Raw genomic sequence first — 72,089 nt, forward strand, 5'->3', positions numbered from 1 at the left:
GGTTCGTTGCGATGGATTACCTCACTTCCGGATTTCCTCCATGGAAAAATGTATATGGGGTCGAGTTCAATGTGTTTATTAATAGCTTGCTGCATGGAGTGTAGATCTGACCCTTCCTCAGAACTGCTTTCGGGTCACTGGACTCTGTTTTTTCCTTCACAGATGCTGCCAGACCTGCTGAGCTTTTCCAGCAACTTCTGTTTTTGTTCCTGATTTACAGCGTCCGCAGTTCTTTCGGTTTTTATTTACCATTAACAGCAATGTGGTAATGACTAATTCATGTTTTAAACGTAGGTCAAGGGATAGATATTGACTAGGACATAAGGTTGGACTCCACTAATCTTCTTCAAAATATCTAAGTGGGATGGTTTGGGAGAAACTGGTGGTTTGTTTAAACTTTCATCTGAAAGCTGGCATACCTACAAGAGTGTAACGACTTAGCATAGGATTGGAGTGTCTGCCATGATAGTGTATTGAAGTCTCTACAGAGACATTTGAAATGACAGACTTCTGAAATCAAAAGGTGAGTGTTACCTACTGAGCTAATGCTGGCCCAAACATTCATTACGCACAAACTTTTCAGTTGGATATGGGAGAAAGACAAGTGTTTATTTTACAGAAGTTAAGCCTCAGGGCGTGACGTATGCAACGCAACAGATGAAAAGTATAATGGAAACAGAATATAGCAGAGAATACTTTATTTATGTTATATATTAAATCATCAGTCGTCACATCTGACAATAGTAACATCATAATTATGAATTGTAGTTACTTTACTATACTTTAAAATAGGGTCATATAAATAATTCTGTATTTTAGGGAAAACTGCAGAATTTACTTTCTAATTTCTGCACTCATTTAAAAATCACAAGAATTAAAATGTTTCGATTCACAAAACGTTTTGCCCTTTACTTTCATGTGAATTTGCTTCTAGTGGTCTGTTCAAAACACAGCAGGGGGAAATCTATTACTAGCTGGATTGCAGTGAGCAACATGCGAGTACAAGGGCAGTTGTAGGAATTAAAGAAAATTCTGCTGATTATGTATTCAAGATGAGGGCCATGGATATTGAAGAACTAAACATTTACCCACTTTTGTTGTCTCATCAAAAACCTTCAGCTCAGCTGTAGATGAGCCAGTAGCAGCATAAAATTTCCTTAACTCGAGTCCAGTAATGTCCTTCGATCCCAATTTCAGGTACATCTAGTGCTGCATCAATCTGATACACCAACCACTCATGTAAGATAACCAACTTAGAGTATTACAGAATAATAAATTTCTGCAACATGGCTTTAAATCAGCTCTTTATAGTCAAGAGAGGTCAAAGCTTACTCTCACTGGGTAAAATACACAATGCTACTCAAGCTCCATGTTAATTCATGTTTGAACAATTTCGTGCCAAGCCTCTGAACAAAATCAAACATTCTTGAAGTGTCTCTTTACTAGTAAACCTAGAAGAGAGAAAGCTATGACTGGAGTCAAACAAGTGTTGCATCAATTCTGTACCCATTTACCTATTTAATTTGTCTTAAGATTGTCCCAAGTCTCAAGATAGTGCCAAGGAACATTCCAAATCAGTCCAAAGTTTCGAATATTTGTACATTATACAAAACTGAGATATTTACCCAAAGTTGACTTGAGAGGCAATTCAACAAAAAAAATTTGAAAAAGTGCTCTGGAAAACCAAAAAAAAATCTTAAAATGCTTAAGCATTGCACACACAAAGATTTTGTTCTACATCATACAAGCAAAAATACTGAGTTCATCAAAATAAGCATACTTACTAATGCTAATAATACTAAAATTATAAATAATTGCCCTTTCTTCAATTAGCATTAACCAAAACTCAGTGTAATCTAAATTCTCCAAAGCCATAACACTGTCAAAATAGTTTTATTAAGCTCATATATTGTTCTCAGAACAAAATCTGTACACTAGAAACAAGACTGTACAATATAATTCTTATCAATGCTAACGAAGACAGTGCGGCTTCATTGGTCTTTACACACAGTGCTGAACATTTCACATGGTCAGGTCTTATAGGAGATGATCATTTCTTCATTTTCATATCTGCTTCAATGGCACAGCGACGTCCTCTTGTACCACCATCCTAATGGAAAGAACAATTACTCTTTTTCACTGCCTACTGGGGAATAATTAAGCACGTACACTCACAGTAGTTTTTATACATTTCAGAACACTATATTTTGTCAGGCAGAATGAACATGCATTGGTAACAAATTGTCATAAAACAAAAAAAACTAGTTAGTACAAATAGTTTCCACCAAGTTATATCTTGCAGTACATGACACAAAAACTGGTGTTCCTTTTTTGGAAATGAAGGCAAAAATATATTAACAAAACAAGGATTCATGTACAGTGAATAGTAATAGCTCCAGAAAGAAGAACAGGAAATGAAGACAGCATTTAAATAAATTAATACATTGATGATGAAGACTGAAATCAAATAACTTAAGCAGGATAAAACAACATGAAAAATATTGGGGAACTCTTGTTGAAGAATCAACATCACATAAAAGTGAGAAACATCCTTGATAATGCAAAGCACTCTGAATGCCCAATACATTCTATCTTCATTTCAAAAATATCCAAACTGAATGCATTCCACTTACTTGGTAGCAGTAATTAACTGCTTTGTAGACATCATTAACAGTATTTTGTCATCAGCTGATTTCACAGCGCTTACTGTTGCTGGCTGAAATACATGGGGAAACTAGAAATATCAACACAGGACAGCTTTTAAAGATACATCCCATTAATTTTTTTCTTGAAAAGCATGTTCGAAAATCAATGATTGAATAAAGTAGAAGTTTCTGTATTACTATCATGCAATTGCTGAAATCAAAATAAATTTAGAACAGGCAAAACTTGTGGATTTCCAATGTATTTCAGCCAGTACTATGACAACATGAGCTGATGACAAAAATCTCTCCAACGTAATTAACTTCTGCAACCAGGTAAGAGGAAAATACCTACTCTGAAACTTCTGTGTAGACAAAATGATAAAAATGCAGCAGTTCAAGGAGCTAAATGCTAAAGTTGTGCTCTGAATATTTAATAAAATATATTTTGGGAACCAAAGTTTTTATTTGACATTTAATCACCAGCAGTTAAAATCTAGAAAAGAAGGGAGAGGAGACATACACAACACCCTTATTAGCAATAACTTCAGTGTAAGTGATTATTTTGCTTAATTGAAATGTTTCTTCTGTACATAGCGTAGGCCATTAGTTGTAAAGGTGCATTAAATTTGTAGGATTGAAATACCTTCAATCACAAATTACATCACAAATACACTTGAAAAATGTGGAACTTTCTGGCGAATGACTGGAAAAATCCAGGACTGAAAGTCGCATTGTTAAAAGCAGACCCTTAAACAAAACACAAACAGTCCCTCTTCCGCACCTACACAGGCCCCAAACCCCACCTCTTCCTGTGTTACATTGATGACTGTATCGGCGCCGCCTCGTGCTCCCAAGAGGAGCTCGAACAGTTCATCCACTTCACCAACGCCTGCCACCCCAACCTCAAGTTCACCTGGACCATCTCCAACACGTCCCTCACCTTCCTGGACCCCTCTGTCTCCATCTCAGGCAACCAACTAGAAACCGATGTCCATTTCAAGCCCATCGACTCCCACCCACCTTCCTGCAAAAATTCCATCCCCTTTTCCTAATTCCTTCACCACTGCCACATCTGCTCCCAGGATGAGGCATTCTACTCCCGTACATCCCAGACGTCCTCGTTCTTCAAGGACTGCAACTTCTGCACACCCACCTCCGCTGCCCCCCTCCCCACCCCCATGCAGTGGTCGAGAGCGCCCTCGACCGTGTCTCCCGCATTTCCAGCAACTCAGCCTTTCCACCCCGCCCCCGCAATAACTGCCGAAAGAGAATCCCCCTTATCCTCACATACCACTCCACCAACCTCCGGATACAACGCATCATCCTCCGACACTTCCGCCATCTACAATCCGACCCCACCACCCAAGACATTTTTCCCGCCCCCACCCTTGTCTGCCTTCCAGAGAGACCACTCTCTCCGCGACTCCCTTGTCCGCTCCACACTCCCCTCCAACCCCACTACTTTCCACTGCAACTGCAGGAAGTGCTACACTTGCCCCCACACCTCCTCCCTCACCCCCATCCCAGGCCCCAAGATGACTTTCCACATCAAGCAGATATTCACCTGCACATCTGCCAGTGTGGTATACTGCATCCGCTGTACCCATTGTGGCTTCCTCTACATTGGGGAAACCAAGCAGAAGCTTGGGGACCGCTTTGCAGAATACCTACGCTCTGTTCTTAATAAACAACTGCACCTCCCAGTCGCGAACCATTTTAATTCTCTTTCCCATTCCTTAGACGACATGTCCATCCTGGGCCTCCTGCAGTGCGACAATGATGCCACCCGAAGGTTGCAGGAACAGCAACTCATATTCCGCTTGGGAACCCTACAGCCCAATGGTATCAATGTGGATTTCACCAGCTTCAAAATCTCCCCTCCCCCCACTGCATCCCAAAACCAGCCCAGCTCGTCCCCGTCTTCTTAATCCGCTCTTCCTCTCACCTATCCCCTCCTCCCACCTCAAGCTGCACCTCCATTTCCTACCTACTAACCTCATCCCGCCCCCTTGACCTGTCCGTCCTCCCCGGACTGACCTATCCCCTCCCTACCTCCTCACCTCTACTCTCCTCTCCTCTATCCATCTTCAGTCCACCTTCCCCCCTCTCCCTATTTATTTCAGAATCCTCTCCCCATCCCCCTTTTCTGATGAAGGGTCTAGGCCAAAACGTCAGCTTTTGTGCTCCTAAGATGCTACTTGGTCTGCTGTATTCATCCAGCTCCACACTTTGTTATCAAAATATATAACAATGTGGCTGAAACGCAGAGTTTAAGATTGTTGGATTTAACCACAAAACAGGGCATTTACATCTAATATTATTTATTATTTGCTTGAATTACTAGTAAAACAATTATCCAAGTGTTAACAAGGCTATGATTAGTCAGATGTCTTTATTGGATAGGCAGCATTGAAATCGATTTAAAGATTAATTTAAATGACTAAATCCTGGGGACGTTTTTCTCCACATGTCCCAAGTACAGTAATCCCAAAAATACTGCAGCTTACTCATATAAATGAGTATTTGCTGCTTTACAAACCATCTTCATGTCTGAAGTTAATTTAATTTATTCGAGTCTAATTAGAGTGGAAAATAATTGTTTGATAGTATTAACACCTCAACTAAGAATAATAGGCAAAAAACTTCATTGAAAACATTGAGAATTTTAAATTAACTAGCCTATCTTTTCTTCCCAGCTGCCTGACCCTGCAACAGAGTATCATATACACAAAGAAATTTCAAGAGTGAAATAAAATTAAATATGATTTGTTTTCATTCCAACTTCTCCTTAAATGTATTGAAACTCACTTCCAAATCTAAAAAAGGACTTTGTGAGGTAAAGGTTCATAGCAGATCATTTTAATTTGATTTACACTCTAAAAGTTTGAACATAGACTTTGCACCTGACCATAGAACTCAAAATATATGTGAATAAAATCTGCTCCCGAGCACAGCTTCAAAAGGCATTTTGCAGATTTACACTGATGCACAGGAGGCTGACAGCACTGGGGAATGAACCACACTGACTACCCAGCTTTAGTTTCAATATCAATGAGTAAATCATGTCCATGACACAGACTGTCCACTATATGAGACAGAGCTTTGCAAATTACTTCCCTCAAACCCCTACCAGTCCCAATGACTCCTAGTACGGGATAATGCTTCCTCTAAATGGCAATTATTCACATTTCAATCACAGAGAGCATCAGGAACCTATTCTGGAGCATGGGTAGTTGCTCTATGAACCAGTCATCAACCATCAGCTATTGGTGTCACAGGGCATAATATAGTTATGTGAACAAACCTAAGACATTTCTCCCTTGAGGTAAGGCATTTTATTTATACATATTTAATGTCACTTATTGTAGAGTTTTGATTTTTGACTAGTAGCACCTGAGGTTTGGTATATGCATCAGCAGGGGTTTACTGATTAACTTGTCAGTATTTCTGAAACTTCCTTATGAATAAACAAAAATACAAGAGATAGACTCTGAAATGCTAATGGGAATTTGTTTGCTTTCAGAGAGTTCAACAGAGTGGACAGAGTACGCATTAGTTTGTTTATGGTTAGAAGAACTGGATTTTGTTTTCCTTATGGGGCAACACCCATAAACTTAGAAAAATGTTGCCCTCAATTCAGAAAGATTCTGGGAGGAAGTTAGACATATTAAACAGTTATTCCTGAAGAACGGAGATTGTTTAGAACTGTAAGGAACTAAGTTACCACAGCGGAAGGAATTTATTTTGAAAGCTCCAGCCCTGGAACGTTTGATTTGGTGTGATGCTGTTAAAGTCTATTTGCTCTAAATCCTTAATCCTAACAGATTGATAGCTTCCTCCTCAAGATTCACAACTGACATATCAAAGTTATGGAAGGGATACTGAACTGTCTCTGGTGATTCAGTACTGTAAAGTGATGCTGTTAAGACAGCTTGTAAAATATAAATTCTGAGTGCTTTGAAACCTTTAAAATTACATTATAGCTGAATAGAAATAGTCTGAAGGAGGGTTCAGGCCCGAAACGACAGCTTTCCTGCTTGGCCTGCTGTGTTCATCCAGCTCTAAACCTTGTAATCTCTTTTAGCTAAACAGTTGGTTTATTCTGTTTTATCTTCATTGTGTTAAAAAACTTTGATTTATTGTTAAAATGGAAGGTGGAGCATTGGATGCTTGTGTGTGTTTCAGCGAGATACCAGATTTCAGTCTGGGATTAGACTTGTCCAATAATAACATCAACAATCATAATAACACCTTCACTAACCAAGAGTCCATTAAAGGCAAAACTATTATGGCCAACAATTCCTCCACCTGAAATTAGCCAATTCAAAAGAATGCAGAACCTAAAAACTTCACAGGAAACTCACTAAGCCACAGTTAGATGACATGACCGATTCCAAATTTTAAAAATCACATTGGCCCTTTTATTGTAAATTATGGCCTCCATGAGGTTTCTCCTCAGTGAATTTGTCCTCAAAACCCATCATGTAACAACAGTAACTACTGAAAGTGAAACACATTGAGCACTGAATTTGAGTGCACTTTGTAAAGTATTTTTAAAAAATCAAATAATTCACATTGTACTGTCACATTTTAGCACATTTTTTTACTTAAACTTTAAATAATGACAAAATTGCTATTTTGATGTTATGCAAAGAACTGCTCTTTTCATACTACTAGAAAGCTTTCAATGCATCTATACAAAACCACGTGTTTTAAGTTATGTTCCGGATGTAGGGGCTAACATGGATAAAGTGACAATAAAATGTGAGGCTGGATGAACACAGCAGGCCAAGCAGCATCTCAGGAGCACAAAAGCTGACGTTTCGGGCCTAGACCCTTCATCAGAGAGGGGGATGGGGGGAGGGAACTGGAATATACACACACACAAGCATCCAATGCTCCACCTTCCATTTTAACAATAAATCAAAGTTTTTTAACACAATGAAGATAAAACAGAATAAACCAACTGTTTAGCTAAAAGAGATTACAAGGTTTAGAGCTGGATGAACACAGCAGGCCAAGCAGGAAAGCTGTCGTTTCGGGCCTGAACCCTCCTTCAGACTATTTCTATTCAGCTATAATGTAATTTTAAAGGTTTCAAAGCACTCAGAATTTATATTTTACAAGCTGTCTTAACAGCATCACTTTACAGTACTGAATCACCAGAGACAGTTCAGTATCCCTTCCATAACTTCCTCCTCCTCCCCCCATCCCCCTCTCTGATGAAGGGTCTAGGCCCGAAACGTCAGCTTTTGTGCTCCTGAGATGCTGCTTGGCCTGCTGTGTTCATCCAGCCTCACATTTTATTATCTTGGAATCTCCAGCATCTGCAGTTCCCATTATCTCTGATACTATCATGGATAAAGTGACACTCATTTTCTATCTTGGGTACTTTTATGAACGGTTATAAGGAATTATGCAGATTTTTGAAATGTCCAGCTGTGCTCAATAGATAGATGAATTAGTAGTCCAAATAAAGTAAATGGGTTTAACTTTATAACCATTATAGTGATGTAGTTGCAAAAGGATGAAAATTGAATATTCAGAGATAATAGATTTTGAAAGGATCAGGAGAAAGGAAATGCAAATGAATCACCTTTTTTAAAAACAGGAAATTAGTATGAAAGTGACAAATAATCTTGAATGATCATGATGTTGAATCAATTTGAGTCAAGATAAAAATAACAAGGGGAGTAAGTTACTGGTGGACATTGACTGCAGGAATCCAAATTGTAGCCATACTGAAGGGCAAAAGCATAAATCAAAGAAAGAATGGAGGCTTGTAAGAAAGGTACCACAACTATTGTGATTTTGCTTTTCATATAGATTGGACAAATTAAAATGGTAAAGTTAGTCTTAAGGACATGTTAATTGGGTGCATTCAGGTCAATATGTTGTGGAACCAATCAGAGAACTGACAATTTTAGAGCTTGCAATGTGTAATAAGACAGAATTAACAAGCTTCCTCCAAGGAAAAATTAACGATCAAATTTCACATTCGGTTTGGGGACAAGAAATTTGCGGTTGATTCTAGTGTTGTAAATTTAAATAAAAGCCAACTACAAATTTATGAAGACATAACTAACTAGTTACTTCTCCTTAGCCATGAGGGTTACATGCTTGAAAACTTCCGTGAATGATAAAATTCACGAGCATGACGCTCATTTGAAGAGAGGTTAGAGATGGCAGATACGCAATTTTTGCCTGTGGACATTAATTTTTGTTGCTACTTATTTTTTTTTAAGCACAGATAGGGCGAATTCATGATTCGTGATTTTGCAGATACTCAGGGTTTACTGTGATTTGGCTAATGCGAATTGTGAGCATAGACCAAAAAGGTAAGCAGCAACATAGTTGAAGAGATATTCTATTATTCTCAACAAAGATATATTCTATGGAAAAAGAAAAAAGAAACACTATGTGAAGAATGAAGTTTTGTGGTGGGCCAAAATAGTTTAGGACGATATAAAATTGAAAGAAAAGTCATTCAATGCTGCAGTGTGGTAGGCAGAAAATGAGCGAATTTTTAAGAAAAAGAAAGTGCTTTTTAAAAAAAAGGCAAAAAATTTAAAATAAACCAGCAAGAGCTATAAAACTTCTCTAAGTATATAGAAAAGGAAGCTTGCAGCTAAAATAAACATTGGTCTTTTACAAGATGAAGCTAAATGATTAATAATGGGAATCAGCAAAGACTTGAAAGTATTAATTGTGTCTTCTTCTAGTGAAGGCAATGTAAAATATCCCAACAACAGGGGCAATGTCAGAGGCAAAAGAGAGGGAATAACTTTAACTATAACTTGAGGAAAAAGCACTAAGCAAAATGATGAGACTAAATGTTGATGACTTTCCTGGACCCAATGGCCTGCATCCTTGATGCCAAAAGAGCAGGGTCTCTTGAAAGTAGTTATCGTGCTAGAATTCCTGCAATTCTGGACAGGCCAATTAACCATCAGAGAACAGGCAGTAGAACCAAGTGGGTAATTTTCATGCTGCCATAACTTACGAAAACATATTTGATGAAGGGACCGCATGTATTATAGCCAAATTTGCCGATGATATGAAGCTAGTGCGAAAGTATATGCAAAGGAATATAGGTTAGGAGAGTTTGCAGAAATTTGGCACTTGGGAGTATAATGTTGGAAAGTGGGAGGCCACTTAAATAATATCTTTCCTATTCTTCCTATCAATGCAAGTGAGGAGTGACTACAAATTGCCGTGGTACATGAAATATTAGAATTTAACATATGGGCACAGCAAGTAATTAGAAGGCAAATAAAACCCAAATCAAAGAAGAAGAATTAGGCCATTTCACCAATCAAGTCTGCTCTCAATCATGGCTGATAGGTTTCTCAACTCCATTCTCCTCATAATACTTGATCCCCATACCAATCAAGAACTTACCTATCTCTGTCTTAAGTATGTTCAATGACTTGGCCCCCACAGCCTTCCGTGGTAATGAGCTCCACAGACTAGCCAACATCTGGTTGAAAGAATCCCTCATCTCAGTTCTAAAGGGTCAACCCTTCACCCTGAGGCTGTGCCCTCAGGTCCTAGTCTCTCCTACTTTTGGAAGCAACTTCTCCACATCCGCTCTGTCCAGGCCTTTCAATACTCTTCAAGTTTAAATGAGATCCCCACTCATCTTTCTAAACTCAGAGTACAGATCCAGAGTCCTCAATTGCTCCTTATATGACAAGGCCTTTAATCATCTTTGTGTCACGTACAAACTTAGCAACAATGTTCTCAATTTCTTTGTCCAGATCATTAAGATATGATGGGAATAGTCGTGGTTCCAATACTGACCCCTGCAGAACTCCACAAGTCACCAAATTGCAAATAAAGAAGTCCCCTTTATCTCCAGTCTCTGCCTTCTGCCAGTCAGCCTCCGGTGCAGCACCTTGTCAAAGGCCTTCTGGAAATCCAGAAGATCATGTCTGCTGGCTGTCCTTTATCTAACTTGCTCATTACTGAAGTGTTGGACTCCATTCAAAGGGGGTGCAGTGTAATGTAGGGAAGTCTTGTGACAGCTATACATGGCATTAGAGAGCCCAAAGTTGAGTAGTGTATATAATTTCAGCCTCATCTTTAAAAGGAGATAATATTTGTATTGATGGCAGCTCAGAGAAACTTTACTACGTTGATTCCTTGGATCAAGATGCTATGCCTTGTAAGGTAACATTAAGCAAGTTAGGCCTATACTTGTTGGCATTAAGAAAAATCAGATGTGATCTTATTAGGGCAAATTACCATTAGACAGTATAATGTCAGAATATGAGGTTGCTCATTCCGTGTCTTGTGAATCTTTGGAATTCTCTAGTCCAGGGAGCTGAAGAGACTGAGTCATTAAGTATATTTAAGGCCAAGATAGGTACGTTCTTGGACTAAGTTGGGGGGGTGGGGGGTAAGGGTAACAGGCTGCAAAACAAAGTTAAGGCCACTATCAGATTCTTACTGAATGGCAAGGCCAGATAGGCTGGGCCTTTTTGCACTGGAGCGTAGAAGGTTAAGGGGTGACCTTATACAGGTTTGTAAAATCATGAAGGTATAGATGAGGTACACAGCAAGGGGCTTTTCCCTAGGGTGTGGAGTTCAAAAGTAGGGGGTGCTTTTTTTTAAAAAAGTGAGAGGAGGAAGTTTTAATAAAGGACAGGAGGGGGCAACCTTTCTACAGAGAGGATGGTTTGTGTGTGGAATTAACTTCCGGAAGTAGTGGTGGTCGTGGGTTCAGTTACAAAATTTAAAAGGACATTTAGTTAAGTTCATGAATAGGAAAGGTTGGAAAGCTTGAGTCAAATGCAGTCAAGTGAGACTAGTTTAGTTTGGGAACATTGTCAATGTGGGCTAGTTGGACCAAAGCATCTATTTCTGTGTTGTATTACTCTGATTACGATACAAGGTGGGTCAAGGGACCATGTGGCCTACTACTGCTGCAATTTCTGATCGTAAATTTAAATTGGGATCCAATGAACAAAGATGCACAACTAAACTAAAAAGTCATATTTTCTCACATTGTAGTGTTATATTATTATGGTTGTCATAATTTTCATACTTCCAGCTGACTCAACTTACTCAATATAATATGAACACGCAGTGCAATGCATGTCTAAAACTCTTGGGTTAAGGATGATGTTTAATCTGTCACAGATATAAGGATGAAATTTGTAAACATTTCTTTAATTGTCCACTTGGAACACAATGGAATTTGAAGTTAAAACAATGTTGTTAAGGTTCGATTTGAAGCCTTACGCTAAGTGTATTTAGGGAAATAAACCAAACTTGAATGCTGAAGTGCAGCCTTCAGTTTGTGCACTTTGTGATAATATTTACACTATCAATACGTTAAAACAAAAAAACTTTTTAAAATCATTAGACAATGGAAAGTGGCATTATGCCGTTATCCAAAGATTGCAATGGAAAGCCTTACAGCATTAAACTTTGTCTGATAGAAAACGTTAACAATTCAGCATTATCTACATGGTTAACTAAATTGATTTTTATTAAAAACACAAGCTTATTCAATGAATTTAAAATTACTTAAGAATACTTATAAATTCTTGATAAAATTCAAAAGTATCTTGCATGGCAAAAAAAACTGACTGCTACTTAGTCTGATAGAAGCACAATTCAAAATTAGAAGAATAGAATTGGAGATCATTATATAAAACTGTGATCTTTATACTAAGGGACTTCAAGAAATGGAGGAACAGATGTATAACCAACCATTGTTTGCTGCTGGGCAACCACTGATCAAGGTTTTCATGTTGCAGGGCCTAGAGGAACTGGCTGCGTTATCAGATAATATATACTAATTTGTCCCTCTCGGTTTTTGATGATTTCAATGTTGGTAGTCTTGCCTCTTTAAACAGAATATATTGTTGCTGCTCTATGATTTCATGAAATCACTTTTCCTTAAGTCACACTGATTAAGGCATAATGCAGCTTCAGTAGTAGCATTTCAGACTAGCATTTCCTGGTGCAAGGCCAAATTGGTCCTGTTTAAACATGAAAATGGAAAAGTGCAAGCGTTGTAACAGACAAAGAAAACCTGCAGCATGTAGTGTTCTATTATGGGAATAAGCAGCTTGTAATACTAAAATCCTCTCATTTCCCACTGTTTCTTTCTGTAGGGAATTCCATGAGAGTGTGCAACATGCTGCAAAGATTGCTTCCTTAAAAATATACACAAATATTTTGCCAACTTCTCCAGAATGTAATGCAGCACAGCAAAGAAAAAGGACAATGTTGCTTGGGTGTTGTAATTTTACCTAGAAGTCAACACAGGCAAGAAAAGGAATTGTTCCATTGGATGATGCACTGCAACTCAGGCTTTCTGACTAAACAGCAGCACATGGTTTAAAATACTATTTGAGCTAATTTTAAAAAAGGTTAATAAACACTAACAATTCCCTCAAGTAAAAGTTGGGATTTAAAGTAAATCTGTTAAGAAAAAAATTAACCACCATCTTAGAGTGAGTGAAGCATCACCTACCTGTTCCATTGTCAATGCTCCTGATTGCTGGGTCCTGAGCATTTTGATCCTGCACAATTTTAGCACTAGGCATGTAAATACCTTAAACTGTCCTTCACAAGATCTAGCAGCTTTCTTCCATTAGTTTACATATCTCTGGTTTCTTGAAAATTCTGGTACACAGCATTAAAAAATGCTTTATTCCCTAGGTTTCCTAAGAAAATGCTGCTTTGGTTGAAGTTTTTATGTTGCTTGATTCCACATCTAAACTGAAAGATCTTTCTCCAGATAGCACCAAACCAATGTCAGCTCATTTGACACAATCAGCTACAAACTGGCACTGACTACAGTCACACAGTTGCTGGCATAGGTTATCAAACATAACATATTTTGATGCGTTTTTACAGAAAAATTAAAAACTAGTTATTATTTGAAACTGGAACAATCTCTTCCAAACAATCTTTCACAGAAACAAAACTTTAGATTTTAATCAGCTATAAACCACAGCATTTACGATAGTTTGAGACAGATAATTTGGGTTCACATTCAGGGCAGAACAGTCTGGACTCTGAAATCTCCTAAAGCGAGTTATTATTTATAATCTGCATTAAATACTTACAAAGAGAGATAGAAGGAAGGCAGGAGAACCCATGGGGACACTGTCCTGTTAAAGGACAAAGAAAAACACCAAATCAGAGTCAACCTAAACAAACAAAAGCAAACCAACTACACTCCTCTCTCAAGACATCAATCTGGATTTCCAGTCAATTGCATGCGAGCAGGAATGATTTGTAACCAGGTGGAAAACCAATCACGAAGTCCAGATTTTAAGGACAAAATGATGGCATTCCTGAATCATCTATCAACTGTTAAGTGGAAGGTAAGCTACTACTTCCATAAACGTAGCTGAAAGGCGATTATATTTGCTTGACGACATAATCAATGTTAAAACAGTAGTTCTACCTATGGTTTTATTCCTGGGCTAGGATTCTGAAATCTACCTACTTACATTACATGTTTATGATTACTGTACACAGAAGATCAGTTGTACAAGCAAATATAACTGCTATTATGCTTTCACTGGTTAGACATCTGGTGCTGTTTTTAAAAGTAGTAATAGCTTCTACCATATAAGCATTTGTCATTCTTGAGATAGGATGTATAAAACCTATTCCAAGGGATTAAATAAACTTGCATTTTATTGTGCTGAAAAAAATGGTGTTACATATTCAAGGCCATTATCGGTGATTTCAATGACAAAACTTAAATAGTTCCAACTATCTGAACAATGATGCTCAGGCAAGGTGTGAATCCAGTCACTTACCAGAATTTCACTAACAGTCAATTCAGCGAATACCAGAGTAAGCTTTTGTCCTTACCATGACTTGAGAATCCAAACGGTGGCCGTCCAGGGATACCCCCCCAAAGACTAATTGTTTTATACTTTGTTGTCACTCTGAGGATTACAGCGCTTCTCTGAAGAGTCAGCATGCAACAGCAGAAGCATTTTACATCAAGGGATTAATTTTCATCAACAAGTTTGGAATGAAAGCCCAGTGATAATGTAAATACTATGAGATGTCAAGAGGCAAACTTTACTATAATCTCAAAATCATCCCTGAGGGAGATCAATCAGAATTGAAGCATAACTGAAGCACTTCTTGTATTTTATTGTGGTAATAGTTCCATCAATCGGAAGCAGTGTAAATTATTTATTAGACAGTGGTTGTCAGGAAATGTAAAGGGCTCCCAAAAGGAATTAGTTTCTTAATAGCTTTTCAGCTTTGATGACTAAAGTCTATCATCACCATAGAATCCCTACGGTGTGGAAACATGTCCTTCAGCCCAAGAAGTCCACACAATTTTTAGGGGTGAACATGAGTTCATCCTTTTTCCTGCTCACCAGGAGAGAATATGGCATGGCTATAACTTAAACCAACTCTTGACAGCATCCCACCCAGACCCATCCCCTTATAACCCAGCCATTCTACACACGCCTGAACACTATGGGAAATTTAGCATGGACGATCCACCTAGGCTGCACTTCTTTGGATTGTGGGAGGAAACCGGTGCACCAGGAAGACACTCATGCAGACACAGGGAGAATGTGCAAACTCCACACAGACAGCCACCCAAGGGTGGAATCTGGGCGCCGTGAGGCAGCAGTGCTAACCAGTGAGCCACTGTGTCACCATTTCTTCCTCTGATTCCCTACAACATCTAAAAAATTAATATTGTTAATTACTTCTAGCTTATACTACCCAAATGTTTTTTTTTTCAGTTTTTGCTTTCATAAAATCGTAGAATCCTTACAGTGTGGAAACAGGCCCTTCGGCCCAACAAGTCCACACCGTCCCTTCCAGCATCCCATCCAGACCCATCCCCCTATAACCCACACAGCCCTGAACACTACAGGCAATTTAGTATGGCCAATCCACCTAGCCTGCAAGTCTTTGGCCTGTGAGAGGAAACTGAAACACCTGGAGGAAACTCATGCAGACACAGGGAGAATGTACAGACAGACAGTCACCCGAGGCTGGCTTGGAACCCAAGTCCCTGGCGCTGTGAGGCTGCAGTGCTAACCTAAAATTATTTTGATCTCTTTTGTCAGAAAGTCTTACCACTCTCACCAAAACTAATTTGTCTCAATATTATTATTGGACTATGCCTTAATTTAGATCTCATTGCATAAATAGTGTACTCGCCACAATACAAAACTTGAGATGCGTCAGCATGGTCAATGAGTCAGAGTAAGCATTTCAGCTATAATGAACCAGGGTTGAAATGATACTACTTTTAAAATGACACACATCTACAAGTTTACTTGACCACCTGATGGTGGTCACAAAAAGGTCCACTTTCCATCTATTCCAGCCCTACTCGTACTTCAGTGATGGTAGCACCAACTGTCATACCCCCAAGTAACCTTAGCTGATGTGGCATAACTTGAAATCAACTGAATCAAAGGCAGAACTTCAGAACTTGCTGATCTGTTTAAGTTAGAGCCATGCCACATTCTCTCCTGGTGGGCAGGAAAAAGGATGAACTCATGTTCACCCCTAAAAATTACTTCTCAAAGTTTCCTCCTCCTTTCAACTCTCATATTGATATGTCTCAATTCTTGTTATTCTCAGAATCCTACAACAAATTCATCATTAACAGCCACCAATTTTTATATCCACCAACTTGCAAATTAACTATAATTTTAAAATTATGTGTCACAAGTACTTTGATATATTTAAGTAACAGTATGTACAATATTAATAATGGTTTGGGGTATTTTTGGCATCAGGCTCACCCAGTCCCACAAAACCTAATTAAATGAAAATGTTAGCAATACAGTAAATCTCCCCTGTTTCCATCACACACAGTGAATATGGAGATTTCTGAAGAAAGGCCATCGGTCACAAAATGTTAACTCTGCTTCCTCTCCACAGCTGCCAGACTTGCTGAGTTTCTTCAGCAATTTTGGTTTTAGTTTCAATGATTGAGGGGTGCTGGTTATATGAATCCACAGGGTACCGGGAAATGGTAGTGGTAAAAGAAAACTCGACTTGTCAGTACCACAAGATGAATGCACGTTTTAAATGTGGGCGGCCAGAACTGCTCAGAACTACTGCTGACACTTTGATCGAAAGGGGTTCTCCACTCAGCTTTGATAATGTTTTGAAGAGGCTACAATTCTGCTTTTTCTTCTAAATCTCAGACTATCTTATTTTGGGAAAACTGCCACATGCAGCAAGGAGGTACCTTTATGATTGCCAGGTGCCTGGGTACCAGATAACAGGGTCTGTCATACTAGATCATGAGATCAATTCTGTGAGCAAAGCAGCTAGGTTTACTCATTTAAGTGTTACTAAACTTTCACCAAAAACACTACTGCTGTACTATTTTTGTTTGATTATGGCTCTTAAAAAATAACACAGAAGTGATTAGGTCAATTTGTATTTTTGGTTACTGGAAAACTGCCCAGTGAAATCAGTACTCAGCCAAGAAAAGCCTAACTGTTTAAATTTATTCCCAATACTACATCAGAATGCCACGTGTCAACAAATTGCTACCTACTTTGGGGACTGCTCTCCGATAGGAAATGACCAAAACAACACCGACGCCAGAAGTCAAAACAGTGTAGGATGATTGTAAAATACTTCTCTTTGGAGAAGTGAACTATATTTAGCTTCTCTGCCAGATATAAAAAGGAAAGTAAGAAGTAAGATCAAGTTTTAATTTTAAACCAATGTTACCTTTACAAGCTGACATGTGGCTTGTGTGATTTAGTCCAGGATTTCTTAATAAATATCAAAGTTAAATAGTCTATTGCACTGACTGACATGCAATAGCCATTTTTAAACAAATAGGTTTCACTGTTTAAACAGTAATCTATTCAATCATGACTCTGACTCTCCATTTGTATTGCAGACATGCACTGACCTTCTCTGCAGAATCCTGTTTTCGAGTTGAATCACGCCCACGCAGGCTCTTAGCACTGATTCCAGACTCGGATGTTTGCATTATTAATTGTGTGGCTAGGAATTGCTAAAAGAAAGAGTTGTAGAGAGGGGAAAAAAAAATGATTGGGGATCATTCTAAACCACAACAGGATCAATATCGAAACAAGTTCTTGAACCAAATTTATATCATCATTTAAGGAAGGAAAGGGATTTTTGGAGTTTTTGCCTTTCCAACTCTGGCTACCTAAATCACAATCAGAGATGATTTAGAAACTTTACCAAAAGTAAAGACTTTCATCTAAATAGTTGACCGGAGGGATAATCAGATTAGAGAATTAGTTGTGAATTCACAGAGGCTACAAAATTGGCTATACAATATAGACAACAAATCAGGTATTATGCAAAAGATTTCACTGAAGCAAATGTTTGGAATCTACACATGTATGGGATGTGGGAATTGCTGGGTGGAACAGCATTTATTTTCCTCCCTTAAGTGCAGGGAAGGTGGTGGTGACCCGTCTTGGAACTGTTGCAGTTTGTTATGTAGACACATCCACTATGTGATGAGGAAGGGTATTCCATGGTTTTGACTCAGTAATGGTGAATAAATGGTAATATAATTCCAAGGCAACATGGTGTGTGGCTTAAAGGGGAAGGAAAAGACTGTCGTGTTCCCATGCAGCTGCTTCTCACTGGTAGGAGTCATTGGTTGGGAAGGTGCCAAGGGTGCCCGAGTGAGTTGTTACATCGCACCTCAAAAGATAGTACACGCTGAGGATTTAGAGGGGATTTCAGGAAAATCTGTTTCACCCTGCAGATGGTGGGAAATCTGGAATGCATTGCCTTTAACAAGTATATGGATGAGTACTCAAAGTGTCATAACATTCGAGGCTATGGGCCAAATACTGGAAAGTGATATTAGTATAGAAATGTCAAAGCAGGCTCAATAGGCTGAAGGGTTTCTTATGCGATCTGACTACTGCTACTGTACACTGGAGGTGGAGGGAGTGAATCTGTAGTGATGGATGGGTGTAAATTAGATTAAATTAACGGAGGACGGTTCAAAGGGAACTTGGAGCTATGTTTGATATTACATATGATGAAATAAAACAGAAAAAGAGAGTCCTGAGGTGTATGGTGCAGTGTTGTCAAATAGAAATCGTTGATGTGGTGATACCATTTTAGCTTCCATTTAGCCATATCTGCCTAATTGTTGAGATGCTGATTTCTATTTGTATAGCTAAGTCACAAAAACATGTGACTTGCAGACTGTCGGAAAAGTCTACAATACATAGTTGAAACCACACTTAAATAACCTGGGATCACATCACTAAAAACATACGTTTTGCAGCCATTGTATTACCTCACTCCACTGAACTCAATTGCAAAGACTACAATCATAAAGTTACTATCATAGAAAGTTAAGATTCAGAATGGCAAAGTTAAGGCTTGGACCTAATTCAGGTTAGTTGATTGACATATCTGCAAAGGATTTTTTTGTACTGTACATGAGTTAATCCAGCTACTATTTGAATGCAATTAAATATGACCATTTACATATTTGAGAAATATCAAAACTTGTGGATGTTCTACCTGAATTTGCTCCAAAACATCTCTCTGCATTTCTAATGCCATGTGATACACATCATGGTCAGAGCTATTATACATTACTGCATTCTGGAACATAAGCATTATGTCTCGCTGAAATTCTGCTGTTGTGCGGATTAAACCAGTCTCAATATTTTTCTTTATTGTAGATAAATCCATTGGTCTGAAAAGATGACATGAAACAGTTGTCAGTCGAAGCAGTCTTCTTCACTATCATTATCACTCAAAGAATAATTTCCTGATGATGCTATTTAATCATCATTCTTTACACTGATAAAACTGAAACAAAACCTCAGTGTTATGTATAATTTTCTATTAATTCTTATCACTAGGATACATCAAAAAACACTGATTATTTTCTTTGCAATTCTGTAGCTTCAGGAGATGTCCATTGTTACAAAGCATCTTCACGTTATGGTCCCATGGTCCTGGATGATCAAAATGTTGCATTCTACATTCAGCTCACCCTGGTGCCTCACTGTCCAATTATCAAGAACCAAGCTGAAGTATATAAAACATGGTAGGGTCAGTTGCAAATATCTACAGATATCGTTTTTGGTTTTATAACTTTACTACTCATAGATACGTGATATTAAAAACAAAAATTGAAGAATTTTTCAAAATCTGAGCCACTTACCATTTCACGTATCCTGACATACTAAACAAAGGATATTTTATATAAGAGTTTCTTATAGCATCTAGCTAAAATCACCCTTATCTTTCCTCTACATGATTTCTGTGGTCTCAGAATAGTAGAAACCTCCAACTGTCTCAAATACCCACACAAATAAATGTCTATAACTACAGTGCACCAATTCAGTGCACAGGATTTTGACATTTTCTGAACTGTCAGCTTCATGCAGGTCAAGAATCAAACCCACTAATATCATAGAATCTTGACAGAGCAGAAAGAGGCCATCAAGCCCATCAAGTCTGCACCAATCTTCTGAACAGCATCCCACCCAGACTCAAACCTCTACCCTCTATTTATCATGGCTAATTCATTTTGCCCACATATCCCTGGGTACAATGAACAATTTAGAATGGTCAATCCAGTGTACATCAGCAAACTCCTCAACCAGAAATTCTTACAATTAAAGACACGTTTAAAGCAAAAAAAATTGTATAACAGTCCTTATCTAAATATTAACTGACCATGTTCAGTTACATCCAAATTTCAGAACTCAAACTAAAACTATTTCTTATTTGCATAAACCACTCGTTATTCCTCGAGTGTAAGTTTCCAATTACAACCACAAGAATTGATGTCAACACAGTACATCAGATTGAATGAAGAGGAGGGCTCTTGTGGTGCATTGGTAGTGTTCCTACCACCTGTGCCAGAGGTGTGAAATAACATTTCTGAACAGGTCAATTAGGGAAAAAACATCTCAGAGTGAAAGGGAAACATTAATCCGTACCACTTAATGCACACCACTGTACCAAAAACAGAATCTGTAACGATGCCATTGTATATCACTTGTTCTCACAGTTGCAAACCCCAAACTTTCAGGCAGCACTTGTCTACAACAATAAATCTCAGACTGGAAACTCAAACGTTGGGCTGTGCAAATGGCTCAGAAGTACTGCATTCTGGTATTCCAACAGTGATGCACAACTAAAAACTACACATTTTTGGATACTGGTACGTTTACAATGAAATCCTTACTAACAAACAGACAGTCTGTTATTTATATACGTACACACTTGCACATGTTTTCCCAATGGATCGGTAACATGCAATTACTGTGCATCTGAAGTTTAAATGGTCATGTCTACATTTTTGCAAAGAAATTAATAGCAATGACCAAACCATCATTCTTTATGGAATGTTGATAAATAATTCACAGTGAAAATTAACATGTTTACATGGGTAAAATCGCTTCATGTAAAATTCATTAATGTTACAATTTTACAGAAGTTTTTCATTACAACCTAATTTATTAGTCGATAACATCCCTTTTACAAATCAAGTGTTTTAAGCATACTAGATTTTGTGTAAAGGTTTTGAAAAACGAATAAAATCAGTACTGCCACTACTTGAAAAGAGCAACAAAGAATTGTTTCATCAACCATAAACATACCATAAATAACTCAGCATAATTTAACTATTTTCGCAATACAGGTGCTTTGATGCACAAATTATGGCATATAAGAGAAGTTAGATTTGAATCTTTGGAATTCTCTACCCCAGACAGGTGTGAAAACTCAATCATTGAGTCTACTCAAGACTGAGATAGATAGATGTCAAGCTATTAAAGAGATCAAGGGGGCTGGGAAGAGTTAGGAAAATGGCATTGAGATGAAGGATTCATTGAATAGTCGAGTAGAAAAATGTCTATGTGAACTTGGATTGTGCAAACCTTTCAAATCTTTACCACCTTTAAGATAAAGTCTGAACAAACCTATTGTGCAAAACAATATGGACAACTTGAACAGTGTACTAAACAATTCTATGCATTTTATAGGCTGTTCTGTTGGCAAAGTGTCTTTTACAAATCCTGCAGAACAATTAAGAATCTGACCTGTGTACAATGCTATGATATCCTGGGGCAATATCATCTGTCACTGGCTGAAGGAATACATTCGCATATCTGTAATAAGAAAACATTTTAGAAACAGAGACAGAAAAAGTTTCAAAACAAGAATACTGTTCTACTCAGCTTGCATTTACACGTGTCTTGAAATGCACAAACAACTCAAAATCAACACCAAAATCATAGATTAGATTCCCTACAGTGTGGAAACAGGCCCTTCAGCCCAACAAGTCCACACTGCCCCTTGAAGCATCCCACCCAGACCCATCCTGCTATAACCCACACACCCCTGAACACGACGGGCAATTCACCTAGCCTGCACGTCTCTGGACTGTGGGAGGAAACCCATGCAGACACGGGGAGAATGTGCAAACTCCACACAGACAGTCGCCCGAGGCTGGAATTGAACCTGGGTCCCTGGCACTGTGAGGCTGCAGTGCTAACCACTGAGCCACCATGCTGTCCAGGTGGTGGCTCAATGTTGTAATGTACAATAACTGAAGAATTTAGATTACAATTGTTAACTACCAGAAATAAATAACAGCACTATCCTCTAGAAATACTCAAAAGAGCAAAACAGAGTCCATACCTGTGTTAAACAAAATCATTTAGGAAATATCATAACAAATCAACCACACTTAGTTCCTGTTATTTCACTGCCAATATGATACTTTGCTGTTCAAAGTAAAACAGCAGGCTAGAACAAATGACATGGGGAAACAAAAAAATGAAGAAACAAGAAATGCAGCTGGAAAACCAGCCAGTGAGATATAGCTAAGGACTTATTGAAGTAACCCAATTCAACATGGTGTTGTCAAAGGGAAACAGCATTTGAAAAATTTATTCAAGTTCTACAAGGAAGTAACAAGTTATATGGAAAATTGGAATCCTATGGTTCTGGAGTGCCTGAATTTCCAGAAAGCTTTTTAAAAGGTGCTTTGTAAAATGTTACTCTGGAAAATAAGAGCTCATGGTAGCGGGCACCACACTAGCATGGAAAAAAAGAGTTGGTTAACTAACAGGTAAGAAAGAGTAGGAATAAATGGGTCATTCTTGGGTAGGCAAGCTATAAATGAGTGGACTGCCACAGGGATCAGTGCCATTGTCTCAATTATTTACAATCAATATCAATGACTTAGATGAAGGATGTGTGATTGTGCCATCAGAAAATTTAGCTAAGATAGACAGGGCATTATGAAGAAGATATAGATAGGTTAAGTGAATGGGCAAAAATACAGATGAAGTGTAATAAGGGAAAACAAACTTGTTCATTTGGGAGCAGAAGATAAACAAAGTATTCCCTCTCACAGGGTCATTATTTGATGAAATTCTCTTCCTCTGACAGCAGTGGAAGCAGGGTTATCTATTATTTTTAAAGCTATATAGATTCTGGATTGACAAAGGAGTCAAAAGTTATAGGGGTAGACAGAAAAGCAGAGGCGCAATTAAACTGGCCATGATTGTACCGAATGGCAAAAGAGGTTCCTTATTCTCACCTGTAATTTAAAAAAGTCAACTCAATTAAATTACAGGAAATAAATTTATTCAGATTTTACTCAGTAACTGACATTTCTCATTTTTAAAATGTATTCTTTCATAGGATCTGGGCATTACTGACAAGGTCAACATTGGTGCTGATCTCTAATTACCTTTGAACCGAGTGGCTTGTTTAGCCATTTCAGAGGCTAGCTCAGAGCCTACCACAGAGCTGTAGGTCCGGGGTCACAGGTAGGGCTGGCTTGAGTAAAAGCAGCAGATTTTCTTCACTAAAGGGCAATAGTGAACCAGGTTTATAGTCCAGATTCATTACCGAACTTAAAATGTTATCAACGTTGTAGTGAAATTGGAATCCCATGTCCCCAGAACATTGGACTGTGCCACTAAATTAAGCATCCAGTAACATTATCACAATGCACTGTTTCCCCCAATGTCAAGAATAAGGATTTAAACAAATAAAGTATTTCATGGCAATATGATTAAATTTAGTCAAATTAATTGTCTTTTGTTTCTTTTAATACCTTCAGGAGCACTTTTATTTGAAGATGAGAATTTTGGATTACATCAAAATTGGTGGTATAGTCAACAGTGAAGATGATTACAAAGGGATGTTGGTCAACTGGCTGAAAGGGCTGAGGAATGACAAATGGAGTTTAATTTCAATGTGAGGTATTGCAGCATTTTGGTAAAATGAACACGGGCAGTATGTAACTTGTATAGTTAATGGTAGGGCCCAGGATAGTGTGGCTGAACTACAGGCTCAGGTACATAGTTCCTTGAAAGTTGAGCATCAGGTCGACAGGATGGTTAAGAAAGCATTTAGCACATTTTCCTTCATTGTTCAGACCACTGAGTATAGGAGCTAGGATGCCATGTTGAGGTTGTACAGGATGTTGGTGAGGCCACTTTGGAGTACTGTGTACAATTCTGATCTATACAAAGGATTTTATTAAATTGGAGACGGTTCAGAAAATATTTACCAGAATGTTTCTGGGACGGGGGTGGGGGAGGTGCAGGGTGAATTCTATGAACGGGTTAGGACTCTTTCACTGGACCATAGGACGTTGAGGGGTGATCTTGTAGAAATTTATAAAATCATGACGGGCACAGATGAAGTGAACAGCAAAAGGTCTTTTCCTTAGGGTAGGGGGAGTTCGAAACTAGAAGGCATATTTTTAAGCTAAGAGGAGAGAGATTTAAAAGGGACCTGAGGGGCAACTTTTTCCATACAGATGGTGGTTCTTATGTGGAATGAACTGCCAGAGGAAATAGCAGATGCAAGTACAGTCACAACATTTGAAAGATATTTGGATAAGTCCATGAATAGGAAAGATTTTAAGGGATACTGGTCAAATACAGGCATGTGGGACTAGTTTAGTTGGGAAACGTGGTTGGCATGTGAGACTTGGACCAAAGGGTCTGTTTCCATGCTGCATGACTGTATTTCAGCACTTCTCGAAAACCTGAGCACAAGCTTTATATTTTGCCCAGAGCTGCAACTTAGATGAACAGAGATCCTACAATTTCAACATATACACAAATTCTCTGAAATAACATTTTTGCTATGTACAACATTTTTCCAACAAAACCTTAAAGCTTTCTTACTTTGAAGAAAAGGTAGAGCGAAAATGTTAAAATATTTATTCATGAAAACTTGTTTATCTGAGGGTTTGTGTGAAAGAGTGTCAGAAAGAAGATGCAGCCCAAATTTGAACCTAACAATGTGGATGCAACCCATTTGCAAGATCATACCTTTCTGTTTTACCTATAACTTTTTTTTGAGGAAGATGGGCAACAGTATTTGAGTAGAATTGTTAAAAAGATTGGAGTACGAAGCAAACAATTATCTTTGAGGGGGTTTTCAAGTAGGATCCCAATTAACAGCAGATGCCAGAACATAGCAAATGGCAAATATATTGGACACACTCCTCCACAAAGACCAAGAATGGCACAAACCTGTGATTGGCAGCTGCTCTCCATACCAGCATAATAGCCTTTTTCCAGATTTTCTGAGCTTGAATGGCTTCCTGATCTTCACTACAGACTGAACTAGAGAAAATAAAAGTGGAAAAGTACATACTTAAAAAAGGTTGTAGATATCATACAATCGATCTGTATCTCCACAGAAGCACTTCATCAGCCCTACTCAATTTTTTTTTTAGCATTTATCTGAAGCAGCTCTTACTTTTCTTCAGCAGCACTGTGATTAAAATGCAATCAAAAAGTTGCTGAAATAAAAAGATTTAGCGTCTTTTAAACAACAACATAAACCTCAAAATGTTGCTAATAAACTGCAGGTAACATGACACTGGTTCATGCCAAAACATTTGTTTTCCTACAGTGCTCTATGTGCAACTTAATATATTCAAAAAAAATAACATGATAAAGTTCTTAAATGAATCCTAGCAAACTGCAAGAAGTGGATGAAAGTTTGCTGTTTCTATAAAACAAGATAATGAACTGGAAAACAAATTAAGATTTTGACAATGACATCTTTATGAAGCATCTTTAATGTTGTAAGGTGCTTGACAGGAGCATTATAAAACAAAACATGACAGAGTTGCAAAATGAGATCAGAAAATAGAAGCTTAAACAAAGAAGTTAAGTTTTAAGAGGTTATTTAAAGGAAGAAAGTATGGAAGAGACACAGGTGTAGTGTGGGTATTCTAGAGCCTGGATCTAAGTCACCGAAAACACAGGCAGTCACTAGTATTGGGACAGAGCAAAATTGGGATGGGGAAGCCAGAATTCGAGATGTGGTGTTAGAATGTGGAGACCAGTCATCATGGTTAGGTCTAGGGGTAGTGAATGAATGAATGAGGATTTTAGCAGCTACTGTGCTGAAACTAAGGCGAATTCGGACAAAGGTGCAGCCAGAAATAGGCAATTTTAGAGACATTTGCACTTTGGGGGTGGAAGCTCAACTGGGTGAAATATGACACCAAGGTTGTGATTTCTGCCTTCAAGTGAAACTTTTACCACATTTTGGGCATTGATTAAAATTGTACCAGAGTACACTGAAGTAGTACAGTGAGCTGGGCTGTTGCAAAAGTTGTCTGGTGCAAGGCTAGGCAAATACTGATTTGATCATTTTAAGTTGAAAATCAAAATGATACACTCCACAAAGGTTTAGAACAAAATAGCTGAAAAACTTACAATTGTGAGGAAGCAGGGCTGCTGGGTATTGAATCAGCAAGGACTGAAGACTGCAAATGTGCATTATGAATACTGAAGCCATCATCACTTTCACTGACAGGTGGCTCATTGTCAGTTTCTGACATATAGACCTCATTCGGTTCCTCTTCCCTGGCCTCATCCACGCTAGCAGCTTCACTGGCTCCATCCTCCTCTTTTGGAACAAGCATCTCTTGCAGCTGTGCACCATACATACGTCCATTATTATGTAGAATACATGCTTGCCAGTATAATGACATATTTTAACACAATACTCATCATTATCACAATGCAGTGACTACTTATATTGCTACATATATTTTCTTCAGTCCACCAAACAACCCAAACTCTAAATGTTGAGTCTTGTTTACAGCACATAAATCTGAAAATTATTACCGATATTAATGAAACATATAATGCATTTGCTTGACAAGCCCCTGTACACTACTTAATATAAACACTAGACATCAGTTTTAAATGAGGTAAAGCTTGGCCAAAAGTGAAGAATGCTATCCTAATGTGCTGATATTTCCATCAGTAATTGCAGAGTTACAATGCATACTTTGAACTTGACGACTTTGAAGAAATACACTGACTATTACAATGGAAATCTGCTCTTTTTCCAGACAACACCGGTCTGTCATTGGATGCTTTTTTGATTCATTCATGGGATGCAGGCATAGCTGGTTTGGCCAGTGATTTGCTTATCCCTAACTACCCTCATACACTAGATTAGGTAACAATGACAGATTTTCTACCGTAAAGGAAGTGAATGAAATGGGTTTTGAATAGACAACGATCGACAAAGGCTACATTGGCTGTCATTAGGCCATCCTTTTATTTCAGATTTTTGCTGAATTCAAAAACTTTAACCACCTTGTGATGTAGAAATTCACAACCAAGCTTCCAGAACATTAGCCAGAGTTCCTGGATTAGTTGCCCGCTGACCTAACCATTTTGCCACTTCCAGCCCTGGAAACTGTCACCTTTGCTTGGGGAATCTAGTGAAAGGAGGAGAAATCTCTTCACTCAAAAGATTGTGAACCTTTGGAATTCTCTATAGAGTAGAGAGCTGTGGATTCTATATCTTTGAACATATTCGAGAGAAAATGCCAACTATGGGAACCAAGGCATATGGGAGACAGTGCAGGAGGATACTGTAGAAGATAAAGATCACTAGTAACCTTTAGGAAAGGAATTTGCCATACTTACCCTGTGTAGCCTACATGTGACTCCAGACCCACAGTAATGTGGTTGACTTGTAACTGCACTCTAGGCAATTAGGGGTGGGCAATGAATGCCACCTAGCTGCAACGCCCACATCCCATGAATGAATAAAGAAAAAAAAACTGATGAAGCCAGACTTGATCTCACAGTGGAGGCAAATTTTGGTTAACTTGCAATCGATAAAGGTCATTACTCATTTATGGTCCAAATCACAGCCAGAGATTATACAAGTAATGACGTACAATACCTTGATATGGCTCTTTACAACTACTCCACCCTCTTCCTTTGAGGAATCTGAATTTTTAAAAAAATTCTAGTATTAACTTTAATGTAATTATAAAATAATTATTCATTTACAACATACATAAACATCCTATTTGAACATATTCTATTGAGAAAGCTCGCGGTCAATAAAAAGCCAAAGTAGTGTGACTGTGCCTAAAAGACTCAGAAGATGTGGCAGCATCTGTCGAGAGAAAAAAAAATAATAGATCATGTTCAGAGTCCAGTGACTCTTTGTTAGAACTTACAATTGCTGCAAAAGGGCAGTATTTATGTTGATGAGGGGGTGGTGGCAAATGGGACCCAGACACTAACAGTGAGAACTAGCAAGAGACGAAAGGTTGAGGTGGGGGGGGGTGGTGTTTAAACTTTTGATAGGCCCAGAGATGAATGGTACGTACAGTGGTAGCGAGCAGTGTTAATGGCTGGCTGTACTGGGAGCAACACAAAGGACAGCGTCTAGGAATGGGGGAGTGGTGGTGGTGGTTGAAGGGCAATAAACAGAGTAAGGTATTCATGTTTTGAAACTGTTTAATTCAAATGTTGAATCCTGAAGGCAGCTCGGCAGAGAATGAGGTGTTGCTCCTCCAGCCTGCATTGAGCCTCACTGGAGCACTACAGCAGGCCTGAGGACAGCAATGTTGGACGGGGCACATGGTGGTATGTGCAAGTGGCAGGCAACTGGAAGTTCAGGGTCAATTTTACAAAACGTGGTGTTCGACAAAGTGGTCACCTTGTCTGCATTTCATCTCTCCAACGTACAGAAGACCACATTGTGAGTAATCAGTACAGTGGGCTAGATTGAAGGAAGTGCAGATAAATCACTGCTTCACCTGGAAGATTGTCTGGGGCCTCGGATAGTAAGGAGAGAGGAGGTGAATGACCAAGCGTTGCAGCCTCTGTAATTGCCTGGGAAGGCATCATGAATGTGTAGGGAGGTGTTAGGGGTGGAGAGGATGGGACCAGAATAACCTTAGGGAATAGCCCCTGCAGAATGTTAACAAGGAAAGTGATGAGAACGTGTATCTGGTGGTATGGCTCTTTTCCCACCTCATTTTAAAAATATTTCTGTAAAATTCTCAGAAGAAACAATTAAATTCAATACAAAATATATGCATGAAAGCAGAATTATCAAATTGCTTAAGAGGTTCTTTGAGAAAGTGAGGATGGTTTGCCAAGATGAGACAGAAATGGAGGACACTGGTTCACATCTGAAAACATTCAGAAGATTGGTTCCTAATTTTACCAGCACTGACAGGCATTTGAATGCCCATAATCTACTCAAGGGCAATTATGACAGACAATTAATGATAGCCGAGTTAGAAATGGTCATATCCCATAAATGAAGAACAAAAACAAGAGGCCAGATGTCTTTCCATTGAGAAAATAAACTCCATGGCAACTAATTCTGTTGAATGGTGAATGAATGTCACCATCTACATTGAAACAAATGAAATGGCTGGAAGAAGGACTTTTTAAAAAAATGCAGTTGTGGGAAATGGGCATCGCTGACTGGTTGATGTATCACTAGCCAACTTCAGTCATAAAACAGATCTGACACACTTTCCAGTCCACTGACCTAGAATTTCAGACTGTCCCACATCATCACAGCCACTTTTGTTCTGAATAGTAATCCTGGGAGAAAGCTGTCCGATTTCCTCAGAGGTACTTTTGCTGCGTGCAGTGCTCCAGGGGGACTGATGTGATGGTTCTTCAGATGTGCTTTTACTTCGCATGATGCTCCGAGGTAAAGAATGCTCCAACCCAAGTGTCTGCAAAGGAAGGAACAAACACTTACTGGACAAAACAAGAGGACTGTACCTCTTTCGCACTATGTATTTCTAAAAGGGGAGTCAAGTTGCAGAACTGATACTTACTCTTTCTCAAAACTATTAGTTTAATCAATTCTCTACTAAAAGGCTTAGAAGCAATTTTTAATAACGAAAGACTACTGAAATAGAATGAGAAATGCACTAAAGGTTGTTTAATAAGTCTGTAAGCATTCCCAGAGCATCAGAAGCAAAGCCGAAATAAGATTAGATTTCAGATGCTGATATAGAATTAGCGCTGAAATCCCTGAAGGCCCTTATATCTATAATGAAACACATACAATATTTAGTAATTTTATAGAAGAAACAAAATGATTTAGTTCTTTAAATGTTAAAAAAAATTAAGTTTTCTTCTTTTCATACAGGAGCAGTGATGTTTCCACCCCGCTATCTTCATTGAGGACAGGTTTGCAATTAAAGTAGTCTCAGTCAGGGCACAGTTTTGAAATGTCATCATAATATTGCCTGTTGTTTTGTCTAATTATAATTCGATTCACTCATCCTCCTACCTCTGAGCAAGGCTGGAAGCCTTTCCTCAACAAAGTTAGCAGTTAGGCTAAAGAAACAGAAGATACCAATGCTCAAGTAAGAAAATTACAAATAAAAAATACTAAACAAAAATATCAAAATACTGCTCTTACACAAATTAATCTGCGTATTTAATTTCACTCAAAAATGGAAACATGTCAGAGAACTGCCTCCAAATGCAAATATATATCTAAATACTTACACACTCCAAGAAATTCTGACTTGACCGCTCTTTCAAGCAGTATTCAGAGTCACACCACCCTCAGTGGAAAAAAAACTCAAGTCTTTTCTTGGCCTTCTACCTATTACCTTAACTCTATGGCCTTTATTACTGACTCTTCTACAAATGGAAAAAGTGCCTTCCTATCTACCCGATCTATACTCTTCATAATCTTATACACCACTATCATCAAGTCCCCTATCAACCTTTGCTGCTGCATGGAAAATACCCCTCATCTATCCACTCTATCCCCAAATCTCAGACCCTACAACTCAGAGGGACCCGGATAATTCTCCTCTACACCCTTTCGAGTGCAGTCCTTCCTAAAATGTGCTGTCCCAGAACTGCCACATAGTATTCTAGTTGTGGCCTAGTATTTTATAAAGTTTCAGGATAACCTTTTCTCTTGTATTATATGCCTCTGCCAATAACGGAAAGTATACCATTCGGCTTCTTCGCCAATCATCTTGACTGAATATGTTATGACGCACTTCTGTGGCAGGTGGGATTGAAACATGGACCTTCCAGCCCAGAGCAAAATAACCACCACCGTGCTGCAACACAGCATGTTTGAAATTAAACCTCCTGACACTCCTACGCCTCAGTTTCATCAAGTCCATTAACCCTAACTAATATCCTTCAACTATATATAATTAACATTGCTCATTTTCTGAAAACAATTACAGCTTCCATGCTGAATCAATATGTTGGCAGAAGAAATAAAAAGATCAATGGAAAAAATAGCAAGTTAATTCTTTTAAATAAACTGTGAATGTTGAGGAATCAATTCAATACTACTTGACTTCACCTTTCTCAACAACATTTCAGATTAGAAACTGCCTCAGGACAACACTGTTTCAGCCTACTTGAATTTCCTTTAATAATAAACAAGAAACTTTTTTGGCACTTGTTCTTTTAAAAATATCCAGTACAGCAGTCACTATTGCAAATGCTAATTTACTGCAGGTGCGACTCCAATATTAAACTCAAGGTTAAAATCATGCTGTTTAGATGCCCAAAGTTCTGTCATTTACGTTCCACTTTCTTACCTCTGTTTTCAGTCCACTGTCTGGGGAATTTGTTGCATTTCTAGCACCCAGTATCTGTTGTGCATGACCTGAATTTGACTCTTCTTCCTGTTCTTGCTCTGCCTTCACTTTATCTGGCAACTCTTGCTTAATTGCTTTAAAAGTCAGTTTTTCTTCAGTTCCCAAACCAGCCAATACTTGAGATTCATCACTAGGTCGGTGTTCGGATTTATGAGTCTGCTGCTGGACTTCTTCAGCTTCCTCCTTTATGACCTGCTCTGCCCGAAACAGGGAGGCAGCATCTCCTTCCGTGGCAGCTAGCTGCTCTCCAATATCATCAGGAGGAAGATTTATCAGTTCTGCTGCTTCCTCCACCTAAAAAATAATAGATTACTGATCAGCTTTTTGTATCAAATTCTGCAGATGCCAGGTTACAACCAGTTGTCTTTCTATTGTTCTCCCAAGTAATCTTAACCTTCGGGTGAGAACAGTATATTATTTAATGCAACAAAACTTGCACTTCTGGAACCCAGGCCAGCTGACAGAAATTTGTTCCGCAGCAGACTTCAGATTTTGAAAACTTCTCAGGCAACTTTGCTTCCCCGTACTGTGGTAGAATGTGGATTTTTTGGATAATGAATCAATTCAATACGTAGCAGTCAGCTCAAAGATGGCAAAAGCACAGCATCAAAATAGAACACCGGCCAAATCTCTAAAACAGAACTCATAGAATTTTCTCTCATTGTGCCCTCACTTTTGAGTTTTGAAAATTGCTATGTTCCCAGAGCTGTGGTGCGAGGGGAACAAGGGGACCTGCTGTTTCCAATGCAGCTCTTTAAGTAATGAGCACTATCTTTTTATGGCATTTTGCAGGACAGGACTCATGCTTCTAGGATGGGCCACGCCTAATATTAAAAAGGTACTAAGATTTAAAGGGGCCTCACAGCAGTGAGCACTCAGAGCTCCATAACAGCTATTGTGACCCATATTTTGGGAAGCCCTACTTTAAAGCAAAGGCATTTGAAATAAGGAAGAGCCAAAAAGGGAACAAAAAATTGTTTTGCAAGAAAATAATTGTTTACCTTCTCTTCAATGATTGCTAGGATGTCAGCCTGGTTGCCCAAGCTCAGCATATCTGTATAATCAGATACCCCGGTGTCTTCAAGCTTTGGTTGATGCTGATCTGCAATGCCCTCTCTTGTTCTCGTAATCTGCAAACTGCCACCTGGTAGACACTTACTTTCTCCAGAGTCAATTAACACAGAGAAGCCAGCCAGATCTCCAGAAACTGATAGGGATGGCTGTTCCTCACAGCTCTCTACCTGAACACAAATGGTGGTTTCTTCAACTGCAAAGATAAAGCATCAGAAAAAAAAAATGATCCTCCAAAAATGAATACTTGCAACCAAGCATCCTGTAGAAAGGACATTTCATGATATGTTTTAACGACGCAGTTAGCTTTTTCAATGATTTTACAGAGTACATTGGAAGCATCCAGCAAAATGCAATGGCACTTTGAAATTCAAATCCTTGGAGATATTTAAGCTCATTTACTCTGGTTGTTGTCATGAATGGGCCTAAACAAATTAATGTGAAAACTACAAGTAAATAATTTCCACAGTACATAAAGTGGCAGAAACATTGGAGAAAAGAATCGAGATGTCCTCCAATAAAAAGATTCTGCATATAAAGCAGGGTGAGGAAGGCTTGCTTCAACACCAAACATTGCCAAACAATCCCTGCTGAATAAGCAATTTGTTTCAGTTAATAAATCTCAAAATCCATTCAGATGAAACCCTGGTTGCCTAACCAAACTACTTAGCTAGTATGGAACAATGCAGGCTTGCAAAGGGGAAAGTGTACAATTTTATCCAAGATCCTCCCAGGAGATTCTTCATTCTTTAATACCTTCTGAATGTTTACTGCATTTCAAATGTCTCATCAGAAATAAATTAAAGCACATTTAAAATTCTTTTAAGTTTTGCCAAAAACAAGATGAAAGAGACTGTCAGTCGGTGGCTTATTTTGTTGCAGTATATTACCAAAAAAAAATCTGCAGCTCATTTTTCTCCAAAGTTATTTGCCTAAATTCCTTTCAATGTGCTCCACACTTCACAGTTCCAGTTGGGAAAAATCTCTGAAGACGTTCTTACAGATCTCTGGCACTGTCACCTGAACAGACTAGGATAGCCCTCCCACCCAAATCTTCCTCATTTCCTACAGGGAAATGCGTCATATTAAATCAATATCCTCTATGGAGAGCAACTGGATGAGGAAACAACTGGTCTGAGAACTGCAGGAATTATCCTCAGCTGAAGGTTCAACATGCAATGTCACTGTGTCACATTTTAAGGTTATTTAAAAGTAACACAAAGTCATTGAATATGAAAGGCAACTATTAGTGCAAACAATTACTTCAAAAAGTAATCAATTGCTGACAGTGATTTTGCATTGAGCCCACATTTTCTCTAACATAGTTAAAGATTGTCCCAAAAAGCCATGATTAATTAACAAATTCCCAAAGTATCAGAGTTCCAGATAATCGTACTTGCAGCATATTTAAGTAAAGGGGGAATCTCACGCTGCATCTAGATCACCATTTTACAGAATCAAACCGAAAACTGCATGAATGAGATCTTTTAGTTATAAAAGGTCTTAAAGGTTTAGCTTTTAAAGCATTTTGAAAGGGATGGTTTAATGTCCCTCTACTGACCAGAGATTTATTGTTGTGCATGAATCCAAGTTATAGCCATTTCAGATTCAATAGTGCTGATGCAGCTTGTAAAACACAGTACACTTTCATACATGATTCTCTTTCTTATGGTTACAGGGAGTGTAGTGTATCCGTAGGATGATCAAAATTAGAATGATTGTCATCAAGCCTCTCTGACAGAAATGTGTTATGGGTCTTCTTTAAGGATTTATCCTGATCTATTCTTTCTTAATTTTCCCGAGTCACACACTATGCTCATAATAGCATGAGGCTCGTTTATAAACACTTCACCCACGTGGCTCTGAATCTAGCCGCTGCCGATGAAAGTATGTTGCCAAGAGTATAACTGGAACTCCACTTATGCTAAAACACTGAACTTGAAAGCGAACAATTACATAGTCAGCCTTGCTAGAACATGCTTCCAAGTTCCAGCACTTGAAAATATTCCCCATTACATGTCCAGTATATTGTTCCCAACCACAACAGTCAATGGTTCAAACTACCACTGTTAATCCCAGAAAATAAAGCACAGATGAAGCCATTCAAATAATTGCACCCGTGTTGGCTCAGGCTGTTTGATGAAAGCTAATTGTTCTATTATCCATTTCTCTCCCCTTCGCTCAAATCTTTGTGCTTTGTAAATACTTATTCAGTTTCTTTTTAAACAATGCACCCAATGCTATTTAAAGATTCTGTGAATTAATCAGATTCCATCACCCACCCCTCAGAGATCTCTTAACTTTTCTCTTATCACCAACGCCCATCTGTCACATAAATATTATCCCTACCCTACTGCCCATCATAGATCTCACTCTCACCCCAGCCACCCACTCAAAAATCTCACCATCTCCCATCTCTCCGATCTGAGCTCATGACAATTTTCAAGCACCAGAATGCTAAGCAAGGCTCCAATTCTAATTATCAACTCACAAACGTCTTACATTAATTCAATATCCATTTCACTGCTTATCTTCTTCAACTCTACAACATTTAAAATACAGAATTCTACTTGCCTTTCTGTGACCTGTTCTAACGGTTACTCACACCTTCAAAAAATCCATATCTGCATGACTGGAGCTCAAAGAAGTTTATAACATAACGACAGGTATAGATAGAGTTTATATAGTTGTCTTTTCCTTAGGATGGGGAATTTCAAGACGAGGGAACACATTTTTAAGGTAAGAATGATTAAAAACATGAGAGACAAATTGTTTACACAGAGGGTAGCTCATATGTAGAATAAGTTTCCTCAGGGAGTGGTGGATGTGGGCACAATTACAAAATTTAAAAGCCATTTGGATAAGTGAACGAAGGAAAGGTTTGGAGGGATATGAGCCCATTTCAGGTAGGTTTAGTTTGGGATTATGTTCAGCATGGACTGCTTGTACCAAACGGTCTGTTTTTTATGCTCTATGGCTCCAGATTTCGCATATTACTGTTACTAAAATTCCCAACAAAAAGGTAAAAACTCTCATTACATTAATGGATATTACCTAACAGCTCTTCCAGTGAAAATTGCGACCAATTACAAATATCCCACTTACAAATTATATTTTCAGGAAATTTTAAAATTTTCTATTATCATCAAAAGGAAAGAAGTTGTCCATTTTAAAATTTACAAGGAACTAATGAAATCATTCATTGGCAATCACAAGGGAGATCTTACGGAAGGTAAAGCAAAGTCCCCTATTCAAAAATGACAGAAATTATGGAATACAAGCACAAAATCCATCATAATTTGAGGATGAACTATGGATCAAGTTACGACCAGTTTTGTGAAGAAATCTGAGACATAAGACTGACCTCCAGCTTCACGAGCAAATTAAAGCCATTTATCTATGTTTTATTCTACAATTTTCTTTGACATGCCATTTAGTCTGAAGGATAGCACCACATCCAAAGCTGCATTAACCAACTAACTTTTCCTATAAAGTAACATTTTTATATTTTTATGAAAAGTGGCAAATTTCTATATTGTATGCTATAATAGGCTCTACTTGTACTATTAAATTCTGGTGTTGTATCCATATTGTAGACCAGTTTTTCTTACTGCAAGGCATTTGAAATTGGAGTTAGTGGCGTTAAGCCAACATGACTGGAATGTCAGCATTTGGCAAGGTGCTGAAGAATCTGACTTTTGTGGAACAGCTAACTGTGAAAAACTATTTAGTTTTATTCTGGTTTGACAATACAGTTCCAGAATTACCGTATGTTCTAAATGCCAACTATCATAAAGGAGCAAGAAAAACCAAAAATGCTGGAAAAGCTCAGCAGGTCTGGCAGCATCTGCAGAGAGAAATCAGAGTTAACATTTCGTGCCCGGTGGCCCCTTCTCAGACCCTTCCTCTGAAATGTTAACTGATTTCTCTCCACAGATGCTGCCAGACCTGCAGAGCTTTTCCAGCAATTTCAGTTTTTGTTTCTGAAATACAGCATCTCCAGTTCTGTTTTTACCATAAATGAACTTTCAGTAATATAGATTGTTAACTTTATTCTCTTTCTACAATATATCCTTTCTCATTTTCCCAATTTTTTTATCCTTTTATATGAAGTTTTCTCTCCTCATGCAATAAAACTCTAATTAGCTGTGACAACTCGTTGACCTTGGATAAGGAATAGTTTGTGCTCCAACTTCACCTTTTCTAAGCATTCAGCCTCTATATTCTTTTTGTGGCAGCATAACTCATTCAAATTCAACTCTGATTTCCAACAGTCACTGTTCTATTATTCTGCCACAAATTACAATGAATCCCCAAAGCAAAACATTAACACACAACTTCCCATTTACTGCGTTTGTTTCAAAAATTGTTCGAATTTGGATAATTTCATTGCGCAAAAGTTTTTCTGTAAGGTTTATCAGATGTGCAAGATTTAGATTGAGGATGCAAAATTTTAGCTCGACATGGTACCAAAAATCTTTCATTAAAAAAACTACCATAGGTAAATAATGGTTAAAAGTCAAGAAGGCATAGACAAAATAAAATGTTCCACTCAGCCTTGGATGTTTGTATTATTTTTTGAGATTTTCATTTCAGAGCACAATGTATGGTGTCATTGGTTATTCGTTCTAACAGAGTTTCACAAGGTGCTAACAAACCAAAATAAACTTGTCCATATTTGTCAAATGTTTGAAACCCCACAGGTTGCCCATTTCTTTTTTTGCTTTCTTCAAGATCCAGATCTACAAGTTTGGGACAATCTTTAAAAGGAATAGGGTATTAGGTTACTGCACGTTTTTGAGATCTGGCAGCGATAGGTTAGACTGCCTTGTGACAGACCTGTCCCGCTGCTCTCCTGCGTCATTGCTGTGGTGCCGGCTGAACACACCTGGTCAGCTAGATTTTGCAAAGGTTTAACTGGAGGTGGTGCCTCACTGCTGATAGTAGAGAAGGGAACGAAAGGTGGCGTGAAGTGCGAGAGGCCGGCCTCCAAAAGCCTGGACAGAGTAGGGGCTCCTAACACAAAGTGCACAAAGAAACATACAAGGCTAATGCAAACAGGCAACAGCAACCATTTTCAACACAAATTCTTCATTTCGTTAAATGACATCTAAGCCCCCAAGAACCAAACTTTCTAAAAGTTTTTGATACAGAAGCATGTAGTAAAGACCCCAATGAAAACAAAGTACAGCACGAAACAATGATAACAGCCAGATCTGTCCTAAACGATACCATATATACAAAAGCAATGAGGTCTGTCCCTTTTTGTGCTACTGTAAACAATCTAAGGTACCAGATCTGTTTTTGCTTTTGGTGGAGTGCTGTCAGGGGTATCATATGGAATGGCAATGACCTAATCTATTCCTAACTGTTCACAATGATACTGTTTAGCAATATCACTTATCTATGATATCGTACACCAGAGAAAAACAGATGCAATCAACCACACAAAGTAAGAGAGTGGAGGTACATAGAATGAAAGTGAAGAAATGAATCCTATTATTTATGACAAATAACAGAACAAAGTTAATTCTTTACTACCTGGCAAACAATAATGATTCTAGGATTGGGGAATAGTAAATTAAAATTATAATATTCACAATCTGCCATCTCCCACCATTCTGTGATCAACTCCTGAGAGTTGGGTGCACATTGCCCAACCAGTAACATTCATTAATATTCCTCCAGAAGACAGTGAACAGAGAATTGGGACCAGAGAGCAAATTTTACAAAACAAGAGAAATCTGAGTGCTGTTTCAAATGGTTAACATTCAAAAACACACCAACCTATAAATTGTCAGACATTCAGATACCAGAAATTGAAGCAGGCAATTCCAAATGAAATGATAGATAAACAGCACATATCCAATTCAGAAAAGTTCAAGACCTGGAAGGGAACTTGCAAGTCATTGTGTTCTCATGATTTTTCTGTAAGACAAGTTACTGATTCCATTTGGGTGGGTCGGTGGGAGTGGGAGAAATCATCCTTGGGTGAAGAGGCACTTGAAAGGAATACCATATTTTGGCTTTGCAAATTAGGCACTTTTAGCTCTTTACTTTGCTTCTCTGTTTTTAAATTTGACAAATCATTGGTATTAAAAGAACATAGCACCTCCAATTACTGTCATGTTCCCTGTAGTACATTCTATCTAAAGTTTATAGCAACATGAAAGAAATTATCAATGGTAAGATCAGCCCACTTGACAACTAAACTAGAGTATATGTTGCTAATGTTGGAGCAAAACTCGGGCCTATTTTGTGAAAGCGTCAGACCAGACAATGCAGATCTCCCTAACAAAGGGTATCCACGAACAACTGAGCATTTCTAGTGCTAGAACATAAACTACCAGATACAGATTAAATCCAAGTTTGTAACTTGTTACGATGGAATTTGAATTCATCTTAATCACAAAGCTACCATATTCTGCATCAATGTAATGACACAACACATTACGTGAGCTAAAAATCACAATGGAGTTGAAAAATGAGCAGAAGTGCAAGTGTCAGAAAGACAGTGACACCAAAAGTGAAAAACAACGTATGTAAGAAATTTTTGTTCATTGCAGAAAGACATTTGAAGTAATACTTATCAAGGACAAATGATGTGGCTTTGGGTGAGTGGAGAAGAGACAAATATAAAGAAAGCGTGTGAAAGACAGAAATTGCAGATATTGCTACTATTTAGTTTTAAAAAATTAAATCTTACATTCAGATCAACAGATTTTATTCAATGCTCCAATCTTAAAGACTGTTCGTTTCTAACCTTTTCCCTTAATACATTTTAACTTCAGGCTAAGTAGAGTGTATTATTGGAAACCAATGACTTTTACTATGAACTAACAGAAAAAAGTCTGCCTACCAATGCTGGTCAACTTAAATCTCACCATCAACAAAATCTACATGCAGTGAATATATCAACAGATAACATTAAGTTACTTCCAATTAGAAACACAAGGATACTGTACCACAAATAGATTTACAATGTGTAAACAAAATTGGATAAAATATGTTGCTGCAAAGGAGATGCAACAAATGTCATATTTCTGCCGTATCTGGCATTAAAATGGAGATACATAATAGTAAAACCGTCACCTGCAGGTGCCGGGGACACTGGTACATTGGACTGTAGCTCTGGAACATGCAGCGTCGACACACCTGCTCCCATTTCAACATGCACATTTGGATTGGCAACATGACCAGAATTCACCTGCAGCTCAGCTTCACTGACCTACAGAAGGAAAGAGGAGGAAAAAAAAACATTCAATTAAGTTTGAAGCAATGCAAATTCCACAAATCTTTACAATGTGCTTTGTATACAACATGTGAACCCATCACTGTTCAATGTACATCATCTGTACAATCTTGGTGATATTCTGCTTAACAGCTCACTTCGATAAACTGGTGGTTACTTACAAGCCTAGGACTTGTAGGCAGGAGACTCCCTTTCTTCAGGAGCTCAGACAACAGTGGAGAGGGTGGAGGTGTGGCTTTCTGTCCCAATAACCTTTTCTGGGGAGAATCCTCCAGCGCTGGGGTCAGGGAAGTTTCAAGATTTGTGGAGGTGACAGGAGTCTCAGGGGCTGAGATCACAGGAATATTCGGAGTGCTTCCAATGTTTATCGACACCAGCTGTACAAGGCAAAGAAAAATTCTCAATTCCCCTCTTTATAAACAAAAAGCACACATACCTGATAAAGAGATACTTTCAAACACAATTAGCACATCCTCAGTTCAATAGCCAGCTACAGAAAAATCCAGTATAGAGGGGTGCACAACAAAGAGAATCCTCATGAATATCAAACTACTAACCTAGACCTTCTATATTCCATTAATGCAACTCTTCAACGTCCACATGCAAATAATCATTTTGTAAATGTATTCGAGAGTATGGAGAACAGAAACTATGAAAGTACAGTCTGTCCCCTCGATTCCACTGCTGAAACAAAATTTATTTACTCGCAAAACAGCCAAAGGTGCTTCATGGCAGTACTTATAAACAAAGTTTGAAATTGAACAATATAAGAAAATATCACAGCAAATATTGAGGAACTATCAAGCAGCTGCTGGGATGTTCCACGCACATTAACTGGCATTAGTTTCCACACATCGACCTCAGAGAAACAAATTACAAGGAATGTTAGTAGAGAGGTTTATGTAAAAAATTATTATGGCAGGGCTTACTCAGGCTCCAATGGTGGAGCAACTAAAATTGGGACAAAGCAAGAGGCCAGAATTCAGAGAAACACCACTATCTGTGAATCTTTTCTCAGTGGGGTGCAGGGCTAGAGGATGGCTGAGACAATTGGAACATTTGAAAAGAAACTTAAGGCTTTCAAAATAAAAGCCAATATAGATCGACAAACACAGACGAGATAGGTTAAAAGGCGTTAGTTGATGTTAGGATAAGGACAGGGCTTTGAATGAGTTCAAGTTTATAAAAACTACAAATTGGAAAACCAAGCAGAAAACCACCATAATATGAGAGTCTAGAAGTAACAAAGGCCTGAATGAGTGTTTTAACAGCAGATGAATTACTGTAGGGGTGGAGGGGAACAGGTTGGAGAGGTGAAAACAAGTGATCTTGATGACTGAGAAGATTCTGGGACCAGAGGTTCATTGTAAGGTTAAATGCGATACAGCGATTGCGAAAGACAGTGATCGAAGAAAGGGTTGGAGTTGATCCTCTCAATACTAGGTTGGAGTAAACTCCTGTTCATCTTGTACCTTTTTCTCATTGTACATGTCTACGTGCCGTGACAGAGAAACACAATATCGTCAAGACAAGGATCTACCCACATTTATAAATGGCAAGCTCACAAGGGCAGAAAGAAGGCTAAATTCAAAGTTTCAAAAACATTCAAAAGAATAAAAGACAAGAGAACCCATAATAAATAATTTAAAACTCTTCACTTGTTGGATCTTATCGTAAGTGGTGTTTTCAACATATCCATTCATGGGATCTGGGTATCACTAGCTGAACTAGCATTTCTTGCCTATCCCTAGTTGCCCTTGGTGATGGTGGGTAAGCTGCCTTCTTGAATCACTGCAGTCCCTGCAGTGTAGATAGATCCTAGATGTCTTTAGGGAGAGAGTTCCAGGACTTTGACCTGGTGATACTGAAGAAATGACAATATATTTTCAAGTCAGGATGGTGAGTGGCTTGGAGGGGAACTTGCAGGTGGTGGTGCTTCCATGTATCTGCTACCCATATCTTTTGAGATGAAGTGAGGCTGTAATGAAGTTAGGAACTGAGCGGCCTTGAGAGACTTCAAACTGAGCAGCAGGCAGCTGGTTATTGCTAAACAAGTGCTGCCAGTAGCACCATTGATGACATGTTTCATCACTTTACAGATGATTGGCAGTGCATTGATGGGGCAGTAATTTTTATAACAGTTATATATTTAATAAATTAACATTTACACAAATGAAAAGTTTAAATGCTGCTTATTTAGTTTTCAGAATATAATGAACAGATTAAAGAAACTTGGATTTCCAAAACAATTTCACAAGTTCATCATTCAAGATCGAATTTTACTTATTTGGCACTGAATAAACCCATCAACGTAAAGAAACTATGATGGCTATAAAAGGGCAAATTCTTCAAATGAATGCGACAAAACCATGGCAGGTATGCTAACAACATGTTAAAAGTTTATCTTGTAGCAGGCAGCCTTGGACATTCTTTAATGCATGCTCATACTCACAGAGTAAAGCAATGAGAGGTTCTGATACAAAATATTTGATACATTCGGTCATAAGCTCTTATTATTATTATTATTATTCAGTGATTCAGCAGATACTATCTTACAATAATAGAAGTGAATAAGAAAGTGGAACAGGGAATGTGTTGAAGGATACATGCCATTTATGAGAATTTCATGACATAAGACACATAACATTGTGGATAGTCAGATAGGCAGTTTAAGGGTTACAGCGCTGAAGATATTCAACTTAAGGGTTTGTGACTCTTGTTCCATTGTTTCGTGCTTAATACAATCAGTAAGGAAGAACACACTGGCTAACTAAGTTCGCAAAAGGGAAAAAATGGATTTGAGCTGGATCAAAGGGACAGAATGAATACCACCAAGGAATGTTTCATACATACATTATTGTGACTCTCCTCACTCGCCTGTGTCGTATCTGTAGCCGAGTAGTCTATTCCAGGAGAACTTGATTCTAGCGGGGACCGGATAGGCAAGCTCATCAGTCTTTTAGGCGCATTTTTTGCTGCTTGGCGGGCTACAACAAACAGTAAACATTTTGATGAATTTAAAAACAATTGAGATCATTTGTCTATTCTACAGTTCTCTTCATACACACACACACCATGCAGTGTTCAGTCAGAAGTACAACAGCCAGGCTACATTATTCAGCTACACCAACTCAAAGTTGCTCTGCGGTAGCTACAAGTTAATTTCATTGGTGACAAGAAGATTAATTGAATGTAACCTAAGACATAAATATGGAAGCAGGAACAGACAACACATCCTACAAAACGGCTCCACCATTCGATTGATCCTGCCTGATGTGTAGCTTCAAATCCACTTCCTTGCCCATTCTGTACGTAGCTTCATTCTTGGAAATATATGCAATCTGCCTTTTTCTGTTTTGAAAATACTCAATTGTGAATTATCCACAACCATCCCATGTCAAAAAAAACTTCAAACATTCAAAATTCTGAGTGAAGACATTTCTTTGCATTTCAATTCTAAGCGATTGGCCCCTTATGCCAACTTGTGCCCTGTTCTATATTCTAAAACCAGCAACTGAAGCAATCTTTCAGTTTCTATCCGGTCAAGTCTTTTCAAAATCTTGTACGTTTCAAAGAAATCATCCCTCATTCTTCCAAACTCCAGGGTTCCGTAAAGACCCAATTTATTCAGCCTGTCATAATAAAACGCCCAGGAATCAATCTAGTGAATATTCAAGGGCCACCGCCAATGCAATGTATCTTTCCTTAAATGTGGAACTCAACAGTTTTCCAGGTGTGGTCTCACCCAAGCCCTGCACCACTGTAGAAAATCTGTTTTATTCTTGTACTCCAGCCCACCTGCAATAAGGATCAACATTTTATGCGTGTTTCTGCTTGCAAGCCATGGCTGCATGCTAACATCTGTGTTTCTTCTATGAAACAGTTTGCTCTGAATATCAGCATTTATAATTTTCAGGCTTGTAAAAATATTCTGCTCTTTTGTTCTTATCCAAGTAAATAAACTCTCAATTCCCCATGTTATACTTCATTTGCCACCTTGTTAGTCAATCACTTAATCCGTCTGTATCTCTTTGCAGCCTGCACCACAGCTTACATCCCTAATTGTCTTTATTTCTACAGCAAATTTAGATACATTACTCTTCCACATCTATTCACCATGTACATTAATGATTTAGGTGAAAACCAACATGCAGAACAAGCTTAAGTTAGAATTATATTTCATAGTTGTGGAAGTATAAATTCAAAACGGGATAAGCAACAACCAAAGAGACTAGAACTCTAAAAGCATTTATAAACGCAGAGGGTGTTAGATGACAACTGTACCATGTAGCTACTGAATAAGTTGTGTGGACTGGTGAAGCTATATAACTGATCATACTCTCTAATCAGGGAATCAGTGTAAATATTTTCAAAAATCCTGACATGGCAATAGGCTGAGATTCTACTCTTAACATCTATCCTCTGATCTACACTACAGTAGGAGTGACCTGAAAAGTTGATTGGCCTATAAACACTCAATTGTTGAATGTATGCCAGAAGAACAGAACTTGGAACACGTCTCAAAATAAAGCTTCTATTGTCTTAGCTGTCAAACAAAATCACTACTCTCCACTAAAAATCTCAGTTACACCAATAACAAGTGACTTTTGTCCAAATAAACCAGCTATTCCAGTATTCTGAACAATAGCTCTGAATCTCAAAGTTCAGTTTGAGATTGAATAAACTGAGTAATGCACTGCAAGTACTGTAACAAAGGCTTCATGATTCCAGAGCATTTATATTCTGAAACTCTTGCTGCTTTTACACCATTGATAAACACATTACATGCTTTAATATCAGTTGAGAATCTACTCTCAAAGTTTCCCTTCCTAGTTGTATTCCATCCTCCCACTTTTGCTACAAATTGGGAAGCAAGTTAACCATCTATTGTGAGGAGTTGACTAAAAAAAAATTCGGAAAAACTCTGATCTCTTCATTGAACAATACAATGATTTATTTTTCATCTCCCTGAATAGAGTTATGCGGTCTCAGTTCAATGTCAGTATATCTGATAAAGTCATCCAAAATAGTACTCTAAAATCTTGGAGACAAAATTATACTGTCCTCTTCAATCTTCACTCCAGTGAGATGAGCTGCAGTTTTTCTAACCTCTTTATAACTAGAGTCTTGCAAGGCTGGAGGCATCTGGGTAAGTTCTAAGTACATACACACAAACATATGAACAAGGATCATTTCATGAAGAACTCTAATAAATTTGTGAAACACTGTTTCTCTTTGATGAAACCATGTTGGCGTTTCCTGATTACCTTGAATATTTATTCAAGTGCCCAGATACAAGCAAAAACAATAATAAAGGCAGTAAAAGACAATTTAAGAAATAGTTATGTCACTAAGAATTATATAACTACTTTCATTTTTTATGGGGGGGGGCATGGCAATAGGTTATAGACATTCAAAACATTAATGATTAAATGAAGGAAAAAAATCTCAGACAAAAACAATCTAATTTTTCAATTTTAGGAACATAGTGAGCCAGTTGTACCAAGTGCTGAGCTTACATAGGGGTTTCCTACCGGGAATGTAGAAGCGCGTAGGATAGAAGGGTCAATCGAGAAAATGTAGGTATTTGACAAGTATACAGAAAAACTAGATTCATAATATTTCCATATGAAGAAACATTGATTTGTATTTGTTAATTATGCAGTAAATCTTGGAAATCTGAATTCATAAATGGCTCATACCCTGAAAAGCAGTTTCTGTTGCACGCCTTTTCATCTCAGCCTCCTCTTCTTCCTGTTTCTTCCTTCTATAAATAGGAAAGCAAAATGCTCAAATCCTGGTTTAATTAATGAGCTATATTTTACATGGACGATCGTCAACAAAAAACAAACACTCGCACTTTAGTTTAGATAATAAGGCTAATACTTACGCAACAATATCATTCCACGTTTCCTGAAGTTTACTGTCTCCATGACCAGATTGGATCAGCTCTGCCTCTCTCTTCACCTTTCTATTGAAACCAAAGTTAAATCTGAATTAAAAGTCTGTTGCAAGTTTGAAGTTCATTTGTGGTTAAATTTCATACTCACCACCATATAACATTGCAAAGCTATTAACCTTCAACTCTTATCAACGCTTGGAACGTTCATCTGCAGGAAGTCAACCAGAAAATGCTTCTGCATACACAACTTTAGGCACGAAATGTAATCCATGGTAAGATAAACAGAAGAGGATGGTGCTTTCAGGGGTAAGCAAGTTGCTGGAGGTGAACCTGAGAGACAGGATTTACATGTATTTGGAAAGGCAAGGACTGTTGAGGGATAGTCAACATAGTTTTGTGCATGGGAAATTGTGTCTCACTAACAAGATTGAGTTTTTGAAGTAGTAATGAAGAGGACTGAAGAGGGCAGAGCAGTGGATCTTATCAATGTGGACTTCAGTAAGGCGTTTTGACAAGGTTACAGATGATAGACTGGTTAACCAGGTTCTATCTCGTGGAATGCAGTGATAATTAGCCATTTGGATATAGAACTGCCTCAAGGGTATGAGACAGAGGATGGTAGCGGAGGATTGCTTTTCAGACTAAAGGCCTGTGACCAGTGGTGTACCATAAGATTTAGTGCTTGGCACTGCTTTTTGTCATTTAGATATATGATTTGGAAGTGAATGAGGTGTGGCTAGTAAGTTCGCAGATGACACAAAAATTGGTGGTGAAGTGGACAGTGAAGAAGGTTATTTAGAGTACAAAGGGACCTTGATCAGATGCGCCATGGAGAGGCAGATGGAATTCAGTTTAGATATATGTGAGGTGCTGCATTTTGGAAAGGCAAATCAGGGCAGGATTTACACACTTAAATGGCAAGGTCCTGGCAAGTGTTGCTGAACAAAGAGACCTTGGAGTGCGCGTTCATAGTTCCGTCAAAGCGGAGTTGCAGGTAGACAGGATAGTGAAGAAAGCTTCTGATATGCTTGCTGTCATTGGTCAGAGCATTGTGCGTAGGAGTTGGAAGGTCACGTTGCAGCTGTACAGGACTTTGCTCAGGCCACTTTTGTAATACTGCATTCAATTCTGGTTGCCGTGCTATAGGAAGGATGTTGTGAAACTTGAAAGGGTTCTGAAAAAATTTACAAAGATGCGGCCAGAGTTGGACAGCCTGAACTATAGGGAGAAGCTGAATAGGCTGGGGCTATTTTCCCTGGAGCATCTGAGGCTGAGGGGTGACCTTAGAGAAGTTTATAAAATCATGAGTGTGAATGGCCAAGGTCTTTTCCCCAGGATAGGAGAGTCCAAAACTAGAGGGCATAGGTTTAAGGTGAGAGGGGAAAGATTTAAGAGAGACCTTAGGGGCAACTTTTTGACACAGACAGTGGTACATGTATGGAATGAACTGCCAGAGGAAGTGGCGGAAGCTGGTAAAATTACAACATTTAAAAAGCATCTGGATGAGTATATGAATAGGAAGGGTTAAGAGGGATATGGGCCAAATGCTGGCAAATGGGGCTAGATTATGTAAGGATATTTGGTTGGCATGGATGAGTTGGACCGAAGGGTCTGTTTGCATGTACAGCTCCATGAAGGTAAACTGATAGACAACACATCCAACAAACACAATGGCACCACAAAACTATTATCTTAAAATATTTAAATCACATGTACTCAAGCGATAGATATTATCGCTTAGACCATCGAGTACAGGAATTCGGACATCATGTTGAGGTTGTACAAGACGTTGGTGAGGTCACTCTTGGAGTACTGGTTGTCCTGCTATAGGAAGAATATCATTATATTGAAGAATGTTCTGAAAAGATTTACCCGGATGTTGCTGGGACGACAGGATGTGACGTATAAGGATGGGCTGGATAGGTTGGAACTTCTTCCATGGAGGGTATGGGGTTGAGGGGTGACCTTATAGAAGTTCATAAAATCACGAAGGGCCTAGGTGAGGTGAATGACAAAGTCTTTTCCCTAGGGTGGGGGATTTCAAAAATAGGGGGCATAGGTTTATTATGACAGGGGGTAGATTTAAAAGGGACCTGAGGGGCAACTTTTTCATGCAGAGGATGGTGTGTATTGAATGAACTATCAAAGTGGTATTTGTAGGTACAGTTACAACATTTAAAAGAAATTCAGACACGTGCATAGATAGGAATACTTTAGAAGGGTGTAGGCCAAACCCAGGCAAATGGGAGATTGTGATCAAAGATAATGGGAACTGCTGATGCTGGAGAATCCAAGATAACAAAGTATGGACCTGGATGAACACAGCAGGCCAAGGAGCATCTTAGGAGCTCAAAAGCTGATTTTTTTTTGCTCCTGAGATGCTGCTAAGCCTGCTGTGTTCATCCAGCTCCACACTTTATTAACCAGGCAAATGGGACTTGTTCGAGAAACCTGGTTAGCATGCAACAGTCGGACAGAAGGGTCTGTATTTGTCCTGTATGACTCAATCTGCCAACTATCTGCACAGGTTAAAATAATGTAAGAGGAGCGTAAACATGCTAAAACATGCAGGCTTTTAAAATACTTTGCCACTGATCTTCTGAAGATTTAAATGCAAAATCTCTTACAAATACAAGTGTTTACGATTGTTGCTTTAGTCCATGAAATAATTATTCACCTGAACTAAGTGCTGTATTTAAATGGACAGTCAATGCAGACGAGGAAATAAGACCTCAATCCAAGAAATTCCTCAAATTAAACTCAATGTCTAAAACAAACAGTTCAGCAATAAATGAAGCAAAACATAAATTGAGAGTCAAGGACAATATGTTGTTGCTTGCATGGTGAATGACAGGAAGGCAAAGCATTTAAAAATAAAAGTCCTGTTTTTACGAACAAAAGAAGATACAGTTAAAGGAGAAAGAATAAAATAATGCCACTGTCCCAAGTCTGTCTAAATCTGGACTGGCCCAAATACGATCAGCCTCGTTGGAGTGTGCCCTTTCCTGCATAAGCAAAAGAAAATTTTCTAATAACAAATGACAAAAATAACTACAGTGACTTCTTCAGGTAGTAATATCTTGTACCGATTAGATCGTGAAGGGACACATGATCAAAGGTGGCAAAAAACAAAATTACTTTCTCCCTTTTTGACAGTAAAAGTTTAAATAATGAATGAAACTAATCTGTATAGTCCTAACCTGTATTTCTCCTGAGTCTCCTTTATAAGTTTCTTCAATTCATCAATTCGCTCAGCTGTGAGCTTACGAACAATTACGTCCTCTACAGTTTCCACAACTTCTCCTTTTTCACCACGCTTTCGTCTGAAAAGGGTTTGACAGAGTCATTACAACAAAGGATCGTCATATTGAAAATCATCAGATGTTATTTAATGATATACACTTACTTGGGAGTCTCTGTTGTCTCCAACAGTTCTGAATACTGGGATGCGCAATGCTATAGGAAAAGAATATAAACAAGCAAAAGTTTGTGTGATAAGTAGAATATATACCAAGAAATCTAGATGCACTTTAATCATAGCCATAGATGAGCGTCTCAGTGGCAGATGGGAAAGAAGTAGGGAAGGATGACGCGAGTGAAGAAAGGGAAAGTCAACAGCAAATGGGATCAAAGATGACAAATTTCGAAGCCATTTCTTTCATTTGTCCGTGTGATGTGGGTATCACTGATGCAGCTGATATTTATTGCCCATCCCTCACTGTTCTCCAAAAGGTGGTGAGCTGTTTCAGCCTTAGACTTTTTTGGGAGGCGGTGGGTGGAAGGAGACAGACAGGACGTGGTGTTGTTAATTACTTTATCCCAACACTATGAAAACAATTTGTTATATTTGTCAAACTGGATTAAAAAATATCAATCAGGAAACTGGTATACAAATCAATCAATTTGGAAATTACAGTTACACATGAAGGTGCACAAGAGAAGAAACTACATGGACATTGACAGATTTCTTCTTTTGTTAAGCTAGCAGAAACTGAGCTCTTACCTTCTGTGAAAACCAGTCTGGTGCACGTCCAGGTTCTGCAAAGGGTTTGATTGCTCTGCTAACTGATACCCTGCAAGAGATGAAAGGCAAGACATTGTTGGTGGCTCATTAATAATCTACAGTGTGCTTTTAAAAAAAAATCAGAACTTTCAGTATTTGAAATTGGGTCAAGTAAATCCTTCTTTTTAAAAAAATGTTGGTGCTCGAAGTAGGAGTGTTAATCATCCAACCACGCAACCAAAAATAGAAGGAAGTATTCTTCATCAGTTTTTGGCTTGATTCCAAAAAAGTGTAAGCATTCCTTTGTTGTTATTGTGGCATTTGTGGAAAATTAAAAAGTGTCTCCTGCAAAGGGGAAATGTATGAGCTTGCATAAAAGATTAGTTATCTTGCAGAAAACAGAATCTGCATAAATGGGCCTTTGCCTGAGTGGCAGGATGTGACAAATGGAGGAGTTAGTGTTGAGCCTTTAACTTTTTATAATTTACTTCAAATGACTGAGATGAGGGGAGCAACGGCATGGTAGTTAAATTTGCAGACAAAAATCAAGTTAGACAAGAAAGTAAGCAGGTCTAGCAGCATCTGTGGAGAGAAAGCAAAGTTTTAACATTATGCTTCCAGCTCTGAAGAGGGGTCAGTGGACACGAAACATGAACCTTACTTCCTCTCTCCAAATACTGCCGGACCTACTGAGTTTGTCCAGCGATTTCTATTTATCTTTCAGAATTCCGGCATTCCCAGTTCTTTGTTTTATTTTAGAGACAGAAAAATATGTTGTGGAGAAGGTCTAAGGACATATGGTGTACAGTTCTGGATGCCACATTTTACAAAGTATATAAAAGCTGTGGAGCGAGTGCAGAAGCAACTTCCAAGGATGGTTCTACGGTTGAGAAATATCAGCCATGATGATAGATTGTAGAACTTGGGACTGCTTTCCTTGGAAAGAAGGCTAAGAGGAGATTTGAAACAACTTTTCAAAATTACAAGTGGGCTGGAAAGGGCAGTTCAGGAGAAACTGTCTGTTTGTAAACGGATTAAGAACCAGAGGGGACAGATTTAAACTGATTTACAAAAGTAGCAAATATGATGAGGAAAAAACCGTTTTCACACAGCAAATAGGACATGAAATGTACTACCTGAAAGTGTGGTGGAAGCAGATTCAATTGTATTCAATATTATGTTGGATAATTATGCCGATAAACAACATGCAAGGTTATGGAGATAAAGCAGGAAATTGGCAGTAGGTAATGATGCTCATTTGAAGAGCTGGTGCATAGACAATGGGTTGATGGCATCGTTCAGCACCCGTAATACTTGTGATTCAATGAAGGAGCTTGCAGACAGATACCAAGATACTAAGAACCGCTGATGTTGGAGTCACATAACATTATGGAGCTGGAGGAGCACAGCAGGCCAAGCAGCATTAGAGGAGCAGCAAAGTTGGAACTGTTCTTCATAAACAGGGGAGGGGAAGGGAGCTCAGAAATAAAAAGAGACACAAGAGGGCTGGGGCTGTGGAAGGTAGGAGAGATGGTGATAGGTGAGTGCAGGTAGGTAGTGGTAGGGATTGGTCAGTGAGGTGGGAGGTGCGGATAGGTGGGAGACAAAATGGACAGATTGTGTCAGGTCAAGCAGATGGGAATGAGAAGGAGGGGTGGCCATGGGATGAGGCTGGGGCTGGGGAGATTTGAAAATTGGTAAAATCCACATTTAGGCTATTGGACTGTCGCCTCCCAAGGCAGAACATGAGGTGCCGCTTCTCCAGTTTCCAGGTGGCATCATTGTGACACTGGAGGCGGCCTGAATGGACATGTCACCCACAGAATGAGGGAAAGGAGTTGAAATGGTTTGTGACTGTAAGGTGCTGTCATTTGTCGCGAACAGAGTGCAGGTGCTCTACAAAGCGGTCTCCGAGCCTCTGCTTGGTCTCACCAATGTAGAGGAGGCCACATCAAGAGCAGCTGATGCAACAGACCACATTGAAGGATGTGCAGGGTAACCTCTGCCTGATGTGGAAGGTTTGTTTGGTGCTTTGAATGGAGGTGAGGGGGGGAGATGTAGGGGCAAGCGTAGCACCTCCTGTGGTTGCAAGGAAAGGTGCTGGAGTGGTGGGGCTAGTGGGGATTGTGGAGCGGATGAGGGAATTGCACAGAAAGCAGTCCCTATGAAAGACAGATAGGGGTGGGGAGGGAAATATATCTTTGGTTGTGGGGTCGGGTTATAGGTGGCTCAACTGGCGGAGAATGATACATTGGATTCGGAGGTTAGTGGGGTGATATGTGAGGACAAGAGGGATTCTGTCTTTGTTTCTGTTGGAGAGAGGGGATGTGAGGGAAGAGCTTTGGGAAACCCAAGAGATGCGGTTGAGAGCATTTTCAACCACCGAAGGGAGGAAGTTGCAGTCCTTGAAACAAGAGGACATCTATGATGTTCAGGAGTGGATTGGCCCACCTTGGGAGCAGAAACAGAGGAGGAATTGGGAATAGGGGATCACATTCTTGCAGGAAGGTGGGTGAGAGGCACCCAACAAGCCCTTCACATTAGACACATGAACTTGCACATCCTTCAATGTGATCTATGGCAATACTGCTCCCGACATGGCCTCCTGTACATGACAGACACAAAGCGGAGGCCACTGTTCACGACAAACAACAAAATCATCTGTCGTGAACCATTTCAGCTCCCCCTCCCAGGTAGACAGATATAGTTAGGTCAAATGAGTGGGCAAAATATCTGACAGATGGAGTATAATGTGGGAAAACATAAGGCTGTTCACTTTGGCAGGAAAAATAAAAAAAAGCAAAGATGGAGAATTACTGCAGAATTGAGTGGCAAAGAAAGTGAACAGGATACTATCATTTCTGATGACAGGAACTGAATATAAAAGGGGGTTATGCTTCGGTTATACCGGGCATTTGTCAGACCACATCTCAAATACCATCTAGAGCATTCCTTACTTAAAAGAAGAATGTAAATGATTTGGAGATAGTTCCAAGGAGGTGTACCAGATTGATACCTTGGATGAACAGGTCTTATGAAGATAGATCGGATAGATCAGATAGATTTAGCTTGTTTCCACTGGAATTTAGGAATGAAGGATGATTTGATTGAAATGTGTAAGATCCTGGGAATACGGAATTTGAAACACAAGATCAGTCATGGTCTTATTGAAAAGTGCAAAGTACAGCAGACTCGAGGGGCTGAATGGTTTACTTCTGCTTCTATATGTTCAGTGTTCCAATTGACTGCTTTATGTGCAACTTGTGAAGCACCTCCAATTGTATTACACGCAACTATGATGCAATGGGTTATTTTGGTTTCTTAACGTTTACCAATTTAGCGTGCCATTCTCATTTCAAGCTGGCCTGAATCATCCCAAACCTATTCTATTCAAGAGCCTGACAACAGGAAGAGATATCCTTCATCTCATTCAAATGGACCTGGCCCAAACTGAAGTAAACAAGAAATACACTGTGTGCTAACTTTCTACCTCATCTTCAAAGCAGTTCACTAAGAAAATGCACAACAGTCTGCTTGAAGGTACCTATTAACAATTCTACACACGAGTGGTGTAAAATGATAGCAAAATACATTCTTTGATTTTTCAAGTCTAATAAATAGCGTATTGTCCCCTCCCCTCAACAGACATTTTGTCTACAAATCTTTGACTGTTTCTAATAAATATTAGGAAAAACGTCAGCATTAATTTTTGTCTTTATAAAACAAAAAAAGGATAATGAAGGGGCATCAATAATATCCCTTAAAACAATTTCTCGCGCATTTCGCCTATTTGAACCACATTTTCGGGACATAATTTCCCTCTCAACATGTTTATTTCTCCTCCGGAAGATAATCCGAGTATTAAAAAAATCACCCCGCAATTAAAATAATCTGTCATATATATGCAAAATTGTCAGTCAGTAACTGATTACAACATAGCCAAATGTCAAAGAGTAGTAAGGGAATGGAACGCTTTGCCTGCAACAGTGGTAGATTCGCCAACTTTAGGTACATTTAAATCGTCATTGAATAAGCAAATGGACGTACATGGAATAGCATAGGTTAGATGGGCTTGAGATCAGTATGACAGGTCGGCACAACATCGAGGGCCGAAGGGCCTGTACTGTGCTGTAATGTTCTATAAAATCAACTTTAAAAATTCAACATATCTTAGCTCTGACTCCAACATCCAATGTTCAACTTTCTTCTAAATCTCTTAACAAATCTTCAAGACGAATTCTTAGTTGCGTTTTTATGTTAGGTTTTCCATCAGATCGAGATGTGAAGCAGTTAAGCAAAATTTACACCTTTAAAAGTTGTTTCAGGCTGTTTTTAATATTGTCACCTACCAGTTTTGGTCTCCGCTCCGCATCACTGAAGACGCTAAACATAGCTTCTCGCGGATTGACCATGGTTCAGTAGGGCCAGTACTCAGCAATTTGTGCTCTTGGAGAGAGGAAGACAGCCCAAAATTATTGACTGTCAGGAGAAGTAAAGAAAAATCAATGCTTCCCAAATTATAGAAATTGCTAACCACACAATGGAATCTAACAATTCTAATATTTGCATGATGATTTGCACAGTTAGGCTTAAATTAAGCAGTCCACTTGCAAAAGCAAACTAACTCAGTAAAGAAACAGAATAGTTCCACTAGGTGCGGAACATACCCACCATAAAAACTGTCAGTCGTATTCCTGTTAATGCTTGCTCTGTACAATGGAATAGTGACTGCATTTCAAGAATGCTTCATTTCCCATTGAATATCTTGAATCACAATTTGACAATGTATAATCATAAATCTCTCTCTTCAAGTATGTGGATATGTTAACAGCTGAACTATGTACATCAGGGCTATTGAAAAAAGATGAGGGAACGGGATAAAGTGAGTAGTTCTCGCAAAGAGCCAGCATGTAAACGATGGAACAAATGCCCATTTTGTGGGTAATCATTCTATGGTATTGGATGAGTGAAAAATATTGGTGGGGACGGGGTTTGGGAGGGGCGCAGTATTTTCAGTTAATTCTACATTGGGCTTTCAAAAGAAACATAACATGTACAACAGGTGATATGGGGGAAAAGTAATCAACACCAATTTATATATTCATGAACAGAAACTACAGAGGTAATGATTAATTGCTCGTTACAATAGCAACATTGTCGAGACTCTTAGTTATACATTGTAAATTTATTTTCCTTGATTCTGCCCAGTTTCGAGCAGAAAAATATCTTGTAAAAGTTCCTCTTCAAATCTCTAATTCTTTCTCTTGACGTCTTCCTCTACTGCCATCTATTTATAAGGTTTGCACATTATTTTGTTGTTATTGCAACATGATTCTTTGCATAGCAACAGTACATGCACTCTCCTCTCAATTACATCTGCTGCCTTTGTTCCCATTTCCTTTGCAGATTACGTTAGAAGAAAAATTCAGAAGCGGCTAAGCAGAATAAATAGTCACAAAAATAATTTCACATTTCCAGAAAGTGTGATTAAAAAATAATGGTGCTGTTGGTCTGCCATCATTGATAGCAATAGTTCAACAGTAAATTTGGATAAATCAAGAATCTACAAAAATGATCTACTTAAATCACGTTTTTACAAGAAAACACATGTAACAGCAACTATCATCAGGGACTGGAGCTGGCCTGTTATTTTAGAGTAGGAGGGAGGATTTCTAGACCAGATGTTGTCCTTTTAAGCACCAACTCTTGCTTTTATTTCATCCACTTGTCTATTATCTACTCCTTTGCTGTGACAATGGCATTCCTTGAAGAGAAATGCAAGATTACCAACAGTATTCAGTTATCCTTTTAGATACTACCCTTCATCTATCTCCTGCTGTTCATGCTTATCAAAAGACTTGCACATTTGCAATTATTCTATTTCCATTCATTCTATTTATCACCCTTTTCATTTATGCCCTGCATTTTTTAAAATTCATTTTATTTCTCCACTGAATAATGAAACAAACATGAAACAGGCCTCCTTTTCAGTTTCACCATAATTTGCAGGACCTTTACTTTGCTTTAATACAGGGACTGGTATCAGTATAAGTGATCACTGGGCTCACCATAAAAAAAGTGACCAGGTTCTGTAATGGCAGTTAAGGAAGAACTTAACCTATATGGGGTAATTCAACATTGTTAACTAGCAAGCCACGAAGTGGCACCAGACCGTTACAGAAAAGTTATCTTGGATTCTCCAGCATCTGCGGTTCCCATTATCACAGAAAAATTAAAGTTGCTCATGAAGGTGACTGCATGTGGAGGCTGTGGGATGGGGTCCACTGATTAACACTAATCTCCACCAGAAATTAACAGAGGTCAACATTTTCAGAGAGGCCCTGGCATTTCATACCTGGCCAATGGAGGTTTTAACTTGCTGAGCAAATACTGCAGAAATGAGGTATTCAGAGCTTCTGAAGTACCCTGACACAACAGCAACAAACATCTTAAAATTCACCATTTGGCATTGGAACATCCAGGCCATGATTTCCAGTTTGCCTGTGCTCTTTAACCACCTGAATCACTGTTTGGCCACAGTTGGTACAACCTTAGTTTTTTACATGTAAAAAACTGAGGCAAAAAGCTATGGAAGCTTTAATTGGAAATAAAAGAAGAATATGCTTGAAATGTTCAGAAGGTTAGAGTTAGTTTTAAAGGTTAACTTTTTGGATTCTCTTTCCAGAGACACTGTTGGGCTAATCTGGGTGTCCCAACAACAGTAATTCCTCCAGTTATTTTCTACACAGTAGTAAGTCCTAGGCTAAGTGTATTTTAGTCACAGAGCAAGGGTCTATCTATAAGTATGGTGCTGCTCCACCTGGAAGGTATATTTGAGCACTTGGAGAGTAGGGAGGGAGGTGGGCGGGCAAGTGTTACATCATCTGCAGTTGCAGGGCAAGGTACCACAGAACTATAGGAGGGGTGTTAGTGAAGGGGGAGTGGACAAAGGTGTCTCAGACACCCACACTCGTAGGACATCTACGTTCTGCCCACACAAAACAAAACAAAAAGACCCTGAGCTTCCAGTTGCCTGCCACATTAACGCACCACCCTGTTCACTGGCCAACATCACTGTGTTAGACTTGCTGCAGGGTTCCAGTAAAGTTCAGAGCAAACTGGAAGAACAGTTTTGTCCATCCAAATGCACTTTCCTTTCTTTGGGCTCTATCCCAACTTATGATTTACTCCTTACACCTCTCCCCACCCTATCCTCTGCATACAAACCAACATTTTCCTAGCTGTAAAAACAAAATTGCTGGAAAAGCTCAGCAGGTCCGGCAGCTCAGTTCTGAGGAAGGGTCACCGAGCCAGAAAGGTTAACTCTGGTTTTCTCCTTCTGAGCTTTTCCAGCAACTTCTGTTTTTGCTCCTGATTTACAGCATCCGCAGTTCTTTCGGTTTTTATAAAGGCTCGGGGCAGCTAGCAACATCTATGCAGACAGAGTCAACATTTCAGATCAAGCTACTAAATATTTTCAGCATTTTCTAATAACATTATAAAAGCTTCAGGTGTTTAACATTGCGGAAGGGAAGGCAAGCCAAGAACTCAAGACTGCTCCACACTGCCCACGTTGACAGTTCTTTCATATTCGGACTCCTAAATTGAAAGCTTCTCCTCCTCATCCCGCCAATGAGCCACTCTAACATCCACGAAGCCCCTACCACCAACCTCTCACTCCGTCTCCATTCATTCCTCGCTCTCTCCGCTATTCTACCCATAGCCCTCGTCCCCATTCTTTCTCACTCTCACTTTCCTTTTCCTCCTCCTCCCTGTTCCCGTTCCCCACTTTCTCTACTCACACCTTTCCACTCTATTCCCACCTCCCTTTTTTCCCCTCCACTTCTCCGTCTCTCCCATTCCCACTCTCTCCACGTCGCCAGGTTACTCACTGCCACTACTAGCCGCCATCGTCCCATTAACCACCGCGCGCATTGACCTCTAACCCCGCCCGGAGAAAAGATTAAACCATCACTATCCCACGAGATTTTATAGAAACGCGACCGCTGATTATTAACATTATTACTGAATGTTGAATTTGAGGACATTATCGGTGTTTTCTCCTCCACTGCTAAAATAAAATAAACAAGGGTGAAAGGTCAAGGCTTCTGATGTCACATGCAGAGCACCCATTGGCTGCGCTGTAACCAGGCAACAACGCCGGACCCCGGTGAGCGAAGAGCAGGGAACCTTCTTCCTCACAACCTTCTCCCCCCTCCCCCCCGACCAAAGACCCAGACACCAGCAACACAAACTTCTCTCACCCCCCCACCAACCAAAGACCCAGACACCAGCAACACAACCTTCTCTCACCCCCCCACCAACCAAAGACCCAGACACCAGCAACACAACCTTCTCTCACCCCCCCACCAACCAAAGACCCAGACACCAGCAACACAACCTTCTCTCCCCACCCCCCCCCCAGAAACCCAGACACCAGCAACAAAACCTTCTCTCCCCACCCCCCCCCCCAGAAACCCAGACACCAGCAACAAAACCTTCTCTCCCCACCCCCCCCTCCAGAAACCCAGACAGCAGCAACACAACCTTCTCTGCCCACCCCCCCCCCCCGCAAAGTCCCAGACACCAGCATCACCACCTTCACCCCCCCAACCAAAGACCCAGACACCAGCAACACAACCTTCTCCCCCCCCAACCAAAAGACCCAGACACCAGCAACACAACCTTCTCCCCCCCCAACCAAAAGACCCAGACACCAGCAACACAACCTTCTCTCCCCGCTGCCCCCCCCCCAAAGACCCAGACTTCATCAGATGAAGGGTCTAGGGCCGAAACGTCAGCTTTTGTGCTCCTGAGATGCTGCTTGGCCTGCTGTGTTCATCCAGCTCCACACTTTGTTATCGCTGAATATAAAGTGCTGCTCCTCCATTTTCTGGGTGGTGTCATTGTCACCGTCACCTTGCTGCAGAGTTTCAGTGTTGGTCTCTGCAGATATTTTCTCATCAACCTATTCAAAGGTGTTGAGACAGAGGGGACTCAAAGCAAGGCTCCTCAATCAGAGGTAGGGCCACTGCAACACCCCACATAGAACAGAATAAAATAAGCTTCATTGTCAAATGCTCAAATGAGTAGGGAAAAGTTCATAAGTCACTATTTACAGCACCATCCTAGGTACAAAAGGTACCTCAGTACAGCTTCTTCAGTTACCAGATCTTAGAAAAATAGAGAAATTCAAAGTCCAGCATTGTGCAAATGGAAGTGCAGAACAACAACCTTCCAGCCCAGATTATCCTAGCACTGAGTGTCCAGTCTGCATTGGGCTTCACCTTGAGTTGCTGGAGAGTGGGACATTGCCCTGGAATCACCTGATACCAGGAATCTATGCTCAGGTACGCCAGACCAAGACCACCATATGCCACTGATACATTGCTACGTCACCTCCGTTCAAGCTTGAGGAATAGCACCTCGACTTCTGATTAAACACAATAGTTTACTCAACATTAGGTGTAACAATTCCTGTTAATACATCCTCTTCCATTTTATGCAGTTCCTTTTGCATGAGCCCATCTTAAACGTGATTTTACCTGCAGGCACAGCTGTTCATTATTCTGCCTTTCAAACCCATTTTGACATTTTTAAAATCAACTGTTATCTCCCCCTTTGACAATAGCAAAGTTCAGCAAAGACCGAAGATCCGAAATAGAAACAAAGCGTTGGACAGACTCGGCAGGTCCGGCAGGATGCCTGCAAAGATAAACAAAGTTGATGTATCAAGTCCAATGTGATCCTTGATAATGGGAACTGCAGATGCTGGACAATCCAAGATAACAGAGTGTGGAGCTGGATGAACACAGCAGGCCAAGCAGCATCTCAGGAGCACAAAAGCTGACGTTTCGGGCCTAGACCAATGCTGGCTCTCTGATGAAGGGTCTAGGCCCGAAACGTCAGCTTTTGTGCTCCTGAGATGCTGCTTGGCCTGCTGTGTTCATCCAGCTCCACACTTTGTTATCCAATAGGAAATATTTTGTCACGTAGCCACTGCTTTCGTTCATTAAAAGCATGACTACTTATTTTGTTCCTCCCGCCCCATTCATCTGCACAAATCTATAACATTTCTGACAGCACATGTGGAAAGAAAGCCGAGTTAAAATTTCAAGTCGAGTAACACTTATGCAGAATTAGTAGCGGCTCAAAAATAGATGGAGCTCAGAGGGATAAAGGTAGGCAGTTAAAAGGAGGAAGGAACCCTGATAATGCTTCTCGACCATTCATCCCATTATCAGTTTCTCTCCTGCCTTACTTTCCCAGCTCCACGTGCACTGCCGGCTACACAGCGGCTGCGCACTCCGCCCACACTACTACATCGTTGCTAGTAGCTCCATTCCATTGGCTGCACCTGCCCCAACAACCCGTCGGTCTAGACCCGCCCTTCTCCATCCCATTGGTTGAGCCTGGCTCCCCTTGCATAGTCTGTGGCCTCCACATGCCCCATCATACCGGCTCTAGCCCGTTCCTCTATTCCATTGGCTGCGACTGCCATTTCCCTCCCTTCCATTGGCCCGGACCCGGCACCCTTCCCATTGTCTGCAGCTGCATATTTTCCTCAATCCTATTGGCCCTGGCCCAGTGTTCTATTCCATTGGATGCATCTGCCAATTCCCTGCAACCCATTGGTCTGACGCTTCGCGCCACCCTATTGGCTGAGGTGCCTTCCCTTTCTCTGAGTGGCTCGAGCCTCGGCCCGGTGCGTTCCCATGGCAACAACCCGACGCCAAGCCCGAGACCTGGTTCCACCTGGAGGGTGAGAGGGATGGGAGCACCATGAGGGTGGGGGGGTGGTGAGGAGGACGGGACTTGGGAGAGTGGGTGACTCCGTGGAGGATGAGGAGGTGGAGAGGTTGAGTGCCCCAGTGGGGCGGTGAAGTGTAGAGGATGGGAATGGGGTGAAGGGTGAGAGCATCCGGGAGGGGGAGAGCAAACCACAGGGTGAGAGTGAAAGGGGTAAATGGAGCATTGCCTGAGCTATGTGTGGGTAGAGAGACTGACAGCCTCGGTGTTGGAACCACATTTAGGGAGGGTGGGGGTCAGTCAAAGGGATCTTTTATCAAGCCACCACCCCTCCTCCCAACCTCCCATACCTCCAACCTTCCCCGACCCTTCCCTCTTTCCTTCTCCTCCCCAACACAACCCTTTGTTGCACTCACTGTTAGCACTGAACACAGAAAGATGAGGCAATGCATGGTCTGTCGAATAAGTTGATCTCTACTTTTTTACATGTATCTCAGTACGCTGTTTTTATATAATGTCCTCTAATTTTTATCATGCATTGAACGACATCAGATAGGGATGTGGCGACAGAATGAGAATGACACTGGGCTAGTAATCCAACGGCTCAAGTGAGGGATTAGGACCTGAGTTCGAATTCCATCAAGGTGGTGGAATTTAAATTCCATTACTTGATAAATGTTTGGAATATGAAGCTGGTGACCATGGAAACATTGCTGACTATCATAAAAGCCTATCTGATTCACTCATGTCCTTTAGGACAAAATCTGCCATCCTTTTTACTTAGCCTAATTAAGCCTCCAGACAATATAGCTGACCCTTAAATCATAATCCACATGGTGCAAGAACAATTGGGAATTGCCAGTAATTCCCACATCCAATGAAAAAGTACAAAAAAAGACAAATGAAGTAATGATAACAAAGTGTGAAGCTGGATGAACACAGCAGGCCAAGCAGCATCTCAGGAGCACAAAAGCTGACGTTTCGGGCCTAGACCCTTCATCAGAGAGGAACTGAAATAACATATATGGTTCCTTAGAATTAACATAATACCAAATTCTGTGGTGTTGTTAGGAATAAAACCAATGTACGTTTGGAGAGAGATGACAATTTAATCAGTTGTTTCGGATTAGATTCAAACCTAGGTTGAAGAACTGTACAACAAAGTGTGGAGCTCAATGAACACAGCAGGCCAAGCAGCATCTCAGGAGCACAAAAGCTGACGTTTCGGGCCTAGACCCTTCATCAGAGAGGATCATGAAGGGTCTAGGCCCGAAAAGTCAGCTTTTGTGCTCCTGAGATGCTGCTTGGCCTGCTGTGTTCATCCAGCTCCACACTTTGTTATCTTGGATTTTCCAGCATCTGCAGTTCCCATTATCATTGAAGAACTGTATGTTGGGTTAACCCATTGTGCAATAATATTGAATATTTTTGTTGTAAGCACATTCGTTATAAATTAGTGTGTACATTTGAAATCTGTATCTGCTGTTGGTGATCTTTATTTTTCTGCTTTGTGCTTTACCATAAAAGAGACTGTTGATATAGTCCCATAGGTGGGTATACATATGGAGAACCCTGTAGTCGACTTCAAGACACGCAGTCCAGTGCCTGTGCAGATCACAGTACTAAGGGCCAGAAATTTGGTATGTATCTTCACTCTTCTCAGAGCTTGTATAATTGGGACATTTAAGGCTTTTCTACATGTAGCACATACATAACTTAAACAAAAGGTGACTGCCTTTGTGAGTTGATTCTGCAAAAGAAAGGCCTTGCATTTGCAGTGCCCCTCTGACAAACACATGGTGTTCCAAAGAACATTACAGTTAATGAAGTGCTCCATTGCTGTTATGTAGGAAACACAGCAGCTAATTTGCACACAGGATGCCCCACAAACAGCAATGTGATAATAACCAAACAATTTGTGTAACGTTGGTTCAAAATAGTGCTAGGGGATCCTCAAGAGGGCAGATAGAGATTGAATGAATGTTTCATGCAAAACACAGTGATAATGCAGTAATCCCTCAATATTGCACAGGAGTGTTAGAGATTCATTTTATACTCATCTCATGGAGTGAGATCTGAGCTTATAAACGTCTGACTCAAAGTTGAAAATACCATCACAGCTGATGCACATGATTTCTTTGCCAAAACCACCCCCTGCTTCAACAGCTATATAGAGAACTCATCCAAGCACTGGTGAAATGCGTGTTCGTGTATCCCAAGAGTTAATTAGTCCATTTCTCTCCTTGTTGCATCTACACAGTGCCAAGGATGAAAACATGGACTCAATGACTGGAAAATAATTGAATATAGTCATAAGATCCTTTGTTTTGGGATTAAAAAAAACTTATGCTCATACATTTTGGTGCTGCAGCATCATCCCTCTTATTTAACTGCCTTGTTAGTTTCCTATTTTGTTAACTACTGATATGGTGCAATGTGTGGTGGCTTGATAGTGAAGATCTTTTCTGTAGGGTTAGGGGAGTTCAAATCTAGATGGCATAGTTTAAACAAAAGCAGAAATTGCTGGAAATTCTCAGCAGGTCTGGCAGCATTTGTGGAGAGAAATCAGAGTGAACATTTTGGTTCCAGTGACCCTTCTACAGGGCATAATTTTAAGGTGAGAAGAGGAAGATTTACAAGAGTCCTGAGGGGCAACTTTTTCACACAGAGCAAGGTTCATATGTGGAATGAACTGCAAGAGGAAGTGGTAGTTGCAGTTACAGTTAGAACATTTAAAGGAGATTCGGACAGGTACATGAATAGGAAAGGTTTAGAGGAATATAGGCTAAATGCAGGCAAATGGGAATGGTTTACATTGGGAAACTTGGTCTGTTTCTGTTCTGTATGACACTATGATGTAGCTTAGTGGATAACAAAGTTGGAATACACATGAGTGTACTGAAACCAGCTGCTGTAATTCATTTTGCCTCATGAGAGTTGGCACAAGACTTCTCAGTTAACACTTGCACAAAAGCTTTGAATGCAACACGATGTTTCAAGTTGTAGCTTAGTGAGTAGGACTCTTGCTTCCGAGTTTCGGTCTCACTGCAGAATTTGAACACAAAGTTAGGGGTGATGCTGTATCATTGAAGGTGCATTTTGAATTCTTAAATCAAAGCTCCATTTGCTGGCAAGGTGGGTTTAAAAATCCCATTGCATTATTTTAAAGAAGAACAAGAGAGTTATTCTTGGTATCCTGAACAATGTTTATTACGGTGCAAAAAACCTGGTCATGACCACATTGTTGTTTCTGTGGGCTTAATGTGCACATGTTGGCTGCTGTTTATCCCACACAACAATTACACTTCAAAACTGCTTAATTGTTTGCAAAGCACTCTGAGATGTTGGTGGTCTTCATGATAAGGGTTTACAATACGCTTTTTTTCATTTTGGAAATTTGGATTTTAAAGTAGAAGTAAAATTGATTTGTGCTTTCAGTTCTGTAAAGGTAACCTTTTATAAAGAGATCAGAAAGTCATTTGAAACAGTGAAAAAAACATAATTTCCAAGAAATCATGCAACTCAAGTTCACTGCTCAGCAAGCTGCCTATGGATTTAATTGATAAAGTGTGCCCTATGCTGAATTCTATGCATACAGACAGACAAATGGTCAGAGGCCACAAGAAGTTTGAGTTCAGAGGTTTCAGTTCAGAATTGTTTCTTATCAATAGAAGGACAGGTTAGTTTAATGAGTCTCCAAGTTGTGAAAACTTATGTAGAAGTTTTCAAGTTAGCAAAACTGAAAAGAGGTCATTGAAATTAGAAAGAAGTCTGTAGGTATCAAACCTGGAAAGAGTTGAGTTAAGATCAGAATGATACTTCACTAGGATTGAATATAGGTAAGGGATATAATTGAGAAAAGGGTTGAATTTTTCTTTTTGAAATTTTCATTAAATTATTTCAAAGTGTCTTGTAGCAATGCTGTCACTTTACTAGGTTATTTTGTCTTCTTTTTTGATGAGAAGTTGAAGTAGCCATTGAATACCTCTTGAGTAAACAGCTTGAGAGGCCTCAGGCTTTTTTAACAGCCTTAATGGGTGTAGCCAGCTCTCACAGATCGAGATTTCTGGGTTTTGTTTTTTCAGTAAAATCAGAATCTCTTGAAGTCTCAAAAGAGTTGGAAACTTTGGTGAATGTCTTCTGGCTGCTATAGTCACTGAATTTTCTCTTGATGATTTTTCCTCCTGCATGTGAGAATCATCCTTTTTGCCAAGGGCTGTGCTTATGGGATGCTACTGTGTTGGAATAGTTAATTAGTAATACTTACTGTACCTACTATTCCAGTAAGTTTTCCAAGAGAGTTAAGTTATTCTAACTTCCGCTTTCTTTGGTTGTATTTTAACGACAGTGTTTAAATAAATTGTGTTTTGCTCAATGTTGAGTAGTTTAACCAGTGCATCCATTGGGAACAGATTCTTTATAATTGCCTTTAAAAATAAGAAAAAGTTAGGGTCTAGGCTACCTTCTTAAAATATATTCGGGGGCCTGGTCTGATCCGTAACAATCTACATATATCATGTTTTTGAAAATGTATTTCTTTTGTATAATAAAGACAAAGTCACCATGGCCCCAGTGGACTGTAGGGCCATACTCCCATTAGAGAGACGATTGGTGGCCAGTTTAACCTGAGGATCACCATGCCTCGGGTGCGGGGTGAGGTTGAGAAAGTCGAATCTTCATGGTAACCTCAACAGGTGTGGGAACTGAATCCATGCTGTTGGTGTTATTCTGCATCACAAACCAGTGATCTGAATGACTGAGCTAGTAAACTAATGTCCTTATTCTTGTGTTAAAAGAACACTGGCAGCTCATGTGAATATGTCAGTAACTAATTATCACAGTAACAAAACTATGAAGGCAAGTTTCACTTTGTGATCTGAGTTGTCGAGCATCATCATTAGTTGGGATCGTAACATTGTGTAAAGTGCTATATAAATGCAGGTTTTATATGAAAAAAATTATAAGAAAAAAGTCATGTCTAGTCTGTTTTATGTGCCTTACAGAAAGGGAGCAAAGGCGAGAGCCCAGTTACTTATGTCCGTGTGGAGTATAATAACTTGCAACTTGGAGACTCTGGAAAATTGCAGATGTCAGAAAATGAAATAGAGTACAACTTCACAACCAGCTTTGACTGCACGTTTGATGGGATTCAAGGATTAGACAACCTGGTGCACAAACCCGTAATTTGTGAGTTTCTACTCTAACTAATCATTGAATTACAAGCATTCATATACATAAGCATGTAGATGAATAATACTGCAACACATTAGAACTAAGATATTTCTAAGAAGAGAGATGCAAGCTATGTCATAATAACAGTGAAAGCTAAACTGTTAAAGTTAATATTATCATGGAACTGAACCAAGGAATATTTAATACTTGAATATAGTAACGTACCATTAAACTAGAGGACAGAGATTTAGCCGCTGCAATAACAGGGACTTCTAATGGTCAAGTGGAAACATGCAGTTTATGTTACAGAATATTCACAGTGTCTCTATATATTCAGAACTGACTTTGTTTTCTGAACATGACCACAATATTGGGTCTTTGTCAGCTGTTCAGATCAAAAGTTATTGAATTGTTAATTCTCTTTCTCTCTCACCAGAAGCTAAGAATTTTGAATATTTTCTACTCTTATTTAAAATTTCCACTTTTAAAATAGTTCTGAGCAGGTTTTGTAAGGTCAGAGAGGTTATCCTTCAATGATATGGCTTTGTATTTTGTTAAAAACCCAGTTAGATTGCATTAACAATAACATTTTCAAAGATTCTCACAGTGGGATTATCAGTGGATTTTCATGTTAATTCAACAATTTGTGACTGATTTCCATCTGTGAGGATTTCAACAGTGCATCCTATGGTGAGCTGGGAATCACTTGTAGCAAGATCTTGATTTCCATGTTTAACTGTGTATGCATAGCTGTCAGAAGTTGCTGTAAATTTAACAGATTAATGATGACATACACTTGAGTTCTGCTATCAGTAGAACTGCAAAATCTGGACCATTGTTTTACAGCCTGAATCAAATATTTTGCAATAAATTATTTAACAACAGTATATATTTATATGGTGTTTGTTCCAAGGTGCTACACAAAAATGTAAGCAGACAAAAATTGAAACCAAACCTAGAAGGTGATATCAGAGATTAAAGATAGCTTCATCATTTTGGAACGTTTATCTTTTTGCTGTTCTGTTGTCAAAGTATGCTGAGATAATTACTAATACTTTATTTTTAAATGTTTCTTCTTTATATGAAACTATAGTGACAGTAATTGAGGTTTTACCAAAAGAGAAGAAAAAAAAAGATGAGAAGATTGTTATCCTCGGCCAAGCCACAGTGGACCTTTTGCCCCTGGCTCAAGGTATGTGGTCTTGTGTGACACCACTTATTCTTCCAGTGAAACTGATAACACAAGGTACACACAGTTAATGTTGAATGTTCTCTTACCCTTAGGAGAATGTGCATTCACAAAGACCATGATGCTCCATCCTTTAGCAGGAACTGGTTTGGAGCAAACTGCATCAGAGGAAATAAAGGTAATCGTGTCCATAGACCAAAGTTTAATATGATTTGTCATTCTTATTTCTCTCCACTTATTTCTATCCACTTAACAATTAAGTTTGCACATTCTCCCCGTGTCTGCATGTGTTTCCTTGGGTGTTCTGGTTTCCTCCCACATTCCAAAGATATGCGGGCTAGGTGGATTGGCCGTGCTAAATTGTCTGTGCTGTTCAGGGATGTGGGTTAAAGGAGAGTGGGTCTGGATGGGATGCTCCAAGGGTTGGTGTGGACTTGTTGGGGTGAAGGGCCTGTTTCCACCCTGTAGGGATTCTATGAAATGAACAGTGCTGGAGAGGCTCGGCAGGTCTGGCAGTATCTGTTGAGGGAAGCACAGAGTTTTGGACTCTGTAAAAATTGTCTCCAGTTATAAGAAATCAGATTAGGCCATATAACCTCTTGAACCTGCTTTTCTGTTCAATAAGGTCATGGCTGATTTGATGTAACCTCAAATGCACACAATTGTTCAACCTCTGCCTCTGCCCTAAAATTATTCAAGGACTCTGCTTCTACAACCTTTTTCGGAAGAGAATTTCCCTAATCTCAGTTTTAAGTGGGCAACCCATAACTTTAGATTGTCGCATTGGAGAACACCTCCTCTCCTCATCCATCTTGTCAAAACTCCCCAGGATGTTATATCCCTATATTTAATCATTCATGGGATGCAGACGTCACTAGCTAAGCTAGCATTTATTGCCCAGAGGGCAAGTAAGAGTCAGCCACATTGCTGTGGGTTTGGAGTCACACATAGGCCATGTGAGGACAGGTATGTCCTTATCTAAAAGGCACGAGTAAACAGTGTTTTCTGTGACATTCAGCAATGGTTTTAAAGTGAACATTGGATTTGTAATTCCAGATTCTATTGAACTCAGATTCCATCATCTGCCATGGCAGGATTTGAACCTGGATCACCAGAGCATTTCCTGAGTTTCGGGATTAATAATTTAGTGATAATGCCACTAATCCATCACCTCATGATAATTCTCCAGCTGACTTTCTGAAATGTAATACTTAGTACTAGTCTGAACAAAGAGGTTTAGCCCTATTAGGGAGTGTGAGGTAATTCTCCAGAAGAAAGAAAAAAAACTGAAATCAAGGGACATTCAGTCTTTATGATGTTATTAGCCATTGAATAAGTATTGTTAACAGATTATCTGCCATTTCAGTTCAAGATAGGAAGAGTGTGATAGGGGGACTTGGGGTAAGGGGAGATCTAAGAGACTGAAGAAACAAATGAAATAAAACTTGTCCTGTCTATAACCAAATCATTTAACGTTTTGCTTAGAAACCAGAATGTCAGAAACCATCAAACTGTTTTTAAAAATAAGTTTGTTATATGTGTTAAATCAAAACAAGTATGATTAGCATAATAATTTTGTGTCATCCAGTCTCAGGTGGATATTGCTGTGTCCGTCCCAGAACCATTGCTTTCTGATGCCCAGTTAGAACAGTCAAATCTTCTCAGGATCACAACAGAGTCTGCCTACTCAGTACCTGATATCTGGGCCCTCACTGGGCCACAGTTTAACTATATGGTTTCTCTGTTTCTGCCAACAGCTACTTCGGTAAGTAAAGGGACCCATTACTTTGGAATGTACTAGCCACGTCAGTCTTTCTTGACTTTGACTAAACAGCACTGAAACAGGCCACTCAGATCTTTCATATTGGGGTTTACCTTCCACATGAACATCCTTACATTTTACTTCACCCATCCTATCAACATATCTTTCTATTCTTTTCTTCCTTATACCACCTAGCTGCCCGTTAATTGTGTCATTGATTCACACCTTAACCACTCTATGTTATTGTGTGTTATATATATTCTTGCCATTTTTGAAAGAACTTTCTTTTGAATTTAATAAGAGTTTTACTTATGACCATCAATGTCATGGTCCCTGGTTTTGGAGTAAGGATATGTTTTACAGGATAGCATTGACCCTCATGCTTCTATATGTGTCAGAAACTTGGCCAACCCGATGGGCACTTCAAAGCCCTGGATGCCTTCACAAGATCCTTTAAATCTATTGGCAATAAACACTGTTCAACAACAACCTCCTTTCCCCAACTAACCTGTCCAGCATTGGGACAGTAATCACTCAAAATCAGCTGCACTGGGCATAACATGTCGCTCGTGTGCCTCAGCAGGATCCTGAAGCAACTGCTCAGTTTGGAACACAGTTGTGGCAGGAGATTCCAGGAGGACAATGGAAGTGCTTTAGTTATGTCCGCAAATCATCCTGTAGACAATGATGACTCAAAGATCAAGGCCAAAGGCTCCGCCACCTCCTCCCCAGCTTCCCAGACAATCCTCAGAAAAATTCCATCTGGCCCAGGATATTTATCTATCTCTACACCTTCTAGAATTGATAAGACCTCCTCCTTACTAACCTCAATCCTTTCAATTCTAGTAGCCCGTAACTCAGTCTTCTCCTCTACAATATACTCCTTTTCCTGAGTGGAAACAGATGAGAAATATTCGTTTAGCACCTCTCTGATCTCCACAGGGTTCTCACACAACTTCCCACTTCTGTCTTTGACTGTCCCTATTCCTACCCTAGTCATCTTCTTATTCCTCACATACCTAAAGAAAGCTTTAGGGTTCTCCTTTATTCTACTTGCCAATGTCTGCTCATGTCTCCTCCTTGCTCTTCTTAACCGTCTCTTTAATTCCTTCCTAGCTAATCTGTAACTCTCCATCGCCTCATCTGAACCATCTTGTCTCATCGTCACATAAGCCTCCTTCTTCCGCTTAACAAGAGACACAGTTTCTTTAGTAAACCACGGTTCCCTTACCTTATCACTGCCCTCCTGCCTGACAGGGACATACCTATCAAGGACACGCAATATCTGTTCCTTAAACCAGCTCCACATTTCGATTGTCCCCATCCCCTGCATTTTGCTACCCCATTCTATGCCTCCTAAGTCTTGCCTAATGGCATTATAATTGCCCTTCCCCCATCTATAACTCTTGCCCTGTGGCATGTTCCTATCCCTTTCCACCGCTAAACTAAACGTAACTGAATTATGGTCAATCTCTCCAAAGTGCAGACTTAGCACTAAATCAAACACCTGGCCTGGTTCATTACCAAGTACCAGATCCAGTGTGGCCTCCCCTCTTGTCGGCCCTTCAACACACTGTGTCAGGAAACCCTGCTGCACACATTGGACAAAAGCTGATCCATCCGACGTACTAGAGTTATAGCATTTCCAGCCAATGTTAGGGAAGTTAATGTTAGTCCTTTCACTCCTGCCCAGAATAGTTTTGCCGATCCTCACATCCACATCCCTGGAACTTTGCAGGGGCCTATAAAAAACTCCCAGCAGTGTTACCTCTCCTCTCCTGTATCTGACCTCAGTAGACGAGTCCTCATCAAAAGTTCTTTCAGCCACCGTTATACTGTCCTTGACTAACAAAGCCACACCTCCCTCTCTTTTATCACCTTCCCTGATCTTAATGAAAGATCTAAACCCGGGAACCTGCAACATCCATTTCTGACCTTGCTCTATCCATGTCTCCGAAATGGCCACAACATTGAAATCCCAGGTACCTATCCAAGCTGCAAGCTCATCTATCTTATTCTGGATACCCCTGGTGTTCAAGTAGACGCATTTCAAACCAGCTTGCTGTCTGCCAGCACACTCCTGTGACAGTGAGATCCTGTCCATGTCCTCCCTACTCTCTTCCTCCCGTGTACTGGAACTACACCACAGTTTCCCATCACCCTGCTGAGCTAGTTTAAATCCACCCGAATAGCACTAGCAAATTTCCCACCCAGGATATTAGTACCCCTCTGGTTCAAGTGGAGACTGTCCTGTTTGTAGAGGGCCCACCTTTCCCAGAATGAGCCCAGAATAACTACAGGAATCAGACTATAAAGATTCATTCCTCATGCCTAGAATAGATGAGTTTTGAACTTTTGGTCTTTGAGAATGCGGGAGAAGATATTTATGATGAAGCAACATGTACTACACATAGCTATGAGTTCTACAGTTTAGAACCAGAAGGGTGTGATGTGAGAGCTCAGGGGATACACATCAATACGTGTCCTGATCATGTAGAATGTAAAAAGTAATCTCATGGGGATGATTTGCCCCAAGTAGGCTCAGAGATAGATTATTGATCAGCAGAGTCAGATGACTAAAAAGTGGGACATGCAGGTAAGTCAGTTGGAAAATATGCACACAGGCTAGACGTCCAAGCTGAGTGGGCGATAGATTGGCAGCAGGGGTTACAAGATTGGAGAACTGGAGACTTGCAGATTTGGGGGATTCATTCTGGAGGAAAAGGTTGAGCAGAGAGGATTTCTGGTGGTCGCCCTGATAGGAGTAATCCAGACAGATCGCAAAATGAGAAAAAATGACCTCAGCGCAATCGGATAAAAGTGTTTATGGGTACCAGCAGAATTAAAGGTAGAGTTACAAAAGAAACTAAGCTAAGAGAGTGATGGAAAAAAATTAGGATTTTGTGGTCTCCAAGCTACCTACACTTTCTCTTCTAAAGCATCTGCCCAAACCACAGGAATGGGAGAATACCTCAAATATATGCTGTATGTTGGTTCAAAAAAATGAAAAAACAAAAAAAAAACACAGAAATAAATCATTCTATTGGATCATGCAGTCTGGAGAAAGTGATGACTTTATGTAAAGTGTTGTGATCGCATGTGATGTTATCACTGGATAGGGTGGTTGTCAGACAGAAATCTGTCTTGATAGAACATATGTTATGTTTTATGTTTTGCCTTAATGAGTTGAGGCTGTTCACCTTAGGGAAGAGAAGGTTGAGAGAAGATTTGATGCAAGTGTTCAAAATCAGAAGGGGTCTCAGACGAGTAGAAAATATAGAAAATAGAAAAGGCTTGAGATCCAGAAGACAGTGATTTAGGGTGAATAGCAAATGAACCAAAAGTAACATGAGGAATAACTTGTATACAGAGTGTGATTGAAACTTGGATGCACCATTTTAGCATGTGGTGCAA

The 72,089-nt window shown here is 39.5% G+C and overlaps 2 protein-coding genes across 8 annotated transcripts in view; one reads left to right on the forward strand and one right to left on the reverse strand.

The window, feature by feature from the left end:
* Positions 1–683: 683 nt before the first annotated feature.
* On the reverse strand, positions 684–57,724 carry brd8a (bromodomain containing 8a). 6 transcript variants are annotated; one of them, XM_048552597.2, is made up of 23 exons: positions 57,696–57,724; positions 54,153–54,249; positions 49,804–49,873; positions 49,207–49,256; positions 49,001–49,123; positions 45,789–45,869; positions 45,601–45,665; positions 42,752–42,885; positions 40,060–40,275; positions 39,739–39,874; positions 37,486–37,662; positions 32,577–32,842; positions 31,516–31,869; positions 29,469–29,661; positions 27,855–27,901; positions 26,363–26,580; positions 25,163–25,255; positions 21,698–21,766; positions 19,158–19,335; positions 17,545–17,649; positions 13,733–13,777; positions 2,634–2,716; positions 684–2,110 (listed from the first exon to the last, which is right to left on the reverse strand). In XM_048552597.2, the coding sequence occupies exons 1-23, from the start codon at positions 57,712–57,714 to the stop codon at positions 2,065–2,067; spliced, it is 2,865 nt and encodes a 954-aa protein (XP_048408554.1). In that variant the 5' UTR covers positions 57,715–57,724; the 3' UTR covers positions 684–2,064. The 6 variants fall into 6 exon arrangements, with proteins under 6 accessions (XP_048408554.1, XP_048408553.1, XP_048408552.1 ...); XM_048552596.2 differs by having other exon boundaries at positions 42,776–42,885; positions 54,153–54,282; positions 57,696–57,720; XM_048552595.2 differs by having other exon boundaries at positions 54,153–54,282; positions 57,696–57,720.
* A 2,761-nt stretch (positions 57,725–60,485) lies between these two features.
* The window catches only part of cfap70 (cilia and flagella associated protein 70), a 91,016-nt gene continuing 79,412 nt past the window's right edge, over positions 60,486–72,089 (forward strand). The window contains exons 1-6 of one of the 2 annotated variants that reach the window (XM_048552364.1): positions 60,486–60,565; positions 62,080–62,192; positions 65,556–65,739; positions 66,818–66,916; positions 67,009–67,091; positions 68,502–68,678. In XM_048552364.1, the coding sequence (XP_048408321.1) occupies positions 62,115–62,192; positions 65,556–65,739; positions 66,818–66,916; positions 67,009–67,091; positions 68,502–68,678 (621 nt within the window). In that variant the 5' untranslated portion in view covers positions 60,486–60,565; positions 62,080–62,114. The remainder of the gene's footprint in view (positions 60,566–62,079; positions 62,193–65,555; positions 65,740–66,817; positions 66,917–67,008; positions 67,092–68,501; positions 68,679–72,089) is intronic. The other variant, XM_048552363.1, reaches the window with a different exon arrangement.

The sequence above is a fragment of the Stegostoma tigrinum genome, chromosome 23 (genome assembly GCF_030684315.1).
Source record: "Stegostoma tigrinum isolate sSteTig4 chromosome 23, sSteTig4.hap1, whole genome shotgun sequence".
Lineage (NCBI taxonomy): Eukaryota > Metazoa > Chordata > Chondrichthyes > Orectolobiformes > Stegostomatidae > Stegostoma > Stegostoma tigrinum.

Coding starts and splice junctions, on each gene's coding strand:
- brd8a (XM_048552595.2), bottom strand. Junction 39,875..40,059: donor TGCCTACAAGTCCTAGGCTT/GTAAGTAACCAC, acceptor TTCCTTCTGTAG/GTCAGTGAAGCTGAGCTGCA. Junction 21,767..25,162: donor AGAGCAGCTGCCAATCACAG/GTTTGTGCCATT, acceptor TTCTTATTACAG/ATATGCGAATGTATTCCTTC.